We start from the raw sequence: 72,089 nt of genomic DNA, 5'->3' as shown, positions 1-72,089 counted from the left end.
GACCTTGAGACGTATGAAATAGTACTTTGAAGAAAAATTTATTTTCGATTTTCTTGTAAGCTAAAGATATTTAAAGAATAATATTATTTTCTTTTAAGAACGATAAATGGCTAGTAAACAGTAGAATACCAGACTTTTTGCACAAAGATGTCGTATATCTACTCAACAACGTATAGTTTTCTTCACTGAAAACTTCCACTCAAATCACTGAATATTGAGAGTAGAAAACTTGTATGGAATGCAATATATACATTATATATCGTGCCAAACAAACCATCACAGCTGTATTGGATGAGAAAATAATACAGATGTGACAATAAAACGTCATAAGTATTAAAACTATTTCCCAACGTACCAGAAGAAACCAATTCTAGTATGAAATGGGCAGTTTCTGTGTCGCAAATGGCAAAAATCAGCACATTCGCTTTAGAAGCAAAAGCAGTTACTTTTACAGAAATATTTGTGCATTGGAAAGTCGAGTAAAATCTAAGAATGTGCAAATCGTTAGACCCCATACAGAATGGTTATGTATTAAGAAATTGCGTGTCATAGCAGACAACAACACAAATATATGTTCTTCATGCATGATATGTGTGTTTATATTCTCTTATTTCAGCGGATTAAGCTGAAATTATAGACATATTCCACAATATTTCTTCACAAATAAGTTGTAGCTCATGGCACTGGATCAGTAAGATTTCGCCCTTTTTACATTTATTTCAGTATCGTTCATGTCTATAGGTAATTTACTAGTGCTCAGAATACAAAAATGTTGTAACTATTTCGTTAATTAAGTAGAAACATAAATAAAATCTTACGGCTGCTTTCTCGACACTAGGGTCGTCCAACTGTGGGTCAGTAACAAGTTTCCAGAGGCAAGTTGTATAGTCACTGTGGTGGTGGAGGGATATAGGTACACTATCTTTTTTTTGTGAAAATGCAGCTCAAGGTATTCTGTTATAGATCCTGTTTTGGTGTTCAAACCAGATTGACACTGGATGTAAGTGTAGCTAAAGGCAACATCACATTCAAATTGTGGTGTATCCACACTAGGCAGAACATCAACACAACCTCATCAGTGTGCTTAGCCCAGTGCAAAACGGTTAAAGTTACATTACACAAATAAGGCGATATACAGTGTCAGAATTAAAGGATATATCGATTATACAGTTATATTACTATACAAAACAAAATTCATATTTGTGATGGATGGTCTTGGCAAAGTTAGTGTGATGAACAGCTAAATACTGATACAATACTTTTCAAAACGTCGACATTTATTTATTAAAGAAAAAATATACAGAGAACACAGAAAGGAATATTTACAAGGTAAAACACAGGGCTTATTTCTTTTTTTCCATTCTGGTTTTCTTTTCCTTCTAGGTACCAAGTAATGCCAAAAACAAGCGTATTTTCTATTTCAATAGAATATCCCTTGTCTGTATGCCAGTCGTCCCACCGCTGACCTGAATGGAAAGGGAGTTTTCTGCACAATAAGTCTCACTAACCCACTGAAATAAACCACAGTATAAACGTGGCAAGAAAAAGTCCATAGTATTTCTTCATGAATAAGTTGTAGCTTATGGCACTGAATCAGTAAGATTTGGCTGTTTTTACATTTATTTCAGTATCATTCATGTCTATCGGTAATTTACTAGTTCTCAGAATACAAAAATGTAGTAACTATTTTGTTAATTAAGTAGAAACATAATTAAAAACGAAGGTTAATCTTACCGCTGCTTTCTCGCCGCTAGGGTCGCTAGTGTCGTCCAACTGTCAGACAGTAACAATTTTCATAGCAGTGAGTGTTGCGACTGTTTATGTTAGACTTTAACAGTACCTCTCATGAAGTATTTGCCAATAAAGGCATGTGGACGGTGAGCCATAGTGTGTTTCCTCTACACAGTTTATTGTTTTAAAAAATATGTTTTTATATATCACGTATTGTTTGTTGTTATACATATTCTGTTTGATTCTACTGGCATGATTAAATAAATAAAAATAATTTAGTGCTTTTGCATCTTCTTAGTCTTTCTTTTGTTATTTTGCTTTATTTTTTCGTGATTTACTGCAAAGTGTTTCGCCACGACTTGGCTTTTTTTGCTTTGAGTGTTATTCCATAAGAAATGATTTAGGTTTCACACTAACTTCACAGAGGCGATGCCTATGCTATGTGTAAATAAGAACATAGACTGATGATGCGATTTTCAATAAATAACCTTTTTTAAGTGAAAAAGCCTCCCGCCATGAACCATGAACCTTGCCATTGGTGGGGAGGCTTGCGTGCCTCAGCGATACAAATCGTCTTACCATAGGTGCAACAACAACTGAGGAGTATCTGTTGAGAGGCCAGACAAACATGTGGTTCCTGAAGATGGGCAGCAGCATTTTTAGTAGTTGCAGGGGCAACAGTCTGAATGACTGACTGATCTGGCCTTGTAACACTAACCAAAAACAGCCTTGCTGTGCTGGTACTGTGAAAGTCTGAAAGCAAGGGGAAACACAGCCGTAATTTTTCCTAAGGGCATGGATCTTTACAGTATGGTTAAAAGATGTTGGCGTCCTCTTGGGTAAAATATTCCAGTGGTATTTGCATCTCTGGTCTGGGACTACTCAGGAGGACGTCGTTATCAGGAGAAAGAAAACTGGCGTTCTGCATATTGGAGTGTGGAATATCAGATCCCTTAATCAGGCAGGGAGGTTAGAAAATTTAAAAAGGGGAATGGACAGCTTAATGTTAGATATAGAGGGAATTAGTGAAGTTCAGTGGCAGGAGAAACAAGACTCGTGGTCAGGTGAATACAGGGTTATAAATACAAAATCAGGTAGGGATAACGCAGGAGTAGGTTTAATAATGAAAAAAAAATAGGATTGCAGGTTAGCTACTACAAACAGCATAGTGAACACATTATGTAGCCAAGATAGACACAAAGCCCATGCATAACACAGTAGTACAGGTTTATATGCTAACTAGCTCAACAGATGACGAAAAGATTGATGAAATGTATGATGAGATAAAAGAAATTATTCAGACAGTGAAGGGAGACGAAAATTTAATGGTCATGGGTGACTGGAATTCGATAGTAGGAAAAGGAAGAGAAGGAAACGTGGTAGGTGAATATGGAATGGGGGTAAGAAATGAAAGAGGAAGCCGCTTGGTAGAATTTTACACAGAGCATAGGTTAATCATAGCTAACACTTGGTTCAAGAATCATGAAACAAGGTTGTATACATGGAAGAGGCCGGGAGACCCTGGAAGGTTTTCAGATAGACTATATAATGGCAAAACAGAGATTTCGGAACCAGGTTTTACATTGTAAGACATTACCTGGGACAGATGTGGACTCTGACCACAATCTATTGGTTATGAACTGTAGATTAAAACCAAAGAAACTGCAAAAAGGTGGGACTTTAAGGAGATGGGAGCGAGATAAACTGACAGAACCAGAGGTTGTAGAGAGTCTCAAGGAGAGCATTAGCGAACGACTGACAAGAATGGGGGACAGAAATACAGTAGAAGAAGAATGATTAGCTTTGAGAGATGAAATAGTAAAGGCAGTAGAGGATCAAGTAGGTAAAATGACGAGGGCTAGTAGAAATCCTTGGGTAGCAGAAGGAACATTGAGTTAATTGATGAAAGGAGAAAAATAAAAATGCAGTAAATGGAGCAGGCAAAAAGGATTACAAATGTCTAAAGAATGAGACCGACAGGAAATGCAAAATGACTAAGAAGGGATGGCTAGAGGACAAAAGTAAGGATGTAGAGGGGTATATCACTAGGGGTAAGATAGATACTGCCTGCAGGAAAGTTAAAGAGATCTTGGGAGAAAAGAGAACCACTTGAATATCAAGAGCTCAGATGGAACCCCAGTTCTAAGCAAAGAAGGAAAAGCAGAAAGGTGGAAGGAGTAGATAGAGAGTCAATACAAGGGCGATGTACTTGAGGACAATATTATGGAAATGGAAGAGGATGTAGATGAGGACGAAATGGGAGATATGATACCGTGTGAAGAGTTTGACAGAGCACTGAAAGACGTAAGTCAAAACACTTTCCGTGGAAGATAACTTGGAGTTAGAGGATACCGGAGGCACATACAGCAATAACTGTATCATTTCATTGTTTTACTACATTTATAATAATTTTGTAAATGCTACTGACATAAGCTTAATATACCATTAACTTGTTATTCTTTTGAGTGTATTAAGTATCTGATCCACTCAGGTGAACAAGTTGATGCACCAGCTGAAGAACCAGCAGTTGACTTCTACAACAGAGATGACAAAAGCTTTATTGCAAAGAGGAACAAATGTAAATGCAGGACCAGATGCCCCATCACCGACATATGGCAACAAATGTATTTAAAACCCTACTACAAATCTGAAGGTTTAATGTTCAGTGTCAAAGAATTTCATACATTCATTCTTTATTGATCCACTGAATCATTTTGTGTACAGAGAGTAGATGATATACCCACCAGGGTAGCTGAGAGCACTACTGCACTGCTTCCTGGACTCGGATAGGTGCGCCAGCCCTGGATCAAATCTGCGTGGAGGATTAATGACGAGGGTCAGTATGCCAGCCAGGCTGAATGTGGTTTTTAGGTAGTTTTCCACATCCCACTAGGTGAACATTGGCTGGTCCCCACATTCTGCCTGAGGTACATGACTCACAGACATTTGAAACATGTTCGCACTATTCCATGGCTTACACTAGATTCAGACAGCTGGAGTACACTAATTCCACCGCAGGGCGTTTGGGGTGATGGCAGGAAGGGCATCCGGCCACCCTCTGCAACTAACACTACCAAATCAATAGTAACCATGCCGACCCTGCATTGCTGTAGGAATGAAGCCTCTCAAAAATGATGATGATGAGAGTACATGATATGGGACAAATCATTATAATCGTTAAACATTTAAAAAGTACATAACACAAAATTAAATACACCTAGACATACACAATTGTATAATAATTATAGATTACAGGATATAGTATTAGTATATTCACAAGTTGTTCAAAATTAAGGTCAACAATGCCAAATTAAAATTAAAATTTGTGGATACATTTAAAATTAAATTAAGTACAGATAAGCATTACATAATTTTTACAATAGTTAAGATTTACTAGATAAATATAAGAATTACATACAAGTAGATCACTTTTAACAGTTGGTTAGGCCTTACTGAAATTTACATTTTGAAGGTAAATTATAGTATAGAAAGATAAGTGTGCAGATATATTACATAGAAAAATAGCATTCAAAATGTTCGTGTAAGTTATAAAAACAGTATTTTAATAATATCGATTTAAGCCTTATTTTAAAATGTGCTGGATTGTGGTTTTTTATGATTAGTGGTAGATGGTTATAAAGCTTAATCCACATGCATTTTACCCTATCAGCATATAATTTGGTGGAATGGGGCAACTGTGTCAGCAGGTATTCCCCTCTAGTGTTGTACTGGTGATAGTCCAGATTCTGCTTCAGGTTGCCGATATTTAGCTTGGTAAAAATTAGTATCTCCGATATGTAATGGCATGGAAGTGGAAGAATACCTAGTTTTAGGAATAGTTATTTAGAATAGTCTCTTTGCTTTTGAAATAACTTGATCCAGGGAGCTTTATTTGGGAGCTTAAATATTTTATTGGACTCAGAACTGTGGCCACAGAATATGAGGCCATATGTTAAGACTGAGTGAAAAAGAGCAAGGTCCACTGACAATAAGATATTTATACTCATCAGTTCCTTGACTGACAGAAGCATAAAACATACTTTACTGAGGTTGCAATACATTTGGATTTTTTCCCCTCTGTAGATAGTATCATTGATATGGATGTTAGGATACACTGTCATGAACAACACACGGAAGCTCAATGTGAAGAAAGCCAACTACAGGCTATGGACGATGAATGAAGAGCTGTCCCAGAATAATCAACAGCTAAGGCATATAAATTGAAGTAAAAGTTTTAGACACAACAATCAGTTAAAGTATTTCCATATTGAATAATTGCTTTAAGAAACAAATAATGTTAAAGAATGTAATACTGGAACTCTTTAAGTATCTGGTTTCAGCTCAGCTATTTAAATTATAGGCATACTGTCTGGCAGTGTTATCTAGAGGTTCCGAGTCTCTGAAAGACTTTTAAAAAACTTTGACTTGTGTATGTTCTGTAGATGAGCTACTGCATTGTCATAATTGTTTAGTGTTTTTTATTATTATTATTAAATATAGACCATAGTAGTTTTTGAGCCATTACAATTGTATTGCTTTTTTCTTGCCAAGCAGGTTTTCTGTTCAAGTTGTGTGTTATAATTTCTCCTAAATAGGATATTCAAATTGCTTCACTATTTTCACCTCTGTTTCTTATTTTACTAGTGTTTCTCACCATCATATTCTTTTCCAGTGATATCTGGGAGCCTGATTTTGTGCTATATTTTTTCTCTGTCTCTGGACTTTATATTAATAGCAAGTAATGGTGAATAGTCTGTAAATCCCAAGCAATTTAAGTGCTTGATATTTCTTGTTTCAAATTTGTATTTTCTTAAGGTTTTTGTTGTATTATTCACTAAGTGCTACAAATGGCTGAGGAGTAATGGTGATAGACCATCACCCTGTTTTAATCATTAATGGCCCTGATAGTTCTCCTGGACTTGACTTCATATTTTATGCTTATGAAGATTTATTTTATAATTTTGACTAATTTTGGATTCAATTCTAAATTTGTATGTCCAATATTTCAAGAGATATGGGTGTATTTATAAGATTTACTGAGGCCTTCAAAGGTTATCACTTATTTCAGTCATCTTTTGTAGACATCCATTACTAATTTCAAAATAATGTTGTTGTTAGCTTCTCCAGGGTCTATGAACTCCTTGAGAATCTCTTAGTTTCTTTCCAACTTCATATGTGCAGTGATTGTACAAAACTGACTAAACTTGGTGTGCGATCCAAGAAGGATATCACTCTAGTTATGATCTTTTTTTTCATTTTGTCACAGATATATAGTAGCCACAGTCCAATGTTCTGGTAGTTCTTTGTTCCAGATGCATTTTTTGCTGGTTCTGTGCATTTTTACACAGTTCTGCAAATGTTTAATATCCTTAACATGCTTTGTTTTTATGCCCTTTAAGCTTCATACTTCATGACTCGCTGATGGCTTTATATTTTTTGGTTGTGTTTTCATTGGTGTTTGAGTTTATTTGTAGTAGTTCTTGGAATCTTCACTGTTTACTTGTTTGTTATATGTGTTTTAGTATTTTTAGGTTGATCACAAATCCTATTCATGCTTTATCACACTTACTGTAATTAGTGAGAATTACTCAGCTGACTGGAAAACTTTGAATAAGTTTGAATAACATGAAATAATATAAGAGAATCACAAATGTATTACCAACTGTGAACACTAATTGATATTTTCTGTTTGTCTGGTAAGAAATAAAGTTATTCGAGTCTGGTTAATGTTGTATATTTCTTTTTACTTACGTACACCATGACAGTATTGTAATACTGCTGAATGTGTGCTGATAATGCTTCTGTGATATATCAGATATAATAAAAGAAACTATGTAGCATAAATGTCATAGGTAAGTTCTTGTAGAATGTAAATACCGGGTGATCAAAAAGTCAGTATAAATTTGAAAACTTAATAAACCACAGAATAATGTAGATAGAGAGGTAAAAATTGACACACATGCTTGGAATGACATGGGGTTTTATTAGAACCGAAAAAAAACACCCCATATTTCTAGACGCATGAAAGATCTAATGCGCCCATCGTTTGGTGATGATCGTGTGCTCAGCCGCACCTTTCGTCATGCTTGGCCTCCCAGGTCCCCAGACCTCAGTCCGTGCGATTATTGGCTTTGGGGTTACCTGAAGGCGCAAGTGTGTCGTGATTGACCGACTCTCTAGGGATGCTGAAAGACAACATCCGACGCCAATGCCTCACCATAGCTCCAGACATGCTTTGGTGAACATGTTGAGTATTTCCTGTAAAGAACATCATCTTTGCTTTGTCTTACTTTGTTATGCTAATTATTGCTATTCTGATCAGATGAAGCGCCATCTGTCAGACATTTTTTGAACGTTTGTATTTTTTGGTTCTAATAAAACCCCATGTCATTCCTAGCATGTGTGTGAATTTGTACCTCTCTATCTACATTATGGAATACAAACGTCTCAAAAATGGGATCGACAGGAAGTGCAAAATGGCTAAGCAGGGATGGCTAGAGGACAAATGTAAGGATGTAGAGGCTTATCTCACTAGGGGTTAGGTTAGGTTAGGTTAGTGTTTAACGTCCCGTCGACAACGAGGTCATTAGAGACGGAGCGCAAGCTCGGGTTAGGGAAGGATTGGGAAGGAAATCGGCCGTGCCCTTTCAAAGAAACCATCCCGGCATTTGCCTGAAACGATTTAGGGAAATCACGGAAAACCTAAATCAGGATGGCCGGAGACGGGATTGAACCGTCGTCCTCCCGAATGCGAGTCCAGTGTGCTACCACTGCGCCACCTCGCTCGGTATATCTCACTAGGGGTAAGATAGATACTGCCTACAGGAAAATTAAAGAGACCTTTGGTGATAAGAGAACCACTTGCATGAACATCAAGAGCTAAGATGGAAACCCAGTTCTAAGCAAAGAAGGGAAAGCAGAAAGGTGGAAGGAGTATATAGAGGGTCTATACAAGGGCGATGTACTTGAGGACAATATTATGGAAATGGAAGAGGATGTAGATGAAGATGAAATGGGAGATACGATACTGCATGAAGAGTTTGACAGAGCACTGAAAGACCTGAGTCGAAACAAGCCCCAGGAGTAGACAACATGCCATTAGAACTACTGACGGCCTTGGGAGAGCCAGTCCTGACAAAACTCTACCATCTGGTGAGCAAGATGTACGAGACAGGCGAAATACCCTCAGACTTCAAGAAGAATATAATAATTTCAATCCCAAAGAAAGCAGGTGTTGACAGATGTGAAAATTACCGAACTATCAGTTTAATAAGTCATGGCTGCAAAATACTAACACGAATTCTTTGCAGACAAATGGAAAAACTGGTAGAAGCCGACCTCGGGGAAGATCAGTTTTGATTCCGTAGAAATATTGGAACACGTGAGGCAATACTGACCCTGCGACTTATCTTAGAAGCCAGATTAAGGAAAGGCAAACCTACGTTCCTAGCATTTGTAGACTTAGAGAAAGCTATTGACAATGTTGACTGGAATACTCTCTTTCACATTCTGAAGGTGGCAGGGGTAAAATACAGGGAGCGAAAGCTATTTACAATTTGTACAGAAACCAGAAGGCAGTTATAAGAGTCGAGGGGCATGAAAGGGAAGCAGTGGTTGGGAAGGGAGTGAGACATGGTTGTAGCCTCTCCCCGATGTTATTCAATCTCTATATTGAGCAAGCAGTGAAGAAAACAAAAGAAAAATTCGGAGTAGCTATTAAAATCCATGGGGAAGAAATAAAAACTTTGAGGTTCGCCAATGACATTGTAATTCTGTCAGAGACGGCAAAGGACTTGGAAGAGCAGTTGAACAGAATGGATAGTGTCTTGACAGGAGGATATAAGATGAACATAAAAAAAAACAAATCGAGGATAATGGAATGTAGTCGAATTAAGTCGGGTGATGCTGAGGGAATTAGATTAGGAAATGAGACACTTAAAGTAGTAAAGGAATTTTGCTATTTGGGGAGCAAAATAGTTGATGATTGTCGAAGTAGAGAGGATATAAAATTTAGACTGGCAATGGCAAGGAAAGCATTTCTGAAGAAGAGAAATTTGTTAACATCGAGTATAGATTTAAGTGTCAGGAAGTCGTTTCTGAAAGTATTTGTATGGAGTGTAGCCATGTATGGAAGTGAAACATGGACAATAAATAGTTTGGACAAGAAGAGAATAGAAGCTTTCGAAATGTGGTGCTACAGAAGAATGTTGAAGATTAGATGGGTAGATCACATAACTAATGAGGAAGTATTGAATAGAATTGGGGAGAAGAGAAGTTTGTGGCACAACTTGATTAGAAGAAGGGATCGGTTGGTAGGACATGTTCTGAGGCATCAGGGGATCACAAACTTAACATTGGGTGGAGGGTAAAAATCGTAGAGGGAGACCAAGAGATGAATACTCTAAGCAGATTCAGAAGGATGTAGGTTACAGTAGGTACTGGGAGATGAAGAAGCTTGCACAGGATAGAGTAGCATGGAGAGCTGCATCAAACCAGTCTCAGGACTAAAGACCACAACAACAACAACATCTACATTATTCCATGATTTATTCAGTTTTCAAATTTATACTGTCTTTTGATCACCCGGTACTTTAGAATTACAGAAGAGCACTAATACTCTAAAGCAGAAGTGTTGAGTCATTGAAATGCATGCAGTGATCTGGTAAAAACTAATATGTCCCCCCCCCTCCCTGGGTCTCCTGGACCAATTGCAGTTTAATTTGGTTATAATACTGATTTTGTAAAAATAGGTACCCCTGCCTCTACTAATGATGTTAATTTTTTAGGTATATTCAGATTTTGTGTGGTGTTCATGTATTTGCAAATGTTTCATGTACTAGATGGGCTGTTCCGAGGTGTTGCTGATCCTTCCTGAGGGTCATTATACTGATATCAACCTTCAGCTGGCCTATTCATGACAACTGCAACCAACTACCATACTACATCTGATCTACATTTTGCTGTGATTCACCATGAAGGGTTCTCATTCACTTGGCAATGAACTCATTATTGCTATCACTCTCCTATTTCCAAAAGTAAAGAAAACTATGCAACTGACTATACTATTCTGCTCATGATATAATGATGTTGATTTGAAACACAAACATTCTACCTTTGTAAACTATGAATGTATGTTTGAGATTCATACTAAAACTTTAAAAAATGCGCTGATTGTGCAGAAGTACCAGACTTTGCTGCAATATTTATTGATATCAGAGGTTTGAAGGCCCTATCTGTGATTTTTCTTTGATTTCACAAAGAGCATCTTCGTATGTGGGGCAAGAAATATGGGCCAAGTTTGTTTAATCCCACCTCTGGCCGTGTGCCTTTGCACCAAGATAAGAAAAGGTACTAAAAATGTTGTAACACACTTGTTATAGCACTTTAGGTACTGTCTTTCTAAGTGGTGTAAAGGATTGTTTCTAAATGCTCATATTAAAGTAATTAAAACATTGCTGCCAATTTTACAGATGTCATGTTTTTCATAAGCTTGGATAATTACTCATTATTCAGATGATGTCATACCATTAAATGCACTGCTGTTGCGACGAACATTTAAAGAGTACAAATAACTCAGATGATCTAAAGGAAGTCTATTATTTTATATAATTCCTTGTGTGACAGATTAATTCATAATCCACTGTACGATTGTAATGTTTTTTGCAAATAAACTTTATATATTCTGTCTGTATATTTTGAGCTGTCCTTCATTTTATTATGATGAAAAATCCTTATCATTGTTTATAGAATCATTGATAGATTAATCCATATTTCACTGTATAATTGTAATGTCTTTATACAAATAGACTTCATGTATTCTGAATTTATATGTTGAGCAATTCATTGTATAATGATTAAAAATACTGTATCATTTTGATGCAATCTCTAGAGAATGACTTGTTGCTTACATAACTGAAGGCTCGTAAATTTGGGTGGGTTTGCATTCAGATGAAACTTAGTGATTCATAAATTATCAGCACTTCAAAAGAAATGCTTCCGTAAACTTTCATTGTTATTATTTCTTGAAATAAAACATAGTGATCAGCTGTTGTACCACAGTTACTGGAACCTGTATTTCTTTTTTGATTTTATGTTCATAAGTAATGAACTGCTGTAAAAACACTTAAAGAACACTCATTTTATTTTACTTATCAATTAATTATTTTGCTACATAGAAATTCTTGAAGTTTTTTACTTTTTCTGAATCTTTCTGTCTCTTTGTTTTTGGTCACTTGTGTATGTAAAGCTCCCACGTGCCTTACACTGTTCTGTTCTTTACATACAGAATAGGTTTTGGTCTGAGATGCCCCAATATGAAATCTAATATGAGAGTGAATGTGCAAAGTATGCACATTTTAGTGTTTTGATAGACTTCTCTGGACAGATTATCAGATATGCCATCAAAACCACAAGAGAATTTGGTTTTTGTTTTATAATACTCACCTAGTGAGACTGGATCAAGCAAATGTACCTGGTAAGAAGGCGAGGTCTGATCGAGGGGGGGGGGGGGGTCGTAGCTGTACCAATTTGGGTTGTGTGTTGCAGTGATGGTTATTCAATGCTTCACATGTTTCTTTAGGGTTAAAGATGACACTATCTACATTCTTAATGTTATTGAGTGACATTCGCTGTTTTTCTTAAGTGTCATTGTTAACCGTCCACATGGCTACATTCATTGCAAGAGTAGAATATGAATAGCCAGTTGCAGTTTCTTGCCTTTGCAGAGAACCTTGTTAATTGTTTTACAGTTTGAAATAACCATGAGATAACTTGATTGTAGTCCTTCCATTTCTTTCCCATTAACTAGCACACTAGCATTGTCACCAAACTGAATCATGCTCTTACAGAATTTGTTGAGGTGATCAGTCTCAATGTCCAATAGAAATAGAAGAGGTCATTGTGCTGAGCCTTATGGCACTCCATATTTAAAGGCTTCATGGGATGAGTAATATTAAATTGTGGTTACATACTTCAACAATTGCTTTCATCTGCTTACTCCTGATTTTTGCAGTTGTTGAATCTTCCTTTAATTCTCATGATAAATTCCTTGATGTTGTCAGGCGTAAGCAATAGTTTAGCATATCTATGATATCAAAAACGTTAGACAGATGTAAACATATTCCGCTGATGTTCCATGTAGTTTTTGAAGCATTTTACTTAAAAGTTCAAAAATTGCTGTATCAGTTGATCAGCCCTTCCTGAAACCATGCTGTGCTATAGATAGTTATCTAAACTTTTCGAGGAAATCTGCTACTTTTCTCCAAAAATCTTTTCTACGATATTTCAGAATATAGATAGTGGAGAATTGGGCCTGAAATTAGCCACTTTGTTCTTTTTAGTTTTCTTGATTTGTCCAGTTTGAAAAGAACCGTTAAAAGGATGAGCTAATGGTGCAGCAATGAGATGTCAACATTTTTTAACTTTGTCAAGTGAACACAGCAATTTGATTGGACTGTTCCCTAGTGCAGATACTATTATTTTATCTACAGTACCATCAAAGATTACGGCAAAAGACAGCATCGAGTGAGTAATAATGTTGGTTAATCCTGCAACGATTTTTTTTAAATTAAAGTTTCTTCATTTGTCGTAGTATCAACTTCTCTTATATCCTCTATTAAAGAATAATAAGCAACCACTTTCTTATCTCGATTGCTGTGTTCCTTGGTCCTAACTTTCCACAATCATGCTTGACTCCTATTATTTCAATAAACTCAGTAATAGGCACCCTGTAGCACTGACGCGAATCAACCATTTTAGATTTTACTGTGTACCCAAGAATGAGGAAAACTATACTAAACCATAATTGACTCAAACGCGTTTAGTGCACCATGCTTGCGGCAGTCTTCTGTCCACACTCCACGATTTGTCTCTGCACTTATGAGGAATTTTGCTCAACTCTCCAAATTTCACGTTTGCACTCAACGTATATATGTGCAAACCTCCTGTCCCCCTTTCTGTGCAAATACGATGTGCACAGTCTTTGTGCATGGAATGTTGTTAGCTCTTTGGTGTAGTAGTGTTGTACCAAAGATCGTAGGCGTTCCAAGTAGCGTTTAGCACTCTCTTTGATTTTCTATCTTTCAGTTCCTTGCCTCCGGAGGTGTGGGTCTGTTCTAGTTGGGAGAATGGGTAAGTATTGTGTATGTTTTATTTTCATATTGTTTCACAACGCAAACGTATTTTATATAAATTCTGATGGACGTGGAAAATATTTTCTTGCTTGATTTGAGGGAAACAGATGTAATTGTTCCACTGATTCAACCACGTGGCTGTATTCGTTGGAGTCATGTTTGTTTCTGATTTCGTGTATATAATTTAACATTTTTCGTGCAGGTAAACCTCGCGGTCTTCGTACTGCTCGCAAGCATGTAAATCACAGGCGAGAACAGAGGTGGGCAGATAACGATTATAAGAAAGCTCATCTTGGTACTAGATGGAAGGCCAACCCATTTGGTGGTGCGTCCCACGCGAAAGGAATTGTCTTGGAAAAAGTGTAAGTAGAAGTGATGTTTACTTACCTAAAATAGTTTACCATATTTATCTCGTCTTGTTCCCGTAAATGATGACTTGTTCTCACTTTATTGAGAAATAACTACCGTGGATTGGAGAAACTGCTGAATGCACGCGAAGTGTCCGATAAATGAACATGGTGATCTGTAGCTTATTTTCGGTATATTATGTGAAAAATGCTCATTCATGATATTTGTGCGGTTTATTTTGGTGGATTTTAATCTCAAAATCCATATGAGCATATGTTGTAGGTGCTGGATGGCCCCTGCATCTTTCTCTGCCCGCCATTACTGAAACGCCATCATACGTTTGACTAACCACTTTTACTTCAACATTCCACTCTTTCAATACTGCATGAACAATGTTTGACAAACCTTCAGCAGTTTTATCTCCAGAAACATCGTAGAATCCAACGAATCTTTCCTCAATTTTGTCTGCAATACAGTACCTGAATATTACACTCATTTGACTGTTACATGATACGTCTAATGTTTCATCAGCCTGAATCGAAATGAAATTGCAGTTCTGAATTTCAGATTTTATTTTCTCATTAACTGCCAGAGTTATCATTTCTATTACATCATTCTGTATATCTGGTGACGTTCCTTTAAAGGTTGAGGATGATGACAGATGGTCTCGGATTAACTGCTCTCCTTGAGCTAGCAAATACAACAATTCCAGATAGTTACCTTTGTTGCTGGAGGATTCGTCTTCTCGATGGCCGCGAAAGGCTAGTTCTTCTTTACAAAGAAATACAATTGCCTGAATAAGACGAGCCAATACTCTCCTGCTGGATGCAACTTGTTCATTGTATGTTATTGCTGTCAGACCTGCGGCTTCAGAAAGGCCGTGCTCAATTTTACTTTTGCCCAATAACTGAAATGATTCTTTGTTCTGCAGGTGACTTTTTGATGTCCGATGTCTTTGTGCTTTCCTGACAAAGTTCTTTATTGTACAAATGCCCTCATTGCATCATTCCTTTTCACCACCAAACAGAAGACATATATAACAATATAATCTGTTATAAACTGCATTCGCAGTCAGCCAAGCATACTTTTCGTACCAGGCTGTCTGAAAAGAGCGTTTTTGTTTGGCTTCACTTAAAACTACACTGAGTATAGGAGTAGTTCGTTTGTCCTTCAATTCGCACTATTTTTTGTACGTTAATGTAGAAAAAGGCGTTTATAATAAAAAAATCTATAAGGTGTACAGTTGCTGGCTCACTCATGTTGGCGACACAACGAAAATATGCACTAAATTCACCCAAGAATGACTATGAACACAAACCGTGTGACTGTTCACTTCCGTGTTAAAAGCCAGCATAGAAGCAGCAGAGACTAGTCTCGATACCTGCTATCAAGTGCAGCGCACCGGCCTTCGTGGAAGAGGGGAAGTGGAGGGGAGCCGAGAACGCTCAAGTGCACACAGCCAGGTAAGGGAAGGGAGGCAGAGACTGAGAGCAGTCGAGTCCCAAGCAGGCAGATACACCAATACTCAGGGTGCGGCGGCACGGGCTACAAAACTGATGTCTTCGCACATTTAGTGCCCTTAGTACAAAGCTGTTTATATTTTTGTTATGAATTACTATTGCATCTTTTTTTATGCACGAATACAGGGGAGACTAAGTCTCAAAGTCTCCCCTCATGCTACGACACTGGTTGGCACTACTAACAAAAACGTCCAGTTGAGCAGTGAGGTGTCCGATTGTGATCTGTCAGTTACCTCAAATGACAGTGTCTGCATGTTACAACATTACGGGAGTCACAGCTGTGGGTGGGCAATTGGCATGCGAGAGATCGGACAGTTTGGTATGACATCGTTGCAACGACGACAGACACCTCACCCAACAACTTAGCGTGCTTTTGTACACTGCCAGATCTCCACAGGCATTCTGCAAATACCTATGAATAATTACAAAACTCAATGACAGCTATTTGCTTAGAATGCTTCTCCGTTACAGACGCCATTTTGAAGGCTCTGTATAGTGCTGCCACCATTGGAACTTCACAAAACAATAGGGGCTGCAGCGGAAGTTATCCACGATGTCTCACAACAAATGTCGGATTTTCTAAAATGAAATTGGTCGAGAAAAACGTATGTTGCATTACTTGTGGTATCAAATCGTCAAATAAATATATTTTATTTAGCTTGTAGCAAATGTTTACTGGCTGAAAACTGAATTACTGCCTGCAAACAACCAAGCAGTCTGAGTCAGCTATGTAATACCATAACACTTCATTCCTCTAGCAAAGTAGGATGCTATCCATTTCTAAAATTAGAGTGGGATGAAGTGTAAATTCGTGTAGCCTTAGAAGCGTGTTTTAAAGCTTCACCTCTGCCCATAGCGATAGGCATCTGCCCAAATTCTAGCCTGCATGCTGTGGCATAGCAAGACAAACACCTTGTGAACTCCAATATGTACCATGCAGGCAAAAGCAGCTAGGTATGCTGGACCACATGGCCTGGGTGTGTTGGAGGGGATAGTGAGTGGGACCTCACCATACTACTACTCATATTTAGTTATGAATATGGTGTTGTAATGGTAGGACATAACACCGTGCACTGTAATCTTTCTGACCCTGATGACAGCGGCAGATGCAGAGTCCTTCTGAATTCTGCAAGCTGAGTGGTGTGAATGGCAAATGTTTAAACAAATAAAACACAAGTGCATATCTCCCCATATTCCTATTCTGTCCTACTACACACATACATGGCAATAATAATCATTTGACAAACCACCAGTGATCCATACAGTTTTAAACATAGTGATCTAGTTCTGTCAACCATGAAGGTTACACGAGTGGGCTTCCAGCCAATTTCAATTCAGGGTAGGTGTATTTTTGAATTTCTCGCCATTTTAAAATTTGGACTTGTGAGTTTTTTGAGTTTCACCCCATTTTAAACTTACACAGGTGAATTTTTTAAATATTCTACCATTTCAATCTTAGGACTTGTGAATTTTTTTAGTTTCGCCCCATTTTAAACTAACAAAAGTCGATTTTTTTAAACATCTCACCATTTGAAACTTAGTATGAGGCTTGATCCACGAGTAAGGTTCCCTTCATTTTTAAAAATATGACAACATTGTTCATTCTCATATAAACTGATACTTAGCTCTATTTTTCTACATAATTGTCACCGTTTTCTATGCATTTTTTTAGATGGTGTTCCAGCTTCTGTAACCCCATGTCCTAGAACTCCGCTGCTAACCCATTGAGGGAGCGTTTCACCTCTTCTTTGACTTCATCATCTCTCTGGAAGCGTTGGCATGGAACAAGTGATAATCATTAGGTGTGAGGTCCGGACTGTAAGGTGGGTGGGGCACGACAGTCCAACCAAAGTTTGTCAGAAGTTCCTGGGTTGGGAAGCAGACGTGAGGTCAGGCCTTACCATGAACTAACTTTACACCTTCTGTCAGTCGTCCTCTCCGGTGGTTCTGGATAGCTTGCCTTAGTTTTCGTAGTGTTTCACAATAAGTATCTGAGTTGATTGTTATCCCAGGTTGCATGAAATCAATCACCAGTATCCCCTTATGATACCAAAACACAGTGGTCATGACTTTTCCAGCAGAAGGAGTTTGTCTGAACTTCTTTGTGACTGGTGATCCTGAGTGACGCCATTGTCTGGATTTTTCTTCCATTTCGAAAGTGAAATGAAACACCCATACTTCGTTTTCCGTAACAATGGAGCCCAAAAATCCTTCTTTATCTTCTTGTCACTTTTGGACAAATTGGCAAGTGCAGTGAAGACGTTTCTCCATGGTACTCGTTGAGCGCAACACTTGTGATACCCCAATTTTTCCGTCAAAGGTCTTTCAACTGTACCATAAGAACACCCAGGAATCCAAGCAACAAGTTCCCGGATGGTACCCTCTTGTTTTGAAGCATTTTGCATTGGTCCATCTTGATAAATGCCTCAAAAACTGAAGGTCTTCCACTCCATTCTTCATCGTGGACATCCTTCTGACAAGCACTAACCTCCCCCGCCATTTTCGGACATGTTGAATGAACATACACTTGTCGCCATACACTTGTGTGAACTGACGATAAATATACACAGGTGGAGTCCCTTTCACGCACAAAAACCGAATTGCAGAACAAATTTCGTACTTGGCAGAATCAACAATGGGCACCTCCATCGCGGGCGGCTGCTGAGACTATACTGAACGGCGCAGCGAAGAGCATCCGGACGGAAACGAGAGCGGGGGAACTGCCACGCACAGTGGTGTCAATTGATTTTGCCTAGCACCTTCCTGTGTGGCTGGAGCTCTTCGGGAACCTTACTTTTGGACCAACCCTTGTACATGTGAGCTCTTGAGTTCTAAATTTACGGTAGCCAGTGGGCTCCAACTGGTGTGGATTTAAACTTAGGACACATAGATATTTGAATTTCTGGACATTTTACACTTACGACTATTGGGCTCTTCACAACGCTCTCTCAATACAGCGATTTTGAGTCTTAAATCGACATACAGTCTCAATTACACCACGATAACTGTGACAAATGCTCATGTTTCGAAATACTTCCACCAGGCAGTACAACCTAGCTGAACTTTTTGTGGCATGACAAAAGTTGCGTTTCTTAAGTTGCGCCACTAAACTGTGAATTCACACATGCAACTGCAGTATATCAAAGCTGTGGTAATACTTCCATCACGTGTATGAACCTGGCTTTAGTGTCAGCTGACACAGTAGTGAAAGTTCCTTTATTTGCGTATACGTTACGAGAGGTACTGTGGCTGTGCTCCTTTCAAAGATATATATTGACGGAAGCATCTCGCAGAGGCCATATTGGATTTAGTCAAGCTTGTATTTGGAGTGTTTTATATTATAACCACGTTGTAATTTATGTCCTATAAATAAATGTTTTCCCAACACATTACCACAGTGCCAACCTCTAGAAAAGATACAATTTATTGATATTAAATATCAGATAATGAATTATCGTCGTATAAAGTTTTCGGAAGGCAAATGACAGAGGGCTAAGTTCCAAATTGTATAGTAGCACTGTGATCACGTACTGCCGTCGGCAAGAATTTTGTTATTCATCTATACATTTCCGAGATGTGCTTGTAATACACACTCGTCGACTGCTGTGTCCGCACACGTTAGTTCCGTTCGCGCCATCCATAGATACAGTTGCATCGTGAATTTAGTGACTGCACGGCAACAAATGAATGGCGTAAACCACCAAGTTTGAATCCACAGCTTGGAGCGCTTAATATTGTTGTTGCATACTCCTTGGGGTTATGACTTTTGTTTTTATGTTTATTCTGTCCCTTACTTGCTGGTTTTGTTACTTTACAAGTTACCTAAAGCAACTGTGCTTCTTTTTCTGTAATACCAAATGATAAACCGTTCAAGTATATTCTCAGTGCGTGTTTGAATATTTATTAAGTAGGGGTAGCTCTACACGACGAAAATATACCCGTCAGTTGTGACCCAGACGTGATTCGCTCGAAGAAAACCGGTACCGCGCCAAGATTGATTACAGAATGGGATCGCCTGCAGTATCGAGACTAGCTGTTCGCCTCCCGCCATTTTGGCCACATAATCCAGTTCTATGATTCGCGCAGGTTGAGGCCAGCTTTTGCTACTCCGGAATTACAGCAGATGCGACTAAGTTTGCATTAATAGTGAGTCAGCTAGAGCAACACTACGCTTCCGAAGTTCAAGATATAATCATGGCACCAATAACCAAGAATGCATACGAAAGATTAAAGACTGAGCTTATTCGTAGATTTGCAGCATGGTGGACATCGGAACAGTGCCCGACAATCTTCTGCATACACTATGGAGCAGCCATCTGCCACCACACGTAAAGGCGATCGTCGCATTGCAGACAGAGATGTCCCTGGACGCTGTTGCGGAACTGGCTGACTGCATCCAAGATGCCTTTGTTCCGGATTAACAGGTTAATTCTGCGACAATGTCTGGTAGTGTCGCGTCCGTGGCCCTTCCCGTTTCACGCGCAGATTACGATGCTCTGTCCGCCAAATTGATGCACTGAGCGTACAGATTGGCACACTGTTGTCACAAGAAGATCCTAGTCGCTCTAGAAGACTATCTAGGAGCCGTTCCTCGACTCAGTCTGTATCAGATGCTGGTGCGACCACTTGTTGGTACCACAGAAGATTTGGTGAGCAGGCTAAAAGGTGCACTAGCCCCAGTACCTACCCAAATGCATACAGCAGTTGGACGTAGGCGCCACTGACTGCTCAAGTACAGCCTGTCGCCTATTCATTACTGACAGGGTGTCAGGCCAGAAGTATTTAATACACACAGGGTCCGACCTTAGTATCCTGCCAAGAACGTCACTGCACTGTTGCAGGCCACCCACTACATTTAGCTTGTCTGCCGCAAATAATTCAGCAATTGCGACGTATGGCACGCAGCATGAAGAATTGGATTTGTGGCTCCACTGTTAATTCACATGGGACTTCACTGTATCATATATGGCCAAAGCAATAATCGGTGCTGATTTATTAGCTCATTGTCAGCTCCTACCAGATATAGCGAATTCCCGCCTAATAGACAATGTTCCAGACTTACAACCACTGGGTATCATCGTGATGCCAGAGCATACAACATCAAGGTTATACAGGTTGCAGACGAGGAGTATCACTCGCTGCTGCATGAGTTCCCGACCTTAACGAGGCCTCCAGGCGCGCCACAGCACTATACGGTCCACCACATAAAAACTACAGACGGGTCGCCTGTGTCTTGCTGGTCGAGACGATTGGCTCCAGGATGCCTTGCCATTGCTAAAACGGAACTCGACATTATGTTACGAAAAAGTATCATCCGACCCTCAAGTAGTCCATGGTCACCTGCACTACATTTAGTACCCAAAAAGGGAGGAGTCTGGCGCCCGTGTGGCGATTACAGAGTGCTCAACTCATGGACCATGCCTGATCGCTACCCAGTGCTACTACTAAAAGACTATAGCCATGCACTGCATGGAACCACTGTATTCAGCAAAAGCGTATACCCAGATTCCCATGGCAACAGAGGACATTCCAAAGACCTCTATTATTACACCATTTGGGTTGTATGAAAGCAAGTTTATGATCTTCGGCCTGCGTAATGCTGCTCAAATCTGGCAGAGGTTCATCGAGTCTATCTTGCATGGGTTGAACTTTTGTTTTGCCCATCTGGACGATGTGTTAGTGTATTCATCATCCAAGGAGCAACATCGCCAGCACCTGAGAGAAGTTTTTGAGCTTTTCGAGAAGTATGGCATGGAGTTAAACACAGCTAAATGTGTGTTTGGCCAACATCAAGTCGATTTCCTGGGTCATCGAATATCTTCATCAGACTCATTACCACTCACTGAGAAAGTTGAAGCCATATTGCAATTACCCAAGCCATCTAAAATAAAAGAGCTACGCAGATACATAGGAATGCTCAGTTTTTACTGCCATCATTTACCTTGCACTGCTAAATAACAGGCGCCATTGAACGCAGCACTGGCTTGTCTCAAGGTTAAGAGCAGTTCTCCTGTGCAGTGGACCGAAAAGATGAATGCAGCTTTCGAAGTAACCAAAAAGAGCCTAGAACAAGCAGCACTGCTGGCGCACCCCAAGTTCGAAGCTCCACTGGCATTGGTGGTGGATGCCAGTCAGTTTGCCATTGGTGCAGCCCTCCAACAATGGGTGGACAATACCTGGCAGCCGCTGGATTATTTCTCGTAGAAGCTGTCACCTGCACAACAAAGATGGAGCACATATGATCAGGAACTTTTAGCCATATATCAAGCAATCAACTACTTTCGACCACAGGTTGAGGCACAAGAGTTTTTGATATACACTGGCCACAAGCCTTTAACATATGCCTTCACGAAAAACAGCAACACTTGCTCTCCACGACAATACAGCCAATAGGAATTTATTAGCCAGTTTAGTACAGACATCCACCACATATCAGGCATCACTAATGTGCTTGCGGACTGCCTGTCTAGAGTGGCCAGTGTCTCACAGCCTGTGGACATCATGGCGCTTGCCAGGGAGCAACAAGAAGACTCCGAGCTACACATCATATTGCATGACGACACTGCAGCACTCAAGTTACAGCAAGTCGACATTCCTGGCGAGAACATGAAATTGTACTGTGAAGTGTCACATAGCAGATTAAGCCCTTTTGAGCCTGTTGCATTTTGCAGGCCAGTATTCGAGTCCTTACATAATCTTTGCCACCCAGGAGTCCGGTCGACATTCAAGCTAGTGTCTCAAAGGTTCGTGTGGCCAGGGATAGAAAGAGACTTCCGCAAATGGACGAGGACTTGACAGCGTTGCCAAATTTGCAAAATCACTCGCCACATTCATCCCCCAATAGGAGAGTTCCCAGACATTTCTTCATGCTTCGCCCATCTTCATCTTGATGTGGTAGGACCGTTTCCTCCATTGGATGCCACCAGCACAGCAGTACATATTCACAATGATTGACAGATACACGTGATGGCCTGAAGCAGTACCTACGGACAACATCTCCAGGGAAGCGCTAGCCACCACCTTCACATCAACCTGGCTGTCGAGATTCGGCTGTCCGCTCCATATCACCATCGACAGGTGCCAACAGTTCGACTCAGATTTGTTCACACAGTTGGCAAAGTTATGTGGCTATGTTCGTCACAAAACGACCAGTTATCATCTAGCCAGCAATGGCATGTTTGAACGTTGGCACCAAATGCTGAGCTGGCCGGTGTGGCCGTGCGGTTCTAGGCGCTCCAGTCTGGAACCGCGTGACCGCTACGGTTGCAGGTTCGAATCCTGTCTCGGGCATGGATGTGTGTGATGTCCTTAGGTTAGTCATGTTTGCGTAGTTCTAAGTCTAGGGGACTGATGACCTCAGATGTTAAGTCCCATAGTGCTGAGAGCCATTTGAACCATTTTTGGACCAAGTGCTGAAGGCTGCGCTAATGTGCCATGGGACATCTTGGACGTCTGCACTACCCATAGTCCTGCTGCGTCTACGAGTCACATACAAACCAGATATAGGGGCCTTGGCACCTGAATTGGTTTCTGGTGAGATTCTGCGCCTACCAGGGGAGTTTGTCGACCCAGGCCTACTGTCAGAAATGGACGACCATCCACAGTTCCTTTACAAGTTAAAGGAACATGTAAGCCAAATCAAACCCACAAAGGCCTCCAGGCATGGTTGTCCAACAACTTTTTTGCATAACAACCTCAAAAGCTGTACACACATTACGTTACATACAGACTACGCCAAGCCACCATTGCAGCCACCGTACACTGGAGTCCATCATGTCCTGTGCAGACACACACACGATGGTCATCATAGTAAATGGCAAACAGGCCACCATGTCTATTAGCAGAGTGAAAATGGTTCAAATGGCTCTGAGCACTATGGGACTTAACTTCTAAGGTCATCAGTCCCTTAGAACTTAGAACTACTTAAACCTAACTAGCCTAAGGACATCACACACATCCACGCCCGAGGCAAGATTCGAACCTGCGACCATAGCGGTCGCGCGGTTCCAGACTGTAGCGCCTAGAACCGCTTGGCCACTCTGGCCAGCAGCAGAGTGAAGCCAGCTTACATTTTCAAGGAGGCATCACCATCCTTATGGTCAAGAGCTCATCGCCTGACAGATGCAACACCTCGACTTCCAGCACCGCCGCCACAACACATCGAAGCAGAACCAACATGCACCACCCATTCCGGATGACATGTCCATTTCCCGGCCAGGTTCAGAGAAGACGCACCGTGCCCCACTTCCACCAAGGCGGCTCCTGTACCGACCGTTACTCACGTCGACTGCTGCGTCCGCACACGTTAGTTCCGTTCGCGCCATCCATAGATACAGTTGTGTCCCGAATTCAGTGACTGCATGGCAACAAATGAATGGCGTAAACCGCCAAGTTTGAATCCGCCGCCTGGAACGCTGAATAGTGTTCTTGCCTACTCTTTGGACTTATAACTTTAGTTTTTATGGTTATTCTGTTCCTTGGTTACTGTATTTGTTGTTTTACAAGTTAGCTGTAGCAACTGTACTTCTTTTGCTGTAATACCAAGTAATAAACCGTTCAAGTATATTTTCAGTGCTTGTTTGAGTATTTATTAAGTACGAGTAGCTCTACACGACGAAAATATACCTGTCACGCTATTACTTGTAATTGTCAGTAATTTTCAAATTAAGCATGTAACACGGAAGCGCGAGCGGATATTCAAAATACGTTGATTGACTGGTAAAAACAAACTACCATTCATTGTCAGAACAAGAAACATAATGAGAACTGACCCATGTGTGAAAGAATTGAAAGGTGGCAGCAGCCACCTATGAAGTATACCAGAAAATTTACAAGTTAGTTATTTTTAGGAAATTTCTTTTCCAGCCGAAACGTCTTCAAATAAAGAAAATATACAGACGAAATATATTCTGGTATTGTGCAGGCATGTACCTGCTGGTATTGTTTCTCCTCGTTTCAGTTACCTTCATGAGCAAAGGAAAGAATTTGCTTTAATGGCAGCAGTTTGTCGCACAATTTAGAACATTCTTCACACAACCAGCACATTTATTTAGCAGTAGAGCGCTCCTTTTTTAAGTACTTTTTGTGACACATGCCATTCTGTAAGTAACTAAAATGTAGTTGACAGGTACTCACTTTAAAAGAACGGTAATACAGCAAAAGTCGTAACTTTTAGCACAAATTAAAATACACTTCACACACCCAGCACATTTATTTAACATTGGGGGAGTTTTCTAAGTACTTCTCATACTACATACTGCTATCTAAATAACGAGTATGAAGTTGGCAGCTTTTCGCTTTCAAAGAAAGAAATGACAGCAATAGTCCCGAAATTCGCTGTGAACGCAGCAGCTAAACATATAAATGACTTCTGCTTTAATTCGCCTGCTGGACTTGCTACCACAGTCACGATGATACCTCGACAACAGGGACATCTACTCATGCCTTCGAGAAATCCAAAGTATATCTTTTTGAGGAGTGCAACCACAGTACCACAGTCTAAATATACACTGTCGTGACACTACTGCTCATTTTTGTTATACAGTGTGACAGCAGCGCTCCAGGCGGCCTGTAAGTTACATTTCCGAATACGGAACCGGATGAGTAATTTATATTCATTTGTAATTTATATTGTAATTTATATTGATTTGTTTGCATAGTATGTAGTGCCATAAAAATCGTCAATAACTATGAAATGACTAACATTTGTCTTTCTTTAGTTAACTAAGGACCTTGAGACGTATGAAATAGTACTTTGAAGAAAAATTTATTTTCGATTTTCTTGTAAGCTAAAGATATTTAAAGAATAATATTATTTTCTTTTAAGAACGATAAATGGCTAGTAAACAGTAGAATACCAGACTTTTTGCACAAAGATGTCGTATATCTACTCAACAACGTATAGTTTTCTTCACTGAAAACTTCCACTCAAATCACTGAATATTGAGAGTAGAAAACTTGTATGGAATGCAATATATACATTATATATCGTGCCAAACAAACCATCACAGCTGTATTGGATGAGAAAATAATACAGATGTGACAATAAAACGTCATAAGTATTAAAACTATTTCCCAACGTACCAGAAGAAACCAATTCTAGTATGAAATGGGCAGTTTCTGTGTCGCAAATGGCAAAAATCAGCACATTCGCTTTAGAAGCAAAAGCAGTTACTTTTACAGAAATATTTGTGCATTGGAAAGTCGAGTAAAATCTAAGAATGTGCAAATCGTTAGACCCCATACAGAATGGTTATGTATTAAGAAATTGCATGTCATAGCAGACAACAACACAAATATATGTTCTTCATGCATGATATGTGTGTTTATATTCTCTTATTTCAGCGGATTAAGCTGAAATTATAGACATATTCCACAATATTTCTTCACAAATAAGTTGTAGCTCATGGTACTGGATCAGTAAGATTTCGCCCTTTTTACATTTATTTCAGTATCGTTCATGTCTATAGGTAATTTACTAGTGCTCAGAATACAAAAATGTTGTAACTATTTCGTTAATTAAGTAGAAACATAAATAAAATCTTACGGCTGCTTTCTCGACACTAGGGTCGTCCAACTGTGGGTCAGTAACAAGTTTCCAGAGGCAAGTTGTATAGTCACTGTGGTGGTGGAGGGATATAGGTACACTATCTTTCTTTTGTGAAAATGCAGCTCAAGGTATTCTGTTATAGATCCTGTTTTGGTGTTCAAACCAGATTGACACTGGATGTAAGTGTAGCTAAAGGCAACATCACATTCAAATCGTGGTGTATCCACACTAGGCAGAACATCAACACAACCTCATCAGTGTGCTTAGCCCAGTGCAAAACGGTTAAAGTTACATTACACAAATAAGGCGATATACAGTGTCAGAATTAAAGGATATATCGATTATACAGTTATATTACTATACAAAACAAAATTCATATTTGTGATGGATGGTCTTGGCAAAGTTAGTGTGATGAACAGCTAAATACTGATACAATACTTTTCAAAACGTCGACATTTATTTATTAAAGAAAAAATATACAGAGAACACAGAAAGGAATATTTACAAGGTAAAACACAGGGCTTATTTCTTTTTTTCCATTCTGGTTTTCTTTTCCTTCTAGGTACCAAGTAATGCCAAAAACAAGCGTATTTTCTATTTCAATAGAATATCCCTTGTCTGTATGCCAGTCGTCCCACCGCTGACCTAAATGGAAAGGGAGTTTTCTGCACAATAAGTCTCACTAACCCACTGAAATAAACCACAGTATAAACGTGGCAAGAAAAAGTCCATAGTATTTCTTCATGAATAAGTTGTAGCTTATGGCACTGAATCAGTAAGATTTGGCTGTTTTTACATTTATTTCAGTATCATTCATGTCTATCGGTAATTTACTAGTTCTCAGAATACAAAAATGTAGTAACTATTTTGTTAATTAAGTAGAAACATAATTAAAAACGAAGGTTAATCTTACCGCTGCTTTCTCGCCGCTAGGGTCGCTAGTGTCGTCCAACTGTCAGACAGTAACAATTTTCACAGCAGTGAGAGTTGCGACTGTTTATGTTAGACTTTAACAGTACCTCTCATGAAGTATTTGCCAATAAAGGCATGTGGACGGTGAGCCATAGTGTGTTTCCTCTACACAGTTTATTGTTTTAAAAAATATGTTTTTATATATCACGTATTGTTTGTTGTTATACATATTCTGTTTGATTCTACTGGCATGATTAAATAAATAAAAATAATTTAGTGCTTTTGCATCTTCTTAGTCTTTCTTTTGTTATTTTGCTTTATTTTTTCGTGATTTACTGCAAAGTGTTTCGCCACGACTTGGCTTTTTTTGCTTTGAGTGTTATTCCATAAGAAATGATTTAGGTTTCACACTAACTTCACAGAGGCGATGCCTATGCTATGTGTAAATAAGAACATAGACTGATGATGCGATTTTCAATAAATAACCTTTTTTAAGTGAAAAAGCCTCCCGCCATGAACCATGAACCTTGCCATTGGTGGGGAGGCTTGCGTGCCTCAGCGATACAAATCGTCTTACCATAGGTGCAACAACAACTGAGGAGTATCTGTTGAGAGGCCAGACAAACATGTGGTTCCTGAAGATGGGCAGCAGCATTTTTAGTAGTTGCAGGGGCAACAGTCTGAATGACTGACTGATCTGGCCTTGTAACACTAACCAAAAACAGCCTTGCTGTGCTGGTACTGTGAAAGTCTGAAAGCAAGGGGAAACACAGCCGTAATTTTTCCTAAGGGCATGGATCTTTACAGTATGGTTAAAAGATGTTGGCGTCCTCTTGGGTAAAATATTCCAGTGGTATTTGCATCTCTGGTCTGGGACTACTCAGGAGGACGTCGTTATCAGGAGAAAGAAAACTGGCGTTCTGCATATTGGAGTGTGGAATATCAGATCCCTTAATCAGGCAGGGAGGTTAGAAAATTAAAAAAGGGGAATGGACAGCTTAATGTTGGATATAGAGGGAATTAGTGAAGTTCAGTGGCAGGAGAAACAAGACTCGTGGTCAGGTGAATACAGGGTTATAAATACAAAATCAGGTAGGGATAACGCAGGAGTAGGTTTAATAATGAAAAAAAAAAAAAATAGGATTGCAGGTTAGCTACTACAAACAGCATAGTGAACACATTATGTAGCCAAGATAGACACAAAGCCCATGCATAACACAGTAGTACAGGTTTATATGCTAACTAGCTCAACAGATGACGAAAAGATTGATGAAATGTATGATGAGATAAAAGAAATTATTCAGACAGTGAAGGGAGACGAAAATTTAATGGTCATGGGTGACTGGAATTCGATAGTAGGAAAAGGAAGAGAAGGAAACGTGGTAGGTGAATATGGAATGGGGGTAAGAAATGAAAGAGGAAGCCGCTTGGTAGAATTTTACACAGAGCATAGGTTAATCATAGCTAACACTTGGTTCAAGAATCATGAAACAAGGTTGTATACATGGAAGAGGCCGGGAGACCCTGGAAGGTTTTCAGATAGACTATATAATGGCAAAACAGAGATTTCGGAACCAGGTTTTACATTGTAAGACATTACCTGGGACAGATGTGGACTCTGACTACAATCTATTGGTTATGAACTGTAGATTAAAACCAAAGAAACTGCAAAAAGGTGGGACTTTAAGGAGATGGGAGCGAGATAAACTGACAGAACCAGAGGTTGTAGAGAGTCTCAAGGAGAGCATTAGCGAACGACTGACAAGAATGGGGGACAGAAATACAGTAGAAGAAGAATGATTAGCTTTGAGAGATGAAATAGTAAAGGCAGTAGAGGATCAAGTAGGTAAAATGACGAGGGCTAGTAGAAATCCTTGGGTAGCAGAAGGAACATTGAATTAATTGATGAAAGGAGAAAAATAAAAATGCAGTAAATGGAGCAGGCAAAAAGGATTACAAATGTCTAAAGAATGAGACCGACAGGAAATGCAAAATGACTAAGAAGGGATGGCTAGAGGACAAAAGTAAGGATGTAGAGGGGTATATCACTAGGGGTAAGATAGATACTGCCTGCAGGAAAGTTAAAGAGATCTTGGGAGAAAAGAGAACCACTTGAATATCAAGAGCTCAGATGGAACCCCAGTTCTAAGCAAAGAAGGAAAAGCAGAAAGGTGGAAGGAGTAGATAGAGGGTCAATACAAGGGCGATGTACTTGAGGACAATATTATGGAAATGGAAGAGGATGTAGATGAGGACGAAATGGGAGATATGATACCGTGTGAAGAGTTTGACAGAGCACTGAAAGACGTAAGTCAAAACACTTTCCGTGGAAGATAACTTGGAGTTAGAGGATACCGGAGGCACATACAGCAATAACTATATCATTTCATTGTTTTACTACATTTATAATAATTTTGTAAATGCTACTGACATAAGCTTAATATACCATTAACTTGTTATTCTTTTGAGTGTATTAAGTATCTGATCCACTCAGGTGAACAAGTTGATGCACCAGCTGAAGAACCAGCAGTTGACTTCTACAACAGAGATGACAAAAGCTTTATTGCAAAGAGGAACAAATGTAAATGCAGGACCAGATGCCCCATCACCGACATATGGCAACAAATGTATTTAAAACCCTACTACAAATCTGAAGGTTTAATGTTCAGTGTCAAAGAATTTCATACATTCATTCTTTATTGATCCACTGAATCATTTTGTGTACAGAGAGTAGATGATATACCCACCAGGGTAGCTGAGAGCACTACTGCACTGCTTCCTGGACTCGGATAGGTGCGCCAGCCCTGGATCAAATCTGCGTGGAGGATTAATGATGAGGGTCAGTATGCCAGCCAGGCTGAATGTGGTTTTTAGGTGGTTTTCCACATCCCACTAGGTGAACATTGGCTGGTCCCCACATTCTGCCTGAGGTACATGACTCACAGACATTTGAAACATGTTCGCACTATTCCATGGCTTACACTAGATTCAGACAGCTGGAGTACACTAATTCCACCGCAGGGCGTTTGGGGTGATGGCAGGAAGGGCATCCGGCCACCCTCTGCAACTAACACTACCAAATCAATAGTAACCATGCCGACCCTGCATTGCTGTAGGAATGAAGCCTCTCAAAAATGATGATGATGAGAGTACATGATATGGGACAAATCATTATAATCGTTAAACATTTAAAAAGTACATAACACAAAATTAAATACACCTAGACTTACACAATTGTATAATAATTATAGATTACAGGATATAGTATTAGTATATTCACAAGTTGTTCAAAATTAAGGTCAACAATGCCAAATTAAAATTAAAATTTGTGGATACATTTAAAATTAAATTAAGTACAGATAAGCATTACATAATTTTTACAATAGTTAAGATTTACTAGATAAATATAAGAATTACATACAAGTAGATCACTTTTAACAGTTGGTTAGGCCTTATTGAAATTTACATTTTGAAGGTAAATTATAGTATAGAAAGATAAGTGTGCAGATATATTACATAGAAAAATAGCATTCAAAATGTTCGTGTAAGTTATAAAAACAGTATTTTAATAATATCGATTTAAGCCTTATTTTGAAATGTGCTGGATTGTGGTTTTTTATGATTAGTGGTAGATGATTATAAAGCTTAATCCACATGCATTTTACCCTATCAGCATATAATTTGGTGGAATGGGGCAACTGTGTCAGCAGGTATTCCCCTCTAGTGTTGTACTGGTGATAGTCCAGATTCTGCTTCAGGTTGCCGATATTTAGCTTGGTAAAAATTAGTATCTCCGATATGTAATGGCATGGAAGTGGAAGAATACCTAGTTTTAGGAATAGTTATTTAGAATAGTCTCTTTGCTTTTGAAATAACTTGATCCAGGGAGCTTTATTTGGGAGCTTAAATATTTTATTGGACTCAGAACTGTGGCCACAGAATATGAGGCCATATGTTAAGACTGAGTGAAAAAGAGCAAGGTGCACTGACAATAAGATATTTATACTCATCAGTTCCTTGACTGACAGAAGCATAAAACATACTTTACTGAGGTTGCAATACATTTGGATTTTTTCCCCTCTGTAGATAGTATCATTGATATGGATGTTAGGATACGCTGTCATGAACAACACACGGAAGCTCAATGTGAAGAAAGCCAACTACAGGCTATGGACGATGAATGAAGAGCTGTCCCAGAATAATCAACAGCTAAGGCATATAAATTGAAGTAAAAGTTTTAGACACAACAATCAGTTAAAGTATTTCCATATTGAATAATTGCTTTAAGAAACAAATAATGTTAAAGAATGTAATACTGGAACTCTTTAAGTATCTGGTTTCAGCTCAGCTATTTAAATTATAGGCATACTGTCTGGCAGTGTTATCTAGAGGTTCCGAGTCTCTGAAAGACTTTTAAAAAACTTTGACTTGTGTATGTTCTGTAGATGAGCTACTGCATTGTCATAATTGTTTAGTGTTTTTTATTATTATTATTAAATATAGACCATAGTAGTTTTTGAGCCATTACAATTGTATTGGTTTTTTCTTGCCAAGCAGGTTTTCTGTTCAAGTTGTGTGTTATAATTTCTCCTAAATAGGATATTCAAATTGCTTCACTATTTTCACCTCTGTTTCTTATTTTACTAGTGTTTCTCACCATCATATTCTTTTCCAGTGATATCTGGGAGCCTGATTTTGTGCTATATTTTTTCTCTGTCTCTGGACTTTATATTAATAGCAAGTAATGGTGAATAGTCTGTAAATCCCAAGCAATTTAAGTGCTTGATATTTCTTGTTTCAAATTTGTATTTTCTTAAGGTTTTTGTTGTATTATTCACTAAGTGCTACAAATGGCTGAGGAGTAATGGTGATAGACCATCACCCTGTTTTAATCATTAATGGCTCTGATAGTTCTCCTGGACTTGACTTCATATTTTATGCTTATGAAGATTTATTTTATAATTTTGACTAATTTTGGATTCAATTCTAAATTTGTATGTCCAATATTTCAAGAGATATGGGTGTATTTATAAGATTTACTGAGGCCTTCAAAGGTTATCACTTATTTCAGTCATCTTTTGTAGACATCCATTACTAATTTCAAAATAATGTTGTTGTTAGCTTCTCCAGGGTCTATGAACTCCTTGAGAATCTCTTAGTTTCTTTCCAACTTCATATGTGCAGTGATTGTACAAAACTGACTAAACTTGGTGTGCGATCCAAGAAGGATATCACTCTAGTTATGATCTTTTTTTTCATTTTGTCACAGATATATAGTAGCCACAGTCCAATGTTCTGGTAGTTCTTTGTTCCAGATGCATTTTTTGCTGGTTCTGTGCATTTTTACACAGTTCTGCAAATGTTTAATATCCTTAACATGCTTTGTTTTTATGCCCTTTAAGCTTCATACTTCATGACTCGCTGATGGCTTTATATTTTTTGGTTGTGTTTTCATTGGTGTTTGAGTTTATTTGTAGTAGTTCTTGGAATCTTCACTGTTTACTTGTTTGTTATATGTGTTTTAGTATTTTTAGGTTGATCACAAATCCTATTCATGCTTTATCACACTTACTGTAATTAGTGAGAATTACTCAGCTGACTGGAAAACTTTGAATAAGTTTGAATAACATGAAATAATATAAGAGAATCACAAATGTATTACCAACTGTGAACACTAATTGATATTTTCTGTTTGTCTGGTAAGAAATAAAGTTATTCGAGTCTGGTTAATGTTGTATATTTCTTTTTACTTACGTACACCATGACAGTATTGTAATACTGCTGAATGTGTGCTGATAATGCTTCTGTGATATATCAGATATAATAAAAGAAACTATGTAGCATAAATGTCATAGGTAAGTTCTTGTAGAATGTAAATACCGGGTGATCAAAAAGTCAGTATAAATTTGAAAACTTAATAAACCACAGAATAATGTAGATAGAGAGGTAAAAATTGACACACATGCTTGGAATGACATGGGGTTTTATTAGAACCGAAAAAAAACACCCCATATTTCTAGACGCATGAAAGATCTAATGCGCCCATCGTTTGGTGATGATCGTGTGCTCAGCCGCACCTTTCGTCATGCTTGGCCTCCCAGGTCCCCAGACCTCAGTCCGTGCGATTATTGGCTTTGGGGTTACCTGAAGGCGCAAGTGTATCGTGATTGACCGACTCTCTAGGGATGCTGAAAGACAACATCCGACGCCAATGCCTCACCATAGCTCCAGACATGCTTTGGTGAACATGTTGAGTATTTCCTGTAAGGAATATCATCTTTGCTTTGTCTTACTTTGTTATGCTAATTATTGCTATTCTGATCAGATGAAGCGCCATCTGTCAGACATTTTTTGAACGTTTGTATTTTTTGGTTCTAATAAAACCCCATGTCATTCCTAGCATGTGTGTGAATTTGTACCTCTCTATCTACATTATGGAATACAAATGTCTCAAAAATGGGATCGACAGGAAGTGCAAAATGGCTAAGCAGGGATGGCTAGAGGACAAATGTAAGGATGTAGAGGCTTATCTCACTAGGGGTTAGGTTAGGTTAGGTTAGTGTTTAACGTCCCGTCGACAACGAGGTCATTAGAGACGGAGCGCAAGCTCGGGTTAGGGAAGGATTGGGAAGGAAATCGGCCGTGCCCTTTCAAAGAAACCATCCTGGCATTTGCCTGAAACAATTTAGGGAAATCACGGAAAACCTAAATCAGGATGGCCGGAGACGGGATTGAACCGTCGTCCTCCCGAATGCGAGTCCAGTGTGCTACCACTGCGCCACCTCGCTCGGTATATCTCACTAGGGGTAAGATAGATACTGCCTACAGGAAAATTAAAGAGACCTTTGGTGATAAGAGAACCACTTGCATGAACATCAAGAGCTAAGATGGAAACCCAGTTCTAAGCAAAGAAGGGAAAGCAGAATGGTGGAAGGAGTATATAGAGGGTCTATACAAGGGCGATGTACTTGAGGACAATATTATGGAAATGGAAGAGGATGTAGATGAAGATGAAATGGGAGATACGATACTGCATGAAGAGTTTGACAGAGCACTGAAAGACCTGAGTCGAAACAAGCCCCAGGAGTAGACAACATGCCATTAGAACTACTGACGGCCTTGGGAGAGCCAGTCCTGACAAAACTCTACCATCTGGTGAGCAAGATGTACGAGACAGGCGAAATACCCTCAGACTTCAAGAAGAATATAATAATTTCAATCCCAAAGAAAGCAGGTGTTGACAGATGTGAAAATTACCGAACTATCAGTTTAATAAGTCATGGCTGCAAAATACTAACACGAATTCTTTGCAGACAAATGGAAAAACTGGTAGAAGCCGACCTCGGGGAAGATCAGTTTTGATTCCGTAGAAATATTGGAACACGTGAGGCAATACTGACCCTGCGACTTATCTTAGAAGCCAGATTAAGGAAAGGCAAACCTACGTTCCTAGCATTTGTAGACTTAGAGAAAGCTATTGACAATGTTGACTGGAATACTCTCTTTCACATTCTGAAGGTGGCAGGGGTAAAATACAGGGAGCGAAAGCTATTTACAATTTGTACAGAAACCAGAAGGCAGTTATAAGAGTCGAGGGGCATGAAAGGGAAGCAGTGGTTGGGAAGGGAGTGAGACATGGTTGTAGCCTCTCCCCGATGTTATTCAATCTCTATATTGAGCAAGCAGTGAAGAAAACAAAAGAAAAATTCGGAGTAGCTATTAAAATCCATGGGGAAGAAATAAAAACTTTGAGGTTCGCCAATGACATTGTAATTCTGTCAGAGACGGCAAAGGACTTGGAAGAGCAGTTGAACAGAATGGATAGTGTCTTGACAGGAGGATATAAGATGAACATAAAAAAAAAACAAATCGAGGATAATGGAATGTAGTCGAATTAAGTCGGGTGATGCTGAGGGAATTAGATTAGGAAATGAGACACTTAAAGTAGTAAAGGAATTTTGCTATTTGGGGAGCAAAATAGTTGATGATTGTCGAAGTAGAGAGGATATAAAATTTAGACTGGCAATGGCAAGGAAAGCATTTCTGAAGAAGAGAAATTTGTTAACATCGAGTATAGATTTAAGTGTCAGGAAGTCGTTTCTGAAAGTATTTGTATGGAGTGTAGCCATGTATGGAAGTGAAACATGGACAATAAATAGTTTGGACAAGAAGAGAATAGAAGCTTTCGAAATGTGGTGCTACAGAAGAATGTTGAAGATTAGATGGGTAGATCACATAACTAATGAGGAAGTATTGAATAGAATTGGGGAGAAGAGAAGTTTGTGGCACAACTTGATTAGAAGAAGGGATCGGTTGGTAGGACATGTTCTGAGGCATCAGGGGATCACAAACTTAACATTGGGTGGAGGGTAAAAATCGTAGAGGGAGACCAAGAGATGAATACACTAAGCAGATTCAGAAGGATGTAGGTTACAGTAGGTACTGGGAGATGAAGAAGCTTGCACAGGATAGAGTAGCATGGAGAGCTGCATCAAACCAGTCTCAGGACTAAAGACCACAACAACAACAACATCTACATTATTCCATGATTTATTCAGTTTTCAAATTTATACTGTCTTTTGATCACCCGGTACTTTAGAATTACAGAAGAGCACTAATACTCTAAAGCAGAAGTGTTGAGTCATTGAAATGCATGCAGTGATCTGGTAAAAACTAATATGTCCCCCCCCCCTCCCTGGGTCTCCTGGACCAATTGCAGTTTAATTTGGTTATAATACTGATTTTGTAAAAATAGGTACCCCTGCCTCTACTAATGATGTTAATTTTTTAGGTATATTCAGATTTTGTGTGGTGTTCATGTATTTGCAAATGTTTCATGTACTAGATGGGCTGTTCCGAGGTGTTGCTGATCCTTCCTGAGGGTCATTATACTGATATCAACCTTCAGCTGGCCTATTCATGACAACTGCAACCAACTACCATACTACATCTGATCTACATTTTGCTGTGATTCACCATGAAGGGTTCTCATTCACTTGGCAATGAACTCATTATTGCTATCACTCTCCTATTTCCAAAAGTAAAGGAAACTATGCAACTGACTATACTATTCTGCTCATGATATAATGATGTTGATTTGAAACACAAACATTCTACCTTTGTAAACTATGAATGTATGTTTGAGATTCATACTAAAACTTTAAAAAATGAGCTGATTGTGCAGAAGTACCAGACTTTGCTGCAATATTTATTGATATCAGAGGTTTGAAGGCCCTATCTGTGATTTTTCTTTGATTTCACAAAGAGCATCTTCGTATGTGGGGCAAGAAATATGGGCCAAGTTTGTTTAATCCCACCTCTGGCCGTGTGCCTTTGCACCAAGATAAGAAAAGGTCCTAAAAATGTTGTAACACACTTGTTATAGCACTTTAGGTACTGTCTTTCTAAGTGGTGTAAAGGATTGTTTCTAAATGCTCATATTAAAGTAATTAAAACATTGCTGCCAATTTTACAGATGTCATGTTTTTCATAAGCTTGGATAATTACTCATTATTCAGATGATGTCATATCATTAAATGCACTGCTGTTGCGACGAACATTTAAAGAGTACAAATAACTCAGATGATCTAAAGGAAGTCTATTATTTTATATAATTCCTTGTGTGACAGATTAATTCATAATCCACTGTACAATTGTAATGTTTTTTGCAAATAAACTTTATATATTCTGTCTGTATATTTTGAGCTGTCCTTCATTTTATTATGATGAAAAATCCTTATCATTGTTTATAGAATCATTGATAGATTAATCCATATTTCACTGTATAATTGTAATGTCTTTATACAAATAGACTTCATGTATTCTGAATTTATATGTTGAGCAATTCATTGTATAATGATTACAAATACTGTATCATTTTGATGAAATCTCTAGAGAATGACTTGTTGCTTACATAACTGAAGGCTCGTAAATTTGGGTGGGTTTGCATTCAGATGAAACTTAGTGATTCATAAATTGTCAGCACCTCAAAAGAAATGCTTCCGTAAACTTTCATTGTTATTATTTCTTGAAATAAAACATAGTGATCAGCTGTTGTACCACAGTTACTGGAACCTGTATTTCTTTTTTGATTTTATGTTCATAAGTAATGAACTGCTGTAAAAACACTTAAAGAACACTCATTTTATTTTACTTATCAATTAATTATTTTGCTACATAGAAATTCTTGAAGTTTTTTACTTTCTCTGAATCTTTCTGTCTCTTTGTTTTTGGTCACTTGTGTATGTAAAGCTCCCACTTGCCTTACACTGTTCTGTTCTTTACATACAGAATAGGTTTTGGTCTGAGATGCCCCAATATGAAATCTAATATGAGAGTGAATGTGCAAAGTATGCACATTTTAGTGTTTTGATAGACTTCTCTGGACAGATTAACAGATATGCCATCAAAACCACAAGAGAATTTGGTTTTTGTTTTATAATACTCACCTAGTGAGACTGGATCAAGCAAATGTACCTGGTAAGAAGGTGAGGTCTGATCGAGGGGGGGGGGGGGGTCGTAGCTGTACCAATTTGGGTTGTGTGTTGCAGTGATGGTTATTCAATGCTTCACATGTTTCTTTAGGGTTAAAGATGACACTATCTACATTCTTAATGTTATTGAGTGACATTCGCTGTTTTTCTTAAGTGTCATTGTTAACCGTCCACATGGCTACATTCATTGCAAGAGTAGAATATGAATAGCCAGTTGCAGTTTCTTGCCTTTGCAGAGAACCTTGTTAATTGTTTTACAGTTTGAAATAACCATGAGATAACTTGATTGTAGTCCTTCCATTTCTTTCCCATTAACTAGCACACTAGCATTGTCACCAAACTGAATCATGCTCTTACAGAATTTGTTGAGGTGATCAGTCTCAATGTCCAATAGAAATAGAAGAGGTCATTGTGCTGAGCCTTATGGCACTCCATATTTAAAGGCTTCATGGGATGAGTAATATTAAATTGTGGTTACATACTTCAACAATTGCTTTCATCTGCTTACTCCTGATTTTTGCAGTTGTTGAATCTTCCTTTAATTCTCATGATAAATTCCTTGATGTTGTCAGGCGTAAGCAATAGTTTAGCATATCTATGATATCAAAAACGTTAGACAGATGTAAACATATTCCGCTGATGTTCCATGTAGTTTTTGAAGCATTTTACTTAAAAGTTCAAAAATTGCTGTATCAGTTGATCAGCCCTTCCTGAAACCATGCTGTGCTATAGATAGTTATCTAAACTTTTCGAGGAAATCTGCTACTTTTCTCCAAAAATCTTTTCTACGATATTTCAGAATATAGATAGTGGAGAATTGGGCCTGAAATTAGCCACTTTGTTCTTTTTAGTTTTCTTGATTTGTCCAGTTTGAAAAGAACCGTTAAAAGGATGAGCTAATGGTGCAGCAATGAGATGTCAACATTTTTTAACTTTGTCAAGTGAACACAGCAATTTGATTGGACTGTTCCCTAGTGCAGATACTATTATTTTATCTACAGTACCATCAAAGATTACGGCAAAAGACAGCATCGAGTGAGTAATAATGTTGGTTAATCCTGCAACGATTTTTTTTAAATTAAAGTTTCTTCATTTGTCGTAGTATCAACTTCTCTTATATCCTCTATTAAAGAATAATAAGCAACCACTTTCTTATCTCGATTGCTGTGTTCCTTGGTCCTAACTTTCCACAATCATGCTTGACTCCTATTATTTCAATAAACTCAGTAATAGGCACCCTGTAGCACTGACGCGAATCAACCATTTTAGATTTTACTGTGTACCCAAGAATGAGGAAAACTATACTAAACCATAATTGACTCAAACGCGTTTAGTGCACCATGCTTGCGGCAGTCTTCTGTCCACACTCCACGATTTGTCTCTGCACTTATGAGGAATTTTGCTCAACTCTCCAAATTTCACGTTTGCACTCAACGTATATATGTGCAAACCTCCTGTCCCCCTTTCTGTGCAAATACGATGTGCACAGTCTTTGTGCATGGAATGTTGTTAGCTCTTTGGTGTAGTAGTGTTGTACCAAAGATCGTAGGCGTTCCAAGTAGCGTTTAGCACTCTCTTTGATTTTCTATCTTTCAGTTCCTTGCCTCCGGAGGTGTGGGTCTGTTCTAGTTGGGAGAATGGGTAAGTATTGTGTATGTTTTATTTTCATATTGTTTCACAACGCAAACGTATTTTATATAAATTCTGATGGACGTGGAAAATATTTTCTTGCTTGATTTGAGGGAAACAGATGTAATTGTTCCACTGATTCAACCACGTGGCTGTATTCGTTGGAGTCATGTTTGTTTCTGATTTCGTGTATATAATTTAACATTTTTCGTGCAGGTAAACCTCGCGGTCTTCGTACTGCTCGCAAGCATGTAAATCACAGGCGAGAACAGAGGTGGGCAGATAACGATTATAAGAAAGCTCATCTTGGTACTAGATGGAAGGCCAACCCATTTGGTGGTGCGTCTCACGCGAAAGGAATTGTCTTGGAAAAAGTGTAAGTAGAAGTGATGTTTACTTACCTAAAATAGTTTACCATATTTATCTCGTCTTGTTCCCGTAAATGATGACTTGTTCTCACTTTATTGAGAAATAACTACCGTGGATTGGAGAAACTGCTGAATGCACGCGAAGTGTCCGATAAATGAACATGGTGATCTGTAGCTTATTTTCGGTATATTATGTGAAAAATGCTCATTCATGATATTTGTGCGGTTTATTTTGGTGGATTTTAATCTCAAAATCCATATGAGCATATGTTGTAGGTGCTGGATGGCCCCTGCATCTTTCTCTGCCCGCCATTACTGAAACGCCATCATACGTTTGACTAACCACTTTTACTTCAACATTCCACTCTTTCAATACTGCATGAACAATGTTTGACAAACCTTCAGCAGTTTTATCTCCAGAAACATCGTAGAATCCAACGAATCTTTCCTCAATTTTGTCTGCAATACAGTACCTGAATATTATACTCATTTGACTGTTACATGATACGTCTAATGTTTCATCAGCCTGAATCGAAATGAAATTGCAGTTCTGAATTTCAGATTTTATTTTCTCATTAACTGCCAGAGTTATCATTTCTATTACATCATTCTGTATATCTGGTGACGTTCCTTTAAAGGTTGAGGATGATGACAGATGGTCTCGGATTAACTGCTCTCCTTGAGCTAGCAAATACAACAATTCCAGATAGTTACCTTTGTTGCTGGAGGATTCGTCTTCTCGATGGCCGCGAAAGGCTAGTTCTTCTTTACAAAGAAATACAATTGCCTGAATAAGACGAGCCAATACTCTCCTGCTGGATGCAACTTGTTCATTGTATTTTATTGCTGTCAGACCTGCGGCTTCAGAAAGGCCGTGCTCAATTTTACTTTTGCCCAATGACTGAAATGATTCTTTGTTGTGCAGGTGACTTTTTGATGTCTGATGTTTTTGTGCTTTCCTGACTAAAGTTATTTATTGTACAAATGCCCTCATTGCATCATTCCTTTTCACCACCAAACAGAAGACATATATAACAATATAATCTGTTATTAACTGCATTCGCAGTCAGCCAAGCATACTTTTCGTACCAGGCTGTCTGAAAAGAGCGTTTTTGTTTGGCTTCACTTAAAACTACACTGAGTATAGGAGTAGTTCGTTTGTCCTTCAATTCGCACTATTTTTTGTACGTTAATGTAGAAAAAGGCGTTTATAATAAAAAATTCTATAAGGAGTACAGTTGCTGGCTCACTCATGTTGGCGACACAACGAAAATATGCACTAAATTCACCCAAGAATGACTATGAACACAAACCGTGTGACCGTTCACTTCCATGTTAAAAGCCAGCATAGAAGCAGCAGAGACTAGTCTCGATACCTGCTATCAAGTGCAGCGCACCGGCCTTCGTGGAAGAGGGGAAGTGGAGGGGAGCCGAGAACGCTCAAGTGCACACAGCCAGGTAAGGGAAGGGAGGCAGAGACTGAGAGCAGTCGAGTCCCAAGCAGGCAGATACACCAATACTCAGGGTGCGGCGGCACGGGCTACAAAACTGATGTCTTCGCACATTTAGTGCCCTTAGTACAAAGCTGTTTATATTTTCGTTATGAATTACTATTGCATCTTTTTTTATGCACGAATACAGGGGAGACTAAGTCTCAAAGTCTCCCCTCACGCTACGACACTGGTTGGCACTACTAACAAAAACGTCCAGTTGAGCAGTGAGGTGTCCGATTGTGATCTGTCAGTTACCTCAAATGACAGTGTCTGCATGTTCCAACATTACGGGAGTCACAGCTGTGGGTGGGCAATTGGCATGCGAGAGATCGGACAGTTTGGTATGACATCGTTGCAACGACGACAGACACCTCACCCAACAACTTAGCGTGCTTTTGTACACTGCCAGGTCTCCACAGGCATTCTGCAAATACCTATGAATAATTACAAAACTCAATGACAGCTATTTGCTTAGAATGCTTCTCCGTTACAGACGCCATTTTGAAGGCACTGTATAGTGCTGCCACCATTGGAACTTCACAAAACAATAGGGGCTGCAGCGGAAGTTATCCACGATGTCTCACAACAAATGTCGGATTTTCTAAAATGAAATTGGTCGAGAAAAACGTATGTTGCATTACTTGTGGTATCAAATCGTCAAATAAATATATTTTATTTAGCTTGTAGCAAATGTTTACTGGCTGAAAACTGAATTACTGCCTGCAAACAACCAAGCAGTCTGAGTCAGCTATGTAATACCATAACACTTCATTCCTCTAGCAAAGTAGGATGCTATCCATTTCTAAAATTAGAGTGGGGTGAAGTGCAAATTCGTGTAGCCTTAGAAGCGTGTTTTAAAGCTTCACCTCTGCCCATAGCGATAGGCATCTGCCCAAATTCTAGCCTGCATGCTGTGGCATAGCAAGACAAACACCTTGTGAACTCCAATATGTACCATGCAGGCAAAAGCAGCTAGGTATGCTGGACCACATGGCCTGGGTGTGTTGGAGGGGATAGTGAGTGGGACCTCACCATACTACTACTCATATTTAGTTATGAATATGGTGTTGTAATGGTAGGACATAACACCGTGCACTGTAATCTTTCTGACCCTGATGACAGCGGCAGATGCAGAGTCCTTCTGAATTCTGCAAGCTGAGTGGTGTGAATGGCAAATGTTTAAACAAATAAAACACAAGTGCATATCTCCCCATATTCCTATTCTGTCCTACTACACACATACATGGCAATAATAATCATTTGACAAACCACCAGTGATCCATACAGTTTTAAACATAGTGATCTAGTTCTGTCAACCATGAAGGTTACACGAGTGGGCTTCCAGCCAATTTCAATTCAGGGTAGGTGTATTTTTGAATTTCTCGCCATTTTAAAATTTGGACTTGTGAGTTTTTTGAGTTTCACCCCATTTTAAACTTACACAGGTGAATTTTTTAAATATTCTACCATTTCAATCTTAGGACTTGTGAATTTTTTTAGTTTCGCCCCATTTTAAACTAACAAAAGTCGATTTTTTTAAACATCTCACCATTTGAAACTTAGTATGAGGCTTGATCCACGAGTAAGGTTCCCTTCATTTTTAAAAATATGACAACATTGTTCATTCTCATATAAACTGTTACTTAGCTCTATTTTTCTACATAATTGTCACCGTTTTCTATGCATTTTTTTAGATGGTGTTCCAGCTTCTGTAACCCCATGTCCTAGAACTCCGCTGCTAACCCATTGAGGGAGCGTTTCACCTCTTCTTTGACTTCATCATCTCTCTGGAAGCGTTGGCATGGAACAAGTGATAATCATTAGGTGTGAGGTCCGGACTGTAAGGTGGGTGGGGCACGACAGTCCAACCAAAGTTTGTCAGAAGTTCCTGGGTTGGGAAGCAGACGTGAGGTCAGCCCTTACCATGAACTAACTTTACACCTTCTGTCAGTCGTCCTCTCCGGTGGTTCTGGATAGCTTGCCTTAGTTTTCGTAGTGTTTCACAATAAGTATCTGAGTTGATTGTTATCCCAGGTTGCATGAAATCAATCACCAGTATCCCCTTATGATACCAAAACACAGTGGTCATGACTTTTCCAGCAGAAGGAGTTTGCCTGAACTTCTTTGTGACTGGTGATCCTGAGTGACGCCATTGTCTGGATTTTTCTTCCGTTTCGAAAGTGAAATGAAACACCCATACTTCGTTTTCCGTAACAATGGAGCCCAAAAATCCTTCTTTATCTTCTTGTCACTTTTGGACAAATTGGCAAGTGCAGTGAAGACGTTTCTCCATGGTACTCGTTGAGCGCAACACTTGTGATACCCCAATTTTTCCGTCAAAGGTCTTTCAACTGTACCATAAGAACTCCCAGGAATCCAAGCAACAAGTTCCCGGATGGTACCCTCTTGTTTTGAAGCATTTTGCATTGGTCCATCTTGATAAATGCCTCAAAAACTGAAGGTCTTCCACTCCATTCTTCATCGTGGACATCCTTCTGACAAGCACTAACCTCCCCCGCCATTTTCGGACATGTTGAATGAACATACACTTGTCGCCATACACTTGTGTGAACTGACGATAAATATACACAGGTGGAGTCCCTTTCACGCACAAAAACCGAATTGCAGAACAAATTTCGTACTTGGCAGAATCAACAATGGGCACCTCCATCGCGGGCGGCTGCTGAGACTATACTGAACGGCGCAGCGAAGAGCATCCGGACGGAATCGAGAGCGGGGGAACTGCCACGCACAGTGGTGTCAATTGATTTTGCCTAGCACCTTCCTGTGTGGCTGGAGCTCTTCGGGAACCTTACTTTTGGACCAACCCTTGTACATGTGAGCTCTTGAGTTCTAAATTTACGGTAGCCAGTGGGCTCCAACTGGTGTGGATTTAAACTTAGGACACATAGATATTTGAATTTCTGGACATTTTACACTTACGACTATTGGGCTCTTCACAACGCTCTCTCAATACAGCGATTTTGAGTCTTAAATGGACATACAGTCTCAATTACACCGCGATAACTGTGACAAATGCTCATGTTTCGAAATACTTCCACCAGGCAGTACAACCTAGCTGAACTTTTTGTGGCATGAAAAAAGTTGCGTTTCTTAAGTTGCGCCACTAAACTGTGAATTCACACATGCAACTGCAGTATATCATAGATGTGGTAATACTTCCATCACGTGTATGAACCTGGCTTTAGTGTCAGCTGACACAGTAGTGAAAGTTCCTTTATTTGCGTATACGTTACGAGAGGTACTGTGGCTGTGCTCCTTTCAAAGATATATATTGACGGAAGCATCTCGCAGAGGCCATATTGGATTTAGTCAAGCTTGTATTTGGAGTGTTTTATATTATAACCACGTTGTAATTTATGTCCTATAAATAAATGTTTTCCCAACACATTACCACAGTGCCAACCTCTAGAAAAGATACAATTTATTGATATTAAATATCAGATAATGAATTATCGTCGTATAAAGTTTTCGGAAGGCAAATGACAGAGGGCTAAGTTCCAAATTGTATAGTAGCACTGTGGTCACGTACTGCCGTCGGCAAGAATTTTGTTATTCATCTATACATTTCCGAGATGTGCTTGTAATACACACTCGTCGACTGCTGTGTCCGCACACGTTAGTTCCGTTCGCGCCATCCATAGATACAGTTGCATCGTGAATTTAGTGACTGCACGGCAACAAATGAATGGCGTAAACCACCAAGTTTGAATCCACAGCTTGGAGCGCTTAATATTGTTGTTGCATACTCCTTGGGGTTATGACTTTTGTTTTTATGTTTATTCTGTCCCTTACTTGCTGGTTTTGTTACTTTACAAGTTACCTAAAGCAACTGTGCTTCTTTTTCTGTAATACCAAATGATAAACCGTTCAAGTATATTCTCAGTGCGTGTTTGAATATTTATTAAGTAGGGGTAGCTCTACACGACGAAAATATACCCGTCAGTTGTGACCCAGACGTGATTCGCTCGAAGAAAACCGGTACCGCGCCAAGATTGATTACAGAATGGGATCGCCTGCAGTATCGAGACTAGCTGTTCGCCTCCCGCCATTTTGGCCACATAATCCAGTTCTATGATTCGCGCAGGTTGAGGCCAGCTTTTGCTACTCCGGAATTACAGCAGATGCGACTAAGTTTGCATCAATAGTGAGTCAGCTAGAGCAACACTACGCTTCCGAAGTTCAAGATATAATCATGGCACCAATAACCAAGAATGCATACGAAAGATTAAAGACTGAGCTTATTCGTAGATTTGCAGCATGGTGGACATCGGAACAGTGCCCGACAATCTTCTGCATACACTATGGAGCAGCCATCTGCCACCACACGTAAAGGCGATCGTCGCATTGCAGACAGAGATGTCCCTGGACGCTGTTGCGGAACTGGCTGACTGCATCCAAGCTGCCTTTGTTCCGGATTAACAGGTTAATTCTGCGACAATGTCTGGTAGTGTCGCGTCCGTGGCCCTTCCCGTTTCACGCGCAGATTACGATGCTCTGTCCGCCAAATTGATGCACTGAGCGTACAGATTGGCACACTGTTGTCACAAGAAGATCCTAGTCGCTCTAGAAGACTATCTAGGAGCCGTTCCTCGACTCAGTCTGTATCAGATGCTGGTGCGACCACTTGTTGGTACCACAGAAGATTTGGTGAGCAGGCTAAAAGGTGCACTAGCCCCAGTACCTACCCAAATGCATACAGCAGTTGGACGTAGGCGCCACTGACTGCTCAACTACATCCTGTCGCCTATTCATTACTGACAGGGTGTCAGGCCAGAAGTATTTAATACACACAGGGTCCGACCTTAGTATCCTGCCAAGAACGTCACTGCACTGTTGCAGGCCACCCACTACATTTAGCTTGTCTGCCGCAAATAATTCAGCAATTGCGACGTATGGCACGCAGCATGAAGAATTGGATTTGTGGCTCCACTGTTAATTCACATGGGACTTCACTGTATCATATATGGCCAAAGCAATAATCGGTGCTGATTTATTAGCTCATTGTCAGCTCCTACCAGATGTAGCGAATTCCCGCCTAATAGACAATGTTCCAGACTTACAACCACTGGGTATCATCGTGATGCCAGAACATACAACATCAAAGTTATACAGGTTGCAGACGAGGAGTATCACTCGCTGCTGCATGAGTTCCCGACCTTAACGAGGCATCCAGGCGCGCCACAGCACGATACGGTCCACCACATAAAAACTACAGACGGGTCGCCTGTGTCTTGCTGGCCGAGACGATTGGCTCCAGGATGCCTTGCCATTGCTAAAACGGAACTCGACATTATGTTACGAAAAAGTATCATCCGACCCTCAAGTAGTCCATGGTCACCTGCACTACATTTAGTACCCAAAAAGGGAGGAGTCTGGCGCCCGTGTGGCGATTACAGAGTGCTCAACTCATGGACCATGCCTGATCGCTACCCAGTGCTACTACTAAAAGACTATAGCCATGCACTGCATGGAACCACTGTATTCAGCAAAAGCGTATACCCAGATTCCCGTGGCAACAGAGGACATTCCAAAGACCTCTATTATTACACCATTTGGGTTGTATGAAAGCAAGTTTATGATCTTCGGCCTGAGTAATGCTGCTCAAATCTGGCAGAGGTTCATCGAGTCTATCTTGCATGGGTTGAACTTTTGTTTTGCCCATCTGGACAATGTGTTAGTGTATTCATCATCCAAGGAGCAACATCGCCAGCACCTGAGAGAAGTTTTTGAGCTTTTCGAGAAGTATGGCATGGAGTTAAACACAGCTAAATGTGTGTTTGGCCAACATCAAGTCGATTTCCTGGGTCATCGAATATCTTCATCAGACTCATTACCACTCACTGAGAAGGTTGAAGCCATATTGCAATAACCCAAGCCATCTACAATAAAAGAGCTACGCAGATACATAGGATTGCTCAGTTTTTACTGCCATCATTTACCTTGCACTGCTAAATAACAGGCGCCATTGAACGCAGCACTGGCTTGTCTCAAGGTTAAGAGCAGTTCTCCTGTACAGTGGACCGAAAAGATGAATGCAGCTTTCGAAGTAACCAAAAAGAGCCTAGAACAAGCAGCACTGCTGGCGCACCCCAAGTTCGAAGCTCCACTGGCATTAGTGGTGGATGACAGCCAGTTTGCCATTGGTGCTGCCCTCCAACAATGGGTGGACAATACCTGGCAGCCACTGGTTTATTTCTCGTAGAAGCTGTCACCTGCACAACAAAGATGGAGCACATATGATCAGGAACTTTTAGCCATATATCAAGCAATCAACTACTTTCGACCACAGGTTGAGGCACAAGAGTTTGTGATATACACTGGCCACAAGCCTTTAACATATGCCTTCACGAAAAACAGCAACACTTGCTCTCCACGACAATACAGCCAATAGGAATTTATTAGCCAGTTTAGTACAGACATCCACTACATATCAGGCATCACTACGGTTGCAGGTTCGAATCCTGTCTCGGGCATGGATGTGTGTGATGTTCTTAGGTTAGTCATGTTTGCGTAGTTCTAAGTCTAGGGGACTGATGACCTCAGATGTTAAGTCCCATAGTGCTGAGAGCCATTTGAACCATTTTTGGACCAAGTGCTGAAGGCTGCGCTAATGTGCCATGGGACATCTTGGACGTCTGCACTACCCATAGTCCTGCTGGGTCTACGAGTCACATACAAACCAGATATAGGGGCCTTGGCACCTGAATTGGTTTCTGGTGAGATTCTGCGCCTACCAGGGGAGTTTGTCGACCCAGGCCTACTGTCAGAAATGGACGACCATCCACAGTTCCTTTGCAAGTTAAAGGAACATGTAAGCCAAATCAAACCCACAAAGGCCTCCAGGCATGGTTGTCCAACAACTTTTTTGCATAACAACCTCAAAAGCTGTACACACATTACGTTACATACAGACTACGTCAAGCCACCACTGCAGCCACCGTATACTGGAGTCCATCATGTCCTGTGCAGACACACACACGATGGTCATCATAGTAAATGGCAAACAGGCCACCATGTCTATTAGCAGAGTGAAAATGGTTCAAATGGCTCTGAGCACTATGGGACTTAACTTCTAAGGTCATCAGTCCCTTAGAACTTAGAACTTAGAACTACTTAAACCTAACTAGCCTAAGGACATCACACATATCTATGCCCGAGGCAAGATTCGAACCTGCGACCATAGCGGTCGCGCGGTTCCAGACTGTAGCGCCTAGAACCGCTTGGCCACTCCGGCCAGCAGCAGAGTGAAGCCAGCTTACATTTTCAAGGAGGCATCACCATCCTTATGGTCAAGAGCTCATCGCCTGACAGATGCAACACCTCGACTTCCAGCACCGCCGCCACAACACATCGATGCAGAACCAACATGCACCACCCATTCCGGACGACATGTCCATTTCCCGGCCACGTTCAGAGAAGACGCACCATGCCCCACTTCCACCAAGGCGGCTCCTGTACCGACCGTTACTCACGTCGACTGCTGCGTCCGCACACGTTAGTTCCGTTCGCGCCATCCATAGATACAGTTGTGTCCAGAATTCAGTGACTGCATGGCAACAAATGAATGGCGTAAACCGCCAAGTTTGAATCCGCCGCCTGGAATGCTGAATAGTGTTCTTGCCTACTCTTTGGACTTATAACTTTAGGTTTTATGGTTATTCTGTTCCTTAGTTACTGTATTTGTTGTTTTACAAGTTAGCTATAGCAACTGTGCTTCTTTTGCTGTAATACCAAGTAATAAACCGTTCAAGTATATTTTCAGTGCTTGTTTGAGTATTTATTAAGTACGAGTAGCTCTACACGACGAAAATATACCTGTCACGCTATTACTTGTAATTGTCAGTAATTTTCAAATTAAGCATGTAACACGGAAGCGCGAGCGGATATTCAAAATACGTTGATTGACTGGTAAAAACAAACTACCATTCATTGTCAGAACAAGAAACATAATGAGAACTGACCCATGTGTGAAAGAATTGAAAGGTGGCAGCAGCCACCTATGAAGTATACCAGAAAATTTACAAGTTAGTTATTTTTAGGAAATTTCTTTTCCAGCCAAAACGTCTTCAGATAAGGAAAATATACAGACGAAATATATTCTGGTATTGTGCAGGCATGTACCTGCTGGTATTGTTTCTCCTCGTTTCAGTTACTTTCATGAGCAAAGGAAAGAATTTGCTTTAATGGCAGCAGTTTGTCGCACAATTTAGAACATTCTTCACACAACCAGCACATTTATTTAGCAGTAGAGCGCTCCTTTTTTAAGTACTTTTTGTGACACATGCCATTCTGTAAGTAACTAAAATGTAGTTGACAGGTACTCACTTTAAAAGAACGGTAATACAGCAAAAGTCGTAACTTTTAGCACAAATTAAAATACACTTCACACACCCAGCACATTTATTTAACATTGGGGGAGTTTTCTAAGTACTTCTCATACTACATACTGCTATCTAAATAACGAGTATGAAGTTGGCAGCTTTTCGCTTTCAAAGAAAGAAATGACAGCAATAGTCCCGAAATTCGCTGTGAACGCAGCAGCTAAACATATAAATAACTTCTGCTTTAATTCGCCTGCTGGACTTGCTACCACAGTCACGATGATACCTCGACAACAGGGACATCTACTCATGCCTTCGAGAAATCCAAAGTACACTCCTGGAAATGGAAAAAAGAACACATTGACACCGGTGTGTCAGACCCACCACACTTGCTCCGGACACTGCGAGAGGGCTGTACAAGCAATGATCACACGCACGGCACAGCGGACACACCAGGAACCGCGGTGTTGGCCGTCGAATGGCGCTAGCTGCGCAGCATTTGTGTACCGCCGCCGTCAGTGTCAGCCAGTTTGCCGTGGCATACGGAGCTCCATCGCAGTCTTTAACACTGGTAGCATGCCGCGACAGCGTGGACGTGAACCGTATGTGCAGTTGACGGACTTTGAGCGAGGGCGTATAGTAGGCATGCGGGAGGCCGGGTGGGCGTACCTCCGAATTGCTCAACACGTGGGGCGTGAGGTCTCCACAGTACATCGATGTTGTCGCCAGTGGTCGGCGGAAGGTGCACGTGGCTGTCGACCTGGGACCGGACCGCAGCCACGCACGGATGCACGCCAAGACCGTAGGATCCTACGCAGTGCCGTAGGGGACCGCACCGCCACTTCCCAGCAAATTAGGGACACTGTTGCTCCTGGGGTATCGGCGAGGACCATTCGCAGCCTTCTCCATGAAGCTGGGCTACGGTCCCGCACACCGTTAGGCCGTCTTCCGCTCACGCCCCAACATCGTGCAGCCCGCCTCCAGTGGTGTCGCGACAGGCGTGAATGGAGGGACGAATGGAGACGTGTCGTCTTCAGCGATGAGAGTCGCTTCTGCCTTGGTGCCAATGATGGTTGTATGCGTGTTTGGCGCCGGGCAGGTGAGCGCCACAGTCAGGACTGCATACGATCGAGGCACACAGGGCCAACACCCGGCATCATGGTGTGGGGAGCGATCTCCTACACTGGCCGTACACCACTGGTGATCATCGAGGGGACACTGAATAGTGCACGGTACATCCAAACCGTCATCGAACCTATCGTTCTACCATTCCTAGACCGCCAAGGGAACTTGCTGTTCCAACAGGACAATGCACGTCCGCATGTATCCCGTGCCACCCAACGTGCTCTAGAAGGTGTAAGTCAACTACCCTGGCCAGCAAGATCTCCGGATCTGTCCCCCATTGAGCATGTTCGGGACTGGATGAAGCGTCATCTCACGCGGTCTGCACGTCCAGCACGAACGCTGGTCCAACTGAGGTGCCAGGTGGAAATGGCATGGCAAGCCGTTCCACAGGACTACATCCAGCATCTCTACGATCATCTCCATGGGAGAATAGCAGCCTGCATTGCCGCGAAAGGTGGATATACACTGTACTAGTGCCGACATTGTGCATGCTCTGTTGCCTGTGTCTATGTGCCTGTGGTTCTGACAGTGTGATCATGTGATGTATCTGACCCCAGGAATGTGTCAATAAAGTTTCCCCTTCCTGGGACAATGAATTCACGGTGTTCTTATTTCAATTTCCAGGAGTGTATATCTTTTTGAGGACTGCAACCACAGTACTACAGTCTAAATATACACTGTCGTGACACTACTGCTCATTTTTGTTATACAGTGTGACAGCAGCGCTCCAGGCGGCCTGTAAGTTACATTTCCGAATACGGAACCGGATGAGTAATTTATATTCATTTGTAATTTATATTGTAATTTATATTGCTTTGTTTACATAGTATGTAGTGCCATAAAAATCGTCAATAACTATGAAATGACTAACATTTGTCTTTCGTTAGTTAACTAAGGACCTTGAGACGTATGAAATAGTACTTTGAAGAAAAATTTATTTTCGATTTTCTTGTAAGCTAAAGATATTTAAAGAATAATATTATTTTCTTTTAAGAACGATAAATGGCTAGTAAACAGTAGAATACCAGACTTTTTGCACAAAGATGTCGTATATCTACTCAACAACGTGTAGTTTTCTTCACTGAAAACTTCCATTCAAATCACTGAATATGGAGTGTAGAAAACTTGTATGGAATGCAATATATACATCATATATCGTGCCAAACAAACCATCACAGCTGTATTGGAAGAGAAAATAATACAGATGTGACAATAAAACGTCATAAGTATTAAAACTATTTCCCAACGTACCAGAAGAAACCAATTCTAGTATGAAATGGGCAGTTTCTGTGTCGCAAATGGCAAAAATCAGCACATTCGCTTTAGAAGCAAAAGCAGTTACTTTTACAGAAATATTTGTGCATTGGAAAGTCGAGTAAAATCTAAGAATGTGCAAATCGTTAGACCCCATACAGAATGGTTATGTATTAAGAAATTGCGTGTCATAGCAGACAACAACACAAATATATGTTCTTCATGCATGATATGTGTGTTTATATTCTCTTATTTCAGCGGATTAAGCTGAAATTATAGACATATTCCACAATATTTCTTCACAAATAAGTTGTAGCTCATGGCACTGGATCAGTAAGATTTCGCCCTTTTTACATTTATTTCAGTATCGTTCATGTCTATAGGTAATTTACTAGTGCTCAGAATACAAAAATGTTGTAACTATTTCGTTAATTAAGTAGAAACATAAATAAAATCTTACGGCTGCTTTCTCGACACTAGGGTCGTCCAACTGTGGGTCAGTAACAAGTTTCCAGAGGCAAGTTGTATAGTCACTGTGGTGGTGGAGGGATATAGGTACACTATCTTTTTTTTGTGAAAATGCAGCTCAAGGTATTCTGTTATAGATTCTGTTTTGGTGTTCAAACCAGATTGACACTGGATGTAAGTGTAGCTAAAGGCAACATCACATTCAAATCGTGGTGTATCCACACTAGGCAGAACATCAAAACAACCTCATCAGTGTGCTTAGCCCAGTGCAAAACGGTTAAAGTTACATTACACAAATAAGGCGATATACAGTGTCAGAATTAAAGGATATATCGATTATACAGTTATATTACTATACAAAACAAAATTCATATTTGTGATGGATGGTCTTGGCAAAGTTAGTGTGATGAACAGCTAAATACTGATACAATACTTTTCAAAACGTCGACATTTATTTATTAAAGAAAAAATATACAGAGAACATAGAAAGGAATATTTACAAGGTAAAACACAGGGCTTATTTCTTTTTTTCCATTCTGGTTTTCTTTTCCTTCTAGGTACCAAGTAATGCCAAAAACAAGCGTATTTTCTATTTCAATAGAATATCCCTTGTCTGTATGCCAGTCGTCCCACCGCTGACCTAAATGGAAAGGGAGTTTTCTGTACAATAAATCTCACTAACACACTGAAATAAACCACAGTATAAACGTGGCGAGAAAAAGTCCATAGTATTTCTTCATGAATAAGTTGTAGCTTATCACGCTGAATCAGTAAGATTTGGCTGTTTTTACATTTATTTCAGTATCATTCATGTCTATCGGTAATTTACTAGTTCTCAGATACAAAAATGTAGTAAATATTTTGTTAATTAAGTAGAAACATAATTAAAAACGAAGGTTAATCTTACCGCTGCTTTCTCGCCGCTAGTGTCGCTAGTGTCGTCCAACTGTCAGACAGTAACTATTTTCACAGCAGTGAGTGTTGCGACTGTTTATGTTAGACTTTAACAGTACCTCTCATGAAGTATTTGCCAATAAAGGCATGTGGACGGTGAGCCATAGTGTGATTCCTCTACACAGTTTATTGTTTTAAAAAATATGTTTTTATATATCACGTATTGTTTGTTGTTATACATATTCTGTTTGATTCTACTGGCATGATTAAATAAATAAAAATAATTTAGTGCTTTTGCATCTTCTTAGTCTTTCTTTTGTTATTTTGCTTTATTTTTTCGTGATTTACTGCAAAGTGTTTCGCCACGACTTGGCTTTTTTTGCTTTGAATGTTATTCCATAAGAAATGATTTAGGTTTCACTCTAACTTCACAGAGGCGATGCCTATGCTATGTGTAAATAGCATAGACTGATGATGCGATTTTCAATAAATAACCTTTTTTAAGTGAAAAAGCCTCCCGCCATGAACCATGAACCTTGCCATTGGTGGGGAGGCTTGCGTGCCTCAGCGATACAAATCGTCTTACCATAGGTGCAACAACAACTGAGGAGTATCTGTTGAGAGGCCAGACAAACATGTGGTTCCTGAAGATGGGCAGCAGCATTTTTAGTAGTTGCAGGGGCAACAGTCTGAATGACTGACTGATCTGGCCTTGTAACACTAACCAAAAACAACCTTGCTGTACTGGTACTGCGAAAGTCTGAAAGCAAGGGGAAACACGCCCATAATTTTTCCTGAGGGCATGGATCTTTACAGTATGGTTAATAGATGTTGGCGTCCTCTTGGGTAAAATATTCCAGTGGTATTTGCATCTCTGGTCTGGGACTACTCAGGAGGACGTCGTTATCAGGAGAAAGAAAACTGGCGTTCTGCATATTGGAGTGTGGAATATCAGATCCCTTAATCAGGCAGGGAGGTTAGAAAATTTAAAAAGGGGAATGGACAGCTTAATGTTAGATATAGAGGGAATTAGTGAAGTTCAGTGGCAGGAGAAACAAGACTCGTGGTCAGGTGAATACAGGGTTATAAATACAGAATCAAGTAGGGATAACGCAGGAGTAGGTTTAATAATGAAAAAAAAATAGGATTGCAGGTTAGCTACTACAAACAGCATAGTGCACACATTATTGTAGCCAAGATAGACACAAAGCCCATGCATAACACAGTAGTACAGGTTTGTATGCTAACTAGCTCAACAGATGACGAAAAGATTGATGAAATGTATGATGAGATAAAAGAAATTATTCAGACAGTGAAGGGAGACGAAAATTTAATGGTCATGGGTGACTGGAATTCGATAGTAGGAAAAGGAAGAGAAGGAAACGTGGTAGGTGAATATGGAATGGGGGTAAGAAATGAAAGAGGAAGTCGCTTGGTAGAATTTTACACAGAGCATAGGTTAATCATAGCTAACACTTGGTTCAAGAATCATGAAACAAGGTTGTATACATGGAAGAGGCCTGGAGACACTGGAAGGTTTTCAGATAGACTATATAATGGCAAAACAGAGATTTCGGAACCAGGTTTTACATTGTAAGACATTACCAGGGACAGATGTGGACTCTGACCACAATCTATTGGTTATGAACTGTAGATTAAAACCAAAGAAACTGCAAAAAGGTGGGACTTTAAGGAGATGGGAGCGAGATAAACTGACAGAACCAGAGGTTGTAGAGAGTCTCAAGGAGAGCATTAGCGAACGACTGACAAGAATGGGGGACAGAAATACAGTAGAAGAAGAATGATTAGCTTTGAGAGATGAAATAGTAAAGGCAGTAGAGGATCAAGTAGGTAAAATGACAAGGGCTAGTGGAAATCCTTGGGTAGCAGAAGGAACATTGAATTAATTGATGAAAGGAGAAAAATAAAAATGCAGTAAATGGAGCAGGCAAAAAGGATTACAAATGTCTAAAGGATGAGACCGACAGGAAATGCAAAATGACTAAGAAGGGATGGCTAGAGGACAAAAGTAAGGATGTAGAGGGGTATATCACTAGGGGTAAGATAGATACTGCCTGCAGGAAAGTTAAAGAGATCTTGGGAGAAAAGAGAACCACTTGAATATCAAGAGCTCAGATGGAAACCCAGTTCTAAGCAAAGAAGGAAAAGCAGAAAGGTGGAAGGAGTAGATAGAGGGTCCATTCAAGGGCGATGTACTTGAGGACAATATTATGGAAATGGAAGAGGATGTAGATGAGGACGAAATGGGAGATATGATACCGTGTGAAGAGTTTGACAGAGCACTGAAAGACCTAAGTCAAAACACTTTCCGTGGAAGATAACTTGGAGATAGAGGATACCGGAGGCACATACAGCAATAACTGTATCATTTCATTGTTTTACTACATTTATAATAATTTTGTAAACGCTACTGACATAAGCTTAATATACCATTAACTTGTTATTCTTTTGAGTGTATTAAGTATCTGATCCACTCAGGTGAACAAGTTGATGCACCAGCTGAAGAACCAGCAGTTGACTTCTACAACAGAGATGACAAAAGCTTTATTGCAAAGAGGAACAAATGTAAATGCAGGACCAGATGCCCCATCACCGACATATGGCAACAAATGTATTTAAAACCCTACTACAAATCTGAAGGTTTAATGTTCAGTGTCTAAGAATTTCATACACTCATTCTTTATTGATCCACTGAATCATTTTGTGTACAGAGAGTAGATGATATACCCACCAGGGTAGCTGAGAGCACTACTGCACTGCTTCCTGGAGTCGGATAGGTGCGCCAGCCCTGGATCAAATCTGCCCGGAGGATTAATGACGAGGGTCAGAATGCCAGCCAGGCTGAATGTGGTTTTTAGGTGGTTTTTCACATCCTACTAGGTGAACATTGGCTGGTCCCCACATTCCGCCTGAGGTACATGACTCACAGACATTTGAAACATGTTCGCACTATTCCATGGCTTACACTAGACGCAGACAGCTGGAGTACACTAACTCCGTCGCAGGGCATTTGGGGTGATGGCAGGAAGGGCATCCGGCCACCCTCTGCAACTAACTCCACCAAATCAATAGTAACCATGCCGACCCTGCATTGCTGTAGGAATGAAGCCTCACAAAAATGATGATGATGAGAGTACATGATATGGGACAAATCATTATACTCGTTAAACATTTAAAAAGTACATAACACAAAATTAAATACACCTAGACTTACACAATTGTATAATAATTATAGATTACAGGATATAGTATTAGTATATTCACAAGTTGTTCAAAATTAAGGTCAACAATGCCAAATTAAAATTAAAATTTGTGGATACATTTAAAATTAAATTAAGTACAGATAAGCATTACATAATTTTTACAATAGTTAAGATTTACTAGATAAATATAAGAAGTACATACAAGTAGATCAACTTTTAACAGTTGGTTAGGCCTTATTGAAATTTACATTTTGAAGGTAAATTATAGTATAGAAAGATAAGTGTGCAGATACATTACATAGAAAAATAGCATTCAAAATGTTCATGTAAGTTATAAAAACAGTATTTTAATAATATCGATTTAAGCCTTATTTTAAAATGTGCTGGATTGTGGTTTTTTATGATTAGTGGTAGATGATTATAAAGCTTAATCCACATGCATTTTACCCTATCAGCATATAATTTGGTGGAATGGGGCAACTGTGTCAGCAGGTATTCCCCTCTAGTGTTGTACTGGTGATAGTCCAGATTCTGCTTCAGGTTGCCAATATTTAGCTTGGTAAAAATTAGTATCTCCAATATGTAATGGCATGGAAGTGGAAAAATACCTAGTTTTAGGAATAGTTGTTTAGAATAGTCTCTTTGATTTTGAAATAACTTGATCCAGGGAGCTTTATTTGGGAGCTTAAATATTTTATTGGACTCAGAACTGTGGCCGCAGAATATGAGGCCATATGTTAAGACTGAGTGAAAAAAGAGCAAGGTGCACTGACAATAAGATATTTATACTCATCAGTTCCTTGACTGACAGAAGCATAAAACATCCTTTACTGAGGTTGCAATACATTTGGATTTTTTTCCCTCTGTAGATAGTATCATTGATATGGATGTTAGGATACGCTGTCGTGAACAACACACGGAAGCTCATTGTGAAGAAAGCCAACTACAGGCTATGGACGATGAATGAAGAGCTGTCCCAGAATAATCAACAGCTAAGGCATATAAATTGAAGTAAAAGTTTTAGACACAATAATCAGTTAAAGTATTTCCATATTGAATAATTGCTTTAAGAAACAAATAAAGAATGTAATACTGGAACTCTTTAAGTATCTGGTTTCAGCTCAGCTATTTAAATTATAGGCATATTGTCTGGCAGTGTTATCTAGAGGTTCCGAGTCTCTGAAAGACTTTTAAAAAATTTTGACTTGTGTATGTTCTGTAGATGAGCTACTGCATTGTCATAATTGTTTAGTGTTTTTTATTATTATTATTAAATATAGACCATAGTAGTTTTTGAGCCATTACAATTGTATTGGTTTTTTCTTGCCAAGTAGGTTTTCTGTACAAGTTGTATGTTATAATTTCTCCTAAATAGGATATTCAAATTGCTTCACTATTTTCACCTCTGTTTCTTATTTTACTAGTGTTTCTCACCATCATATTCTTTTCCAGTGATATCTGGGAGCCTGATTTTGTGCTATATTTTTATCTCTGTCTCTGGACTTTATGTTAATAGCAAGTAATGGCGAATAGTCTGTAAATCCCAAGCAATTTAAGTGCTTGATATTTCTTGTTTCAAATTTGTATTTTCTTAAGGTTTTTGTTGTATTATTCACTAAGTGCTACAAATGGCTGAGGAGTAATGGTGATAGACCATCACCCTGTTTTAATCATTAATGGCTCTGATAGTTCTCCTGGACTTGGCTTCATATTTTATGCTTATGAAGATTTATTTTATAATTTTGACTAATTTTGGATTAAATTCTAAATTTGTATGTCCAATATTTCAAGAGATACGGGTGTATTTATAAGATTTACTGAGGCCTTCAAAGGTTATCACTTATTTCAGTCATCTTTTGTAGACATCCATTACTAATTTCAAAATAATGTTGTTGTTAGCTTCTCCAGGGTCTATGAACTCCTTGGGAATCTCTTAGTTTCTTTCCAACTTCATATGTGCAGTGATTGTACAAAACTGACTAAACTTGGTGTGCGATCCAAGAAGGATATCACTCTAGTTATGATCTTTTTTTTTCATTTTGTCACAGATATATAGTAGCCACAGTCCAATGTTCTGGTAGTTCTTTGTTCCAGATGCATTTTTTGCTGGTTCTGTGCATTTTTACACAGTTCTGCAAATGTTTAATATCCTTAACATGCTTTGTTTTTATGCCCTTTAAGCTTCATACTTCATGACTCGCTGATGGCGTTATATTTTTTGGTTGTGTTTTCATTGGTGTTTGAGTTTATTTGTAGTAGTTCTCGGAATCTTCACTGTTTACTTGTTTGTTATATGTGTTTTAATATTTTTAGGTTGATCACAAATCCTATTCATGCTTTATCACACTTACTGTAATTAGTGAGAATTGCTCAACTGACTGGAAAACTTTGAATAAGTTTAAATAACATGAAATCTGTCGGACATTTTTTGAACGTTTGTATTTTTTGGTTCTAATAAAACCCCATGTCATTCCTAGCATGTGTGTCAATTTGTACCTCTCTATCTACATTATGGAATACAAACGTCTCAAAAATGAGATCGACAGGAAGTGCAAAATGGCTAAGCAGGGATGGCTAGAGGACAAATGTAATGATGTAGAGGCTTATCTCACTAGGGGTAAGATAGATACTGCCTACAGGAAAATTAAAGAGACCTTTGGTGATAAGAGAACCACTTGCATGAACATCAAGAGCTAAGATGGAAACCCAATTCTAAGCAAAGAAGGGAAAGCAGAAAGGTGGAAGGAGTATATAGAGGGTTTATACAAGGGCGATGTACTTGAGGACAATATTATGGAAATGGAAGAGGATGTAGATGAAGATAAAATGGGAGATACGATACTGCATGAAGAGTTTGACAGAGCACTGAAAGACCTGAGTCGAAACAAGGCCCCAGGAGTAGACAACATGCCATTAGAACTACTGACGGCCTTGGGAGAGCCAGTCCTGACAAAACTCTACCATCTGGTGAGCAAGATGTACGAGACAGGCGAAATACCCTCAGACTTCAAGAAGACTATAATAATTCCAATCCCAAAGAAAGCAGGTGTTGACAGATGTGAAAATTACCGAACTATCAGTTTAATAAGTCACAGCTGCAAAATACTAACACGAATTCTTTACAGACAAATGGAAAAACTGGTAGAAGCCAACCTCGGGGAAGATCAGTTTGGATTCTGTAGAAATATTGGAACACGTGAGGCAATACTGACCCTACGACTTATCTTAGAAGCCAGATTAAGGAAAGGCAAACCTACGTTCCTAGCATTTGTAGACTTAGAGAAAGCTTTTGACAATGTTGACTGGAATACTCTCTTTCAAATTCTAAAGGTGGCAGGGGTAAAATGCAGGGAGCGAAAGCTATTTACAATTTGTACAGAAAGCAGATGGCAGTTATAAGAGTCGAGGGGCATGAAAGGAAAGCAGTGGTTGGGAAGGGAGTGAGACATGGTTGTAGCCTCTCCCCAATGTTATTCAATCTCTATATTGAGCAAGCAGTGAAGAAAACAAAAGAAAAATTCAGAGTAGGTATTAAAATCCATGGAGAAGAAATAAAAACTTTGAGGTTCGCCAGTGACATTGTAATTCTGTCAGAGACGGCAAAGGACTTGGAAGAGCAGTTGAACAGAATAGATAGTGTCTTGACAGGAGGATATAAGATGAAGATCAACAAAAGCAAATCGAGGATAATGGAATGTAGTCGAATTAAGTCGGATGATGCTGAGGGAATTAGATTAGGAAATGAGACACTTAAAGTAGTAAAGGAATTTTCCTATTTGGGGAGCAAAATAGTTGATGATGGTCGAAGTAAAGAGGATTAAAAATTTAGACTGGCAATGGCAAGGAAAGCATTTCTGAAGAAGAGAAATTTGTTAACATCGAGTATAGATTTAAGTGTCAGGAAGTCGTTTCTGAAAGTATTTGTATGGAGTGTAGCCATGTATGGAAGTGAAACATGGACAATAAATAGTTTGGACAAGAAGAGAATAGAAGCTTTCGAAGTGTGGTGCTACAGAAGAATGTTGAAGATTAGATGGGTAGATCACATAACTAATGAGGAAGTATTGAATAGAATTGGGGAGAAGAGAAGTTTGTGGCACAACTTGATTAGAAGAAGGGATCGGTTGGTAGGACATGTTCTGAGGCATCAGGGGATCACAAACTTAGCATTGGGTGGAGGGTAAAAATCGTAGAGGGAGACCAAGAGATGAATACACTAAGCAGATTCAGAAGGATGTAGGTTGCAGTAGGTACTGGGAGATGAAGAAGCTTGCACAGGATAGAGTAGCATGGAGAGCTGCATCAAACCAGTCTCAGGACTAAAGACCACAACAACAACAACATCTACATTATTCCATGATTTATTCAGTTTTCAAATTTATACTGTCTTTTTGATCACCCGGTACTTTAGAATTACAGAAGAGCACTAATACTCTAAAGCAGAAGTTTTGAGTCATTGAAATGCATGCAGTGATCTGGTAAAAACTAATATGTCCCCCCCCCTCCCTGGGTCTCCTGGACCAATTGCAGTTTTATTTGGTTATAACATTGATTTTGTAAAAATAGGTACCCCTGCCTCTACTAATGATGTTAATTTTGTAGGTATATTCAGATTTTGTGTGGTGTTCATGTATTTGCAAATGTTTCATGTACTAGATGGGCTGTTCTGAGATGTTGCAGATCCTTCCTGAGGGTCATTTTACTGATATCAACCTTCAGCTGGCCTATTCATGACAACTGCAACCAACTACCATTCTATATCTGATCTACATTTTGCTGTGATTCACCATGAAGGGTTCTCATTCACTTGGCAATGAACTCATTATTGCTATCACTCTCCTATTTCCAAAAGTAAAGGAAACTATGCAACTGACTATACTGTTCTGCTCATGATATAATGAAGTTGATTTGAAACACAAACATTCTACCTTTGTAAACCATGAATGTATGTTTGAGATTCATACTAAAACTTTAAAAAATGCGCTGAGTGTGCAGAAGTACCAGACTTTGCTGCAATATTTATTGATATCAGAGGTTTGAAGGCCCTATCTGTGATTTTTCTTTGATTTCACAAAGAGCATCTTCGTATGTGGGGCAAGAAATATGGGCCAAGTTTGTTTAATCCCACCTCTGGCCGTGAGTCATGGCTAATGATTCACTTACATTAAATATACAATGTGCTGTTTGTGTTGAAAGATGTGCCTTTGCAGCAAGATAAGAAAAGGTCCTAAAAATGTTGTAACACACTTGTTATAGCACTTTAGGTACTGTCTTTCTAAGTGGTGTAAAGGATTGTTTCTAAATGCTCATATTAAAGTAATTAAAACTTTGCTGCCAATTTTACAGATGTCATGTTTTTCATAAACTTGGATAATTACTCATTATTCAGATGATGTCATATCATTAAATGCACTGCTGTTGTGACGAACATTTCAAGAGTACAAATAACTCAGATGATCTAAAGGAAGTCTATTATTTTATATAATTCCTTGTCTGACAGATTAATTCATAATCCACTGTATGATTGTAATGTTTTTTGCAAATAAACTTTATATATTCTGTCTGTATATTTTGAGCTGTCCTTCATTTTATTATTATGAAAAATCCTTATCATTGTTTATAGAATCATTGATAGATTAATCCATATTTCACTGTATAATTGTAATGTCTTTATACAAATAGACTTCATGTATTCTGAATTTATATGTTGAGCAATTCATTGTATAATGATTACAAATACTGTATCATTTTGATGCAATCTCTAGAGAATGACTTGTTGCTTACATAACTGAAGGCTCGTAAATTTGGGTGGGTTTGCATTCAGATGAAACTTAGTGATTCATAAATTATCAGCACCTCAAAAGAAATGCTTCCGTAAACTTTCATTGTTATTATTTCTTGAAATAAAACATAGTGATCAGCTGTTGTACCACAGTTACTGGAACCTGTATTTCTTTTTTGATTTTATGTTCATAAGTAATGAACTGCTGTAAAAACACTTAAAGAACACTCATTTTATTTTACTTATCAATTAATTATTTTGCTACATAGAAATTCTTGAAGTTTTTTACTTTCTCTGAATCTTTCTGTCTCTTTGTTTTTGGTCACTTGTGTATGTAAAGCTCCCACGTGTCTTACACTGTTCTGTTCTTTACATACAGAATAGGTTTTGGTCTGAGATGCCCCAAAATGAAATCTAATATGAGAGTGAATGTGCAAAGTATGCACAATTTAGTGTTTTGATAGACTTTTCTGGACAGATTATCAGATATGCCATCAAAACCACATGAGAATTTGGTTTTTGTTTTATAATACTCACCTAGTGGGACTGGATCAAGCAAATGTACCTGGTAAGATGGCGTGTGGTCTGATCGAGGGGGGGGGGGGGGGTCGTTGCTGTACCAATTTGGGTTGTGTGTTGCAGTGATGGTTTTTCAATGCTTCACATGTTTCTTTAGGGTTAAGGATGACACTATCTACATTCTTAATGTAATTGAGTGACATTCGCTGTTTTTCTTAAGTGTCATTGTTAACCGTCCACATGGCTACATTCATTGCAAGAGTAGAATATGAATAGCCAGTTGCAGTTTCTTGCCTTTGCAGAGAACCTTGTTAATTGTTTTACAGTTTGAAATAACCATGAGATAACTTGATTGTACTCCTTCTATTTCTTTCCCATTAACTAGCACACTAGCATTGTCACCAAACTGAATCATGCTCTTACAGAATTTGTTGAGGTGATCAGTCTCAATGTCCAATAGAAATAGAAGAGGTCATTGTGCTGAGCCTTATGGCACTCCATATTTAAAGGCTTCATGGGATGAGTAATATTAAATTGTGGTTACATACTTCAACAATTGCTTTCATCTGCTTACTCCTGATTTTTGCAGTTGTTGAATCTTCCTTTAATTCTCATGATAAATTCCTTGATGTTGTCAGGCGTAAGCAATAGTTTAGCATATCTATGATATCAAAAACGTTAGACAGATGTAAACATATTCCGTTGATGTTCCATGTAGTTTTTGAAGCATTTTACTTAAAAGTTCAAAAATTGCTGTATCAGTTGATCAGCCCTTCATGAAACCATGCTGTGCTATAGATAGTTATCTAAACTTTTCGAGGAAATCTGCTACTTTTCTCCAAAAATCTTTTCTATGATATTTCAGAATATAGATAGTGGAGCATTGGGCCTGAAATTAGCCACTTTGTTCTTTTTAGTTTTCTTGATTTGTCCAGTTTGAAAAGAACCTTTAAAAGGATGAGCTAATGGTGCAGCAATGAGATGTCAACATTTTTTAACTTTGTCAAGTGAACACAGCAATTTGATTGGACTGTTCCCTAGTGCAGATACTATTATTTTATCTACAGTACCATCAAAGATTACGGCAAAAGACAGCATCGAGTGAGTAATAATTTTGGTTAATCCTGCAACGATTTTTTTAAAATTAAAGTTTCTTCATTTGTCGTAGTATCAACTTCTCTTATATCCTCTATTAAAGAATAATAAGCAACCACTTTCTTATCTCGATTGCTGTGTTCCTTGGTCCTAACTTTCCACAATCATGCTTGACTCCTATTATTTCAATAAACTCAGTAATAGCACAGTCTAACATAACAGTCACGACACTTCGCCTCGATTTTGTTGCCTACAGCGCCAGCAGCGCCCCAAGCGGCTGGTAGGTTGAACTGTGAGTTCGGCGCGATCGTGAAAGCGAATAGTGATTGAGTATTTTGATTTATACAATGGTTTATACCATCGGGAGCGTTTGTAGCGCAATAAATTGCAGCAGCAACAGGAGGAAGACACCACAGCTGTCTCTTTTTAGGTTTCCTAAGGATCCTGAGACGTATATACCATCATGTTACTAAACTGTATCGTCAGGATTCACTTGCAAACTGTATGTGTATAAATGATGAATGTATCGTTTTAGGAGCAGAAAATGGCTTGTTAATAGCAGACGAGAAGACCTTATGAAGAAAGACCCAGTTTACCCGAATAATAATGTTAGGTTTTGTCCGCTACATTTCGAAGAAAACCAGTTCATAAACGCAGACAATAACAAACTCGTGTGGAATGCAGTACCCACACTGTTTGACATCCTAAATAAGCCACCTCAACTGACGATGAAGAGGAAACTGCCACAAAGATTCGACAGTCAATCTAAAGCTGTAAAACAGTCGTATGACACAGAAGCAGCCAGTTCAGCTCTCCATGTATCAGTGCCAGATTCGTGCGAATCGTCACCACAGACGTGCTTTGACGATAAAGTGGTTAGATTAAGTGCAGCTGGTCATGTCTTACAAAAGCGTGTGAAGTGTCAGAATGTGCAGATCGAGCGAAACTATTACGGGGCAAGGAAAGTGCCAACAGACAGATTGTTTGAAAATTACTCAAATATTTGGTTTTTCGTGAAATGTAATGTAATCAGCTCATTATAATGTTTTCAGCATATTTCTGCCACTATTTGGCATATAAAGATGAAGGTCGTACTTGTGGCAACAGGCGACAACAGTGAGACACACAGTAGGCCTACAGAACGATAAACGAGCTGTCGATCGCTTTTGCATGTAGAGGTACATGTCTGTGCTTCTTACATGTGAATCTGTGTGTTTATATTCTTTTGATATCAACGTGGTAAGCAGCAATTCTGTCCAATGTCACAAGTGTTTCTTCACGAATGTGTTGTAGCTTGCCACTCTATTCATGGTTTTTGTCCATACTTGCGCTTATTTTAGAATCATTAATAGAAACATATATGCGTTCCGATACTAAACAAACTCTTGAAGGCAAGAAAATAACTCGAATAATTCGGAAATTACGTAGGTAATGGATGGAAACAAACATTATGCTTACAACGCGTCTGACGTTCACCTTACCTGCCGCTTGGAGCGCTAGTGTCGCTCCATCTGTCAAACGGCAACAACTTTTACAGCAGTGAGTGTCGCGACTGTTATGTTAGACTGTGGTAATAGGCACCCTGAAGCACTGACGCGAATCAACCATTTTAGATTTTACTGTGTACCCAAGAATGAGGAAAACTATACTAAACCATAATTGACTCAAACGCGTTTAGTGCACCATGCTTGCGGCAGTCTTCTGTCCACACTCCACGATTTGTCTGTGCACTTATGAGGAATTTTGCTCAACTCTCCAAATTTCACGTTTGCACTCAACGTATATATGTGCTAACCTCCTGTCCCCACGCTGTAAGTCTTTCTGTGCAAATACGATGTGCAGTGTGCACAGTCTTTGTGCATGGAATGTTGTTAGCTCTTTGGTGTAGTAGTGCTATACCAAAGATCTTAGGCGTTCCAAGTAGCGTTTAGCAGTATCTTTCATTTTCTATCTTTCAGTTCCTTGCGTCCGGAGGTGTGGGTCTGTTCTATTTGGGAGAATGGGTAAGTGTTGTGTATGTTTTATTTTTATATTGTTTCACAACGCAAACGTATTTTATATTAATTCTGATGGACGTGGAAAATATTTTCTTGCTTGATTTGAGGGAAACAGATGTAATTGTTCCACTGATTCAACCACGTGGCTGTATTCGTTGGAGTCATGCTTGTTTCTGATTTCGTGTATATAATTTAACATTTTTCGTGCAGGTAAACCTCGCGGTCTTCGTACTGCTCGCAAGCATGTAAATCACAGGCGAGAACAGAGGTGGGCAGATAACGATTATAAGAAAGCTCATCTTGGTACTAGATGGAAGGCTAACCCATTTGGTGGTGCGTCCCACGCGAAAGGAATTGTCTTGGAAAAAGTGTAAGTAGAAGTGATGTTTACTTACCTAAAATAGTTTACCATATATCTTGTTCCCGTAAATGATGACTTGTTCTCACTTTATTGAGAAATAACTACCGTGGATTGGAGAAACTGCTGAATGCACGCGAAGTGTCCGATAAATGAACATGGTGATCTGTAGCTTATTTTCGGTATTTTATGTGAAAAATGCTCATTCATGATATTTGTGCGGTTTATTTTGGTGGATTTTAATCTCAAAATCCATATGAGCATATGTTGTAGGTGCTGGATGGCCCCTGCATCTTGGCATTTGAAGTTGATAAATAGTCTTGTGAGAGAACGTTGAGCACTGTGTAAAACATTTGTCGCACAGAGGGATTATGTTGGCATGCCACAATGTATGCTTAAATTCTGCTCACTATGCTTTGATATGGAATGTAAGGATTGCATGTATGTTAAGTGTATTTAACAAAGAGAGGGTGATTGTGAGAGAAAAGGAAAGTTTGTAGTTAAGTGACAACAGCTAGTAAATGTTTTGCAGCTCAAACTAGCATTTTGATTGACTTGAGCAGCAGGTCATTGCATTGCTGGCTACTTTCCTCTCCCCTATGTGTAGTGCTTTCCTTGCAAGACTGGAGATTTCTGTAAGACATGCAACATAAATAAGCTCAGTGAGGCTGATAGTGTGGTTGCATGATGCAAAACTGCCTACCATTCTACTCTTAAATGTCAGTTATTTAATTTTAAGTACAGGATCCATTATTGGAAACACGCTGAATGTCTCCACCAAAACCCATGACTTCAGGGATTGTCCAGCATCAGCCTCTAGTTCCAAAATGTTTTCTCATTGTGTGTTGGGTAGAAATATTTGATATTTATTGTCTTGAATTAGTTTCTTATTGATTTGATATGTCAGTGAACTTTCATATGGCAGTAATTAAGTTTTCCAGCTCACCAACGTTTTCATGCTACATGGGATAAGATCCCAAATACAGATTATTGATGGATTTTGAAATTATTTCCTCTAACATGAACCATTCAGACTGGCACCCTGTTGGTATATTAAGATAGTGGGAGTAGATTACTTGGACAGGGCATTATTGGCTGATTTCAGATTGCACCAATCTCAGCAAGTAAACGTATTTCTGCATTTAATTTGTTGGAAAACTACACTCACAGAGTGTACTGAGTTTTCTGTTGTGTGCTGTTATTGGTAACACTTGTCTTGGCGAATGAAGGCAAATGAACATTAATCATGAATCAATTGGATATGGGTAGCTGATCATATTGCTTATTCATAATTTACCGTGATAAGCAAGTTAATTTAGTCGGTAGTTTGTCTCATTCACAGCAATTTACGCAGAACTATCGGGTCTCAACCAAACTACAGCCCTTCAAATTGTGACCTAACTCGTTAGAAAAAAATTCAGGTATTTGTGGTAACCAAGATTATAAGATAGTGATTCTCATTGGTTACTATACGATAACATCTGAGAACAATAACAAACTGCCTGGAGCAGAACACAACAGACAAGTTGAGGTACACCTCAAATGTTCTTGGGCTAATTTGTCATTAAGTAAGATTTAAATTAACAACACACATTTTTACAATGAACTTGTCCCGCTTGTTCAGTTGCATTAAACAAATTTGGCAGTGACTATTGGTGGAAGTCATTAAACTTCCTTTGATTTTGTAACTTTGGTTAAGTTTCTTAGGCAAATGGTATTTACTAATGTGCGTACAGTAATTTTTATGCCAATTAAATCAGGCATGTGATTTACCTGTTTACCATATGGTGATTTACTAGTATTCAGTGCTTGATTTCCCAGTAAGGCTTTAAAACTTTTTAATGATTGCTCTCATTATCCTCACTAATAGACTGTTCACTATAATTCAAGTCAACAAGACTAAATATGACAGGTCTAATTATTACTGACACAGAAACATAACCAATAGACAACACGTCAGCTGGCTCCGCTTAAATGTTCAATTTACCATACTCAACCATCTGTCGTCTGTCTTCCACAGGCACCACTTGTGATGCACGACTCATTTTGTAACTTAGTCGAATATCGGAAAGTACTGTGCACCAGAGACTTCAATAAATGTATGTTAGCTGTTCCAGCAATATGTTGGAACTCGAGATGTTGCATCTTGCCTTGTGGGAATTGCAAACTTGCTATCCTTCAAATTTTTCTGTTTTTGCAAATTTTTATGGAAATATTTTTTTTTTATAGTGGTGTGGAAGCTAAGCAGCCCAACTCTGCCATTCGAAAGTGTGTAAGAGTACAACTTATTAAGAATGGAAAGAAGATTACAGCATTTGTTCCTCGAGATGGTTGCTTGAACTACATTGAGGAGAACGATGAAGTGTTGGTAGCTGGTTTTGGCCGTAAAGGTCATGCTGTTGGTGACATTCCTGGTAAGTTGGAGTTAACCATTTGTTGGTCTTAATTCTTGTGGCTGAAATGTCTGAAACTTTTCACTTAACTGTAAGGGGCAGTTAGATGAGACAGATGGGAAAGAATTAACTGTTTAATTTAAAAATAATTACAATAACTTAATTTTTCCCACTCTGTGGGCCCCCACACATTTTGCCAAGGTTGTTTAGAGTTCCCTACAGAAGTTTGCTGGTAAACCCTTGCACATCCTCCATATAAATCTGATATCTCCCCTTGCGATATCCATATTTTTGGAGCTGTTTCGGAAGATATGTGCCCTTCGATTTGCATCGGACAAAAAGGTGCACACCAGGGTGCAGTCATGAGTCAGTGGGCAACTGCAAACATTCTCTATGAAGTCGGCGACCGTCTTGTCACAGTGGGATAAATGTGTTAACAGTTAAGGTGATCACTTTTGAAAGTATGAACAGTTTAAAAAGTCAAGTCCGCATTAGGTATTTTGTGTATTGTAAATTTATTAAAAGTACATAACTTGCATTCTGTCAATGTACTAATTCTGTAAATATTAGCAGTTCCAGTTTACTGTAATGTATTCGGCTATTTTGACAATATCCTGACAAATGATCAGAGTAGTGAATATTCTATTCAGATGTTTTATAATAAACATTTTGGAATGTTCCCCACCCACAAGAATCATCTCACTTGTGGGTCTAAATGAAAACTGAATCTACAGGAAATTTGTTAGGTGCAAATTCTCATGTTGATTTCCTTCATTTTTATTCAAAAATTACTGCGTAGCTTTGAATAGACCACTTGGCTCTGCTGATAAAAATAAAGCTGGCATGGTGGTACACTTTAATTAGTGTATTTCTGTATTTACTTAATTTTGTCATAAATTTAAAAATGATGTATGTTTTCTTTTTATTAATTTTGTCATCAATTTAAAAATGATGTATGTTTTCTTTTATTACAGGTGTTCGATTCAAGGTTGTGAAAGTTGCCAACGTGTCACTTCTGGCCTTATATAAAGAAAAGAAAGAAAGACCTAGATCATAGATTGTAATGTTATCCAATAAAATGAATTTCTAAAACGTTTATGGTTTCATCCAGAATATTAATGTAGTTATGTCCTATCTTTCCCTCCATTTCAATTGTTTTGTTTGAGAAATATCTGTCCACATTTAGAGGGATATCCTACATTCATTATTTCAGTGCTGGCTCCAGTGCTCAATATAAAAATTTCCTGAATTTGTGCTGTCATAAGTGATTTTGGAATGGCAGCCGAATGGAATTTTTTTGCTACTAGTCACGGGAAATCACCTTGTGATGGGATTGGAGGTACAACAAAGCGGTTAGCAGCAAGAGCAAGCTTGCAACGGCTACTTAATGGACAAATTCTTACTCCACTAGATATGTTTCACTTCTGCTCTGAAAACATTAATGGGATTAAATTTGTTTTCGTCAGTAACGATGAAATTGAAAAAAATATTGTCACAAGAAGAGAGTTTTAAACATGGACAAACTGTAGCAGGCACTAGAGAAAATCATCACTTTTTACCTATTGATGAAACAACAATTCAGGTCAGCAGAGTTTCAAATCATTGTTCATCTTTTCTAGCTAAAATGGGTCACAGTAATGAAAGGCATATTAATGTCTGCTCTCCAACCAGGACAATATGTTGCATGCAGCTACGAAAACGTGTGGTGGACTGGGAATATCTGTGAGACCTCCACAGAGCAAAGGGATGTAGTAATAAACTTTATGCACCCACATGGTCCAGCAAATTCATTTTATTGGCCACCAAGAAGTGACAAGTGCTGGGTTCCGGAACACCACATTATTGCAGTTATTCCAGCTCCATCAGTAAATTTGTCTGGCCGGCAATACATCATTCCTCTTGATATTCATCAGAAAATTAATGTAGCATATTAAAAATTGAAATAGGTTAGAGGAAACAATCTAAGGAACCCAAGAGTGCCTTCTAATTTTACAGAGGGCACTTAAATAATTTTACTATCAGGCTTGGGAACCTGTGTAAAGAAACCCTTATCAGGCTTGGGATCCTGTGGTAAAGAAACCCACCCGTGGCTGTTGTTGCTAAGCTATAGGGTGTGGTCCCTATGGCAATGGGAGTGCTGGTTTTCTCAGGTGAAATGAAACTAGCAGTGGTTAAGCCACCATGGACCATAGCAACTCATTTATACACTCCTTTTCCATCAGTAAGCTGGTGTTGTTAATTAAACAGGCAACTAATAATTAGATGATTATGAAAATAAATTTTACGATTTACATTCATTCTTAATAAGTGTGTGGGTGTGTGTTTAGGGGGGGGGGGGGGGTGACAATTAAGAAATAACGTTGTTTCTATTTTTATTCTTTTGCTATTTGGACTTAAGCTAGGTCCTATTCATCAGGACTTCTTATTTCACTTATCCCAGACATTAATAAACATGTATAAGGCAAAATAAAAGATTTCAGGTATAATTTGAGTGCCAGAAAAAGTGTTCAAACTTCCAGTGCGCCTCTTTGATGATGCTACTTTTTAGGGCCTTATATGCTTGCATTGCAAAACCAAAGGGTCATTCCATGCCAAACTGAGCCTGAGGCTTAGTTTTTGGAAAAACGCCAAATTTAACAATGTTATAGTTTTTAGAATCTACAAAAGTTGAATTTTACTGTCCTGAAAAAATTATAAAAATTACATAATTATCTGAGGAAATATAGTTAAACAAAGTTGGCGATTCTACAGATGAGGATGGAAAACAAAAGTTTGCTTTTTGTGTTGGCAGGTGTTTAAATTTGGCTTGCAGCGATTGTTGATGTTTTAATTGTTAAATTTCAAGAGCAGAATCTTATCTTTCTGACAAACTTCAGTTTTTAAAGAAAGGTAAGTTATTAAGTATGCAACTAATTTACAAAAGTTACTATGTATTTAGTGTCCCACCCGTGACAAAAAACATGAAAAAGTTTACCTTCTAACTCAGCAATTATAGTAATTCTATATATTTTAGGTTAGAAGTAAGAAAAACAAATAAAAACATCCAATGAACCATAAGGCACCTTCTAAGTTGTAAATGATCATTTATAAATCTTAAAAGAAATTGTGTCCCACCCGTGACAGTTTTTTGGATGTTACTCAAATCTAAACCATTTAACACTTCTTGTTATTGTTAAGTTAAATTGGTTGATATAACAAGTGCTTTGATGGTTTACACTAAATAAAAACTTACTGTTTATTCAGAAAATGGGGAAAACAACATCAGCAGAGCGTATGAGAAAACTTCGAGAAAAACTGAAGAAAGATACCAGCAAGTACAATGTCCATAAAGAAAAAGAAAGAGAGCGGGATAAGAGAAGAAGGGAAAATATGATGATGAAGGTATCCTCCAGTGGAAAATCTTTATTGGAATCTCGAAAGAAGGAAACTGAAAGAAAAAGGAAGTACAGACTTAAACTAAA

At 39.1% G+C, this 72,089-nt stretch overlaps 1 protein-coding gene across 5 annotated transcripts; it reads left to right on the top strand.

Annotated features, from left to right (window-relative positions):
- The first annotated feature begins 13,746 nt into the window (after positions 1-13,746).
- Positions 13,747-69,724, top strand: LOC126480879 (40S ribosomal protein S23). Of its 5 annotated transcripts, none has more exons than XM_050104268.1 (5): positions 13,813-13,831; positions 65,855-65,883; positions 66,088-66,247; positions 68,465-68,649; positions 69,603-69,724. In XM_050104268.1, exons 2-5 carry the CDS (start codon positions 65,880-65,882, stop codon positions 69,683-69,685), a joined length of 432 nt encoding a protein of 143 aa, XP_049960225.1. In that variant the 5' UTR covers positions 13,813-13,831; positions 65,855-65,879; the 3' UTR covers positions 69,686-69,724. The 5 variants fall into 5 exon arrangements, with proteins under 5 accessions (XP_049960222.1, XP_049960227.1, XP_049960225.1 ...); XM_050104266.1 differs by lacking the exon at positions 13,813-13,831 and adding an exon at positions 39,278-39,296; XM_050104265.1 differs by lacking the exons at positions 65,855-65,883; positions 66,088-66,247 and adding an exon at positions 14,065-14,224 and having other exon boundaries at positions 13,747-13,860.
- The last annotated feature ends 2,365 nt before the right edge of the window (positions 69,725-72,089 follow it).

Source organism: Schistocerca serialis, chromosome 5, assembly GCF_023864345.2.
Source record: "Schistocerca serialis cubense isolate TAMUIC-IGC-003099 chromosome 5, iqSchSeri2.2, whole genome shotgun sequence".
Taxonomy (NCBI): Eukaryota; Metazoa; Arthropoda; class Insecta; order Orthoptera; family Acrididae; genus Schistocerca; species Schistocerca serialis.
The sequence above is the reverse complement of the archived record's forward strand: the minus strand, read 5'-3'. Positions and strand labels throughout refer to the sequence as shown.

What these genes read in the sequence shown, in the direction of transcription:
- LOC126480879 (XM_050104265.1), top strand. An exon ending in GGAATTGTCTTGGAAAAAGT is followed by an intron (nt 14,225 to 68,464) that starts GTAAGTAGAAGT and finishes TTTTTTTTATAG; the next exon opens with TGGTGTGGAAGCTAAGCAGC. An exon ending in TGCTGTTGGTGACATTCCTG is followed by an intron (nt 68,650 to 69,602) that starts GTAAGTTGGAGT and finishes CTTTTATTACAG; the next exon opens with GTGTTCGATTCAAGGTTGTG.